This window comes from Miscanthus floridulus, chromosome 9 (genome assembly GCF_019320115.1).
Source record: "Miscanthus floridulus cultivar M001 chromosome 9, ASM1932011v1, whole genome shotgun sequence".
Taxonomy (NCBI): domain Eukaryota; kingdom Viridiplantae; phylum Streptophyta; class Magnoliopsida; order Poales; family Poaceae; genus Miscanthus; species Miscanthus floridulus.
Window position 1 is genome coordinate 129,360,100 of NC_089588.1, and position 72,089 is coordinate 129,432,188.

Here is a 72,089-nt window from a genome sequence, read left to right on the forward strand (position 1 = left end):
TCAGCCGCCCATACAAATCGACACATTTGTAGGGGCGGCTCGTATCAATAGCCGCCCCTACTGTGACATTTGTAGGGGTTCCGAGTATGCCCACTGTAGGGGCGCCTCCATCCCCAGCTGCCCCTAGAAACAATTGAGCCATTGCTACAAACCTTTTCTGTAGTAGTGCTTAGTGTTTTACTAATGAAACAAATGGACAGGAGTTTGACCGTGACAAGGTGGAAGTTGGACCGTTAGTTGGGGTACTGTTTAAAGGTATTTGGGTGGTAGATCGGAGGCACCCCCTATCGCATTCCCTGTGGTTAAAGATCCACCTTTTTTGTTTCTGCCTTTGTTTTTAGAGATCATTCATCGCGTTTGTTGGAAGTGGCTACATTTTGTGGCTGTGGTCCTTGGTCTAGGCTTTCTAACATGAAGGTTCAGGAGTGGAATTTGTATTTCGAGCAATCCTTGATGGCGAGTGCGAGGGCTCAACCCTTGAGGCCAGCCCTAAGGATCTAATCAAAGGCGGTAGCAAGACTGGATAAGGCAAGGTTGAATATGCGAAGGCTTTCGAGTTTGGTCCTTCGCTCACCTTTGAGGCGGATGTGAAGAAGTATGCTGAGCTTGGATGGTTTGCCGAAGGCCGGGCTACAGCTCCGAAGGGTGAGTCTGTGCCTACGTGACTTCTTTATTGTGGTCCTGCGCATGACATGGGTAAGGTTTGTGAAGGATGTGCTGGAGGCCTTCTCTGTGCAACTGCATCAGTTGACTCCAAGTGGGATTTTGGCTTTGGCAAAGTTCTATTGGGCAAGCCGCACCTTCAATGTCGGATGCTGATATTGACTGCTTTTGCGCGCATTATGAGCTTCAGCGTCAGCTGAAGCGGATCACGGTCAAAGGCCTGATGAAGGAGGAGCAGTTTGCCATTTGTACCTTTTATGCCCAAGCAGACTTTCGAAGGGCCAGGAAAAGGTATTTGATTTCCCATGCTCAGCATAATCGCTGGAACAACGATTTGTACCGCTACTGGTTCTATGTCAGGACTCCAAGATTTACCATTTAGGAAGAGAATGGTGAAGATGCCTATCGGTTCCCTCCTGCGTCGTCGACGATGGAGGAGATGAACCCTCGACTCGGGTTGCGGCCGAGGAGACCAATAGAAGGGAGGCTTGCGACATGGCCTTCGAGAATCCAGTTTAAACTATATATGGGATACGCTCTGTGTTTCCAGTTCTGTAATTGAGACTGAGCAAACCCTTTATTTAAGTTGTGACTTAGGAATAACCACTCTGACACCCGGAAAAACAGTACTTGTAAGTTTTCAGCTTGACTTCTTCTCCAGTCCACTTCAATTTCTCTTGTGTGTTACATAGAAGATCTGTAGATGATCAGCAGCATCCTACTTATTATATAGTGAGTATATATCACACATCTTTTTTTTTTGAGCAATGAGTATATATCGCACATACCCATTGGCCTGCTGTGTTCGCCACGGGGCCCGACGTGGCCCATGGGCCAGCAATCACATTTGTTACTGAACTGTAGGCCCACGGGATGAAGACCCATACCAACGGAACGGCTGTTATCCACCTCCGTGTCTCGTCTCCGCGGCTAATTAATCTGCGGCGCGGCTCTGGTAGGCTTAGGTGCTTAGCCATGGCCATAACGCAGCTAAAATTTTTGGATCGTGCCGTGTCTAGACTCTAGAGACCTTGTGTCTAAAATTTTTAGTCCACTCTATTTTCTCCAATGCGGTTGCACTATTTTTAACCACCGTGTCTAGAGGTTGAAGCCATATCGGAGAAATTACCATTTCTAAATAAAAATGATATTTTTTCGACCTCTACCTGGTCTGCCGGCTCCATGGCTGCATTCTCTGTTCTCTTGTTCCATGCCTGGATCCAGCATCCCAGCGGGCAAATGCGTCGTGTGGAAAAATGTTGCAGCAGGTTCTAATAGCAGCGGAGTACACTGAAACTTTGATACAGCATATTTATTCGAATAGAAAATAGATCGGGTGAACTTAAGAGCCGGCACAGTCTGGCTCGCAGTCGAGTGAACTTGTGTCGATGGGCTGACGTGGACTCTGAAGCATTGAAGCCGACACCATTTGAGCTAATCTTCTGTACACCATTTGAGCTAATCTTCTGTACATATTACGGTTCAAGCAGAAACTTGGATCAGGAAAACTAATCTACGAGAGAAAGCAAGTTCGTCAATAATTCTACTTAATCTTCTGTACATATTACGCTTACAACCATAAATTATCCGATGACAAAAGTGCTTATTTCGTAGTAAATAATCATAGAAGGACGTGTCACAGACTCACAGGTGGACAGTGGAAAACATAGGATCCACTGGTGGCCAGAAACAGAGCCTGTTCGGCACACCGTAAACGATCGTGAATTATTTACTGCTGGCTGGTTTGGTGTGAGAGAAAAATACTATTCTTGCTGAAAATTTACGATCGTTTACGACCAAGCGAACAGGCTGTCTCAGGCACTAGCAGGCACGAAGCCAGCGGTGGGGCTAGGGGGGCTCTAGCCCCCCTACCCATTCTGCGCACATGAAGCCCCCTTAAGCCCTGTCTTAAAATTTTATGCATATATGTATTAGGTAGAAGGGGCTAAGGTTAAGAGAAGATAAAAAATCCTCTATTTTTTTGTTTCAGCCCCTCCTAAATTTTTTTCTGGCTTCGTCACTGGGCACTAGGAACGGTCCAGTGACTATACCTACGTCCGCTGTATAACGGATTCAATGAAAAATCGGTATCTGCTTAAATACGTTTGGTAGTTTCATGCATACATGTCGGCATAAAGTTATTTGCTTATTAGAACTCGCCCTTCCGAAACAAAAATGTAATTCATACATCAACATAGATGTCGGCACGCATGTATTTGCTTATTGGAAATGCGACGGTCCATTCTACGTAGTCAGGACTCGGGAATCATAAAGTTATTTGTTTGACGGAAATTAGGTTAACACAATTTCAAAATCCGTGGACTCCCAAAAACTCAGAAGCATGCAGATTCAGCATCCCAGCGGGCAAATGCGTCGTGTGGAAACCAGGCAGCGGCAATGCAAAAAGGAAATACATAGAGCCTCCTCAAACTTTCGCACAACGTAAATATAAATACGTTCCAAGCTTATTAGAATGTACGAACCACAGAAAGGTCCAGAAATTAAATAAATTATACAAGCCACGAGTTCAGCAAAAAGAAAAATGTTGCAGCAGGTTCTAATAGCAGCAGATTACATTGAAAATTTGATACAGCATATTTTATTGATTCGAATAGAGAATAGCTCGGGGGAACATAAGAGCCGAAACCGTCTGGCTCACAGTCAAGTGAAGTTGTGTCTTGTGGCGATGGGCTCTGTTGCAGTCTTACAAGCATTGAAGCCAACTCCATTTGAGCTGCACCACGGTTCATGCAGAAACTTGGATCAGAAACATCAATAATTCTACTTAATCTTTGTTCACATAGTATGCTTACAACCATAATTCCTAGTGAAGAATCATAGAAGTAAAGATGTGTCATAGACTCTCACGTGACAGATTATAAACAAGTGACTTATGTACAAATCAAACGAAGGAACCAACCATCGAGGCAGCACAGTACATGTTATATCGATATAGGACATAGGAGACTGGAAAACAGAGTATCGACTGGTGGCCAGAAACAGAGTCGGTGCAGCCAGTGACTGAAAAAAACTACGTCCGTTATGTAATGGATTCAATGATGGAAAATCAGTATGTGCTAAAACAGGTTTGGTAGTTTCATACATCAGCATAGATGTTCGCATAATGGAAATGCGACGGTGCTATACCAGATATGTCTCTCTCAGGAATCACAAAGTTATTTGTTTGACGGAAAGTGGGCTAACATATTTTCAAAATCTGTGCAGTCGAATGGCTGACACGCACGAGCAGCAACAGTGACACCATCGGCTAGGATAGGACAGAATAGGGTGGAGAGAGTACTTACATACACTGTACGCATGCAGATCCAAATTCGTATCTCCACAAGTCACATTATTATTGTCTCCCCCTGAAAATTCGGATAAAGCTAATAATTAATTGAGTAGAGACAAGCAAGTGCTGTATATATATAATATATGCCAAAATGGAGACAGAACTGTAACAAGAAACAAATAATGAGATATTAATTTGATCGGAACTACAAAATTCTCGTCGTACCTGATTAATAATATGATCTAAGCATACGAAACGTGGGATGGTTGGGATGGACGTTGCATGCGTCTCTCAGTGCAGTGAACGCAGCATCCCTCACCGTAGCAGGCGTGTTATGAGAGAACATCCGCCCTCTGAGTTCCCGAAGGGAAGGCAGGTACTCCAAGCCAATATTCCAACAGTAGTCACTGTAGTTACCTTTTAGGGCCTGCCAAGGGACATTAAGCTTAAGCACTTCAAGATTTGACATCACGCTAGAGGGTACAACTTTTCTGGAGTCATTGCTTTTTCTAGAGGCAATGGGCATAGCATCCTCTCTATTCCACATATGGAATGAAACGCTAGTGTCCTCCTCGTCGGGCTGCTCAAACAGGACCATTGCATTGGTCTCAAAGTACCTCAACTTCTGGAAGAAGCAGCCATCACCAGCGTTAATATTACTTGCAGTGGACTCTGTTAAGAGTCTGAGATAACAGAGCGCCGGCAACCTAGCAAGGAGTTTCAGATCCTGCTCATCCATAGTAGTCACCGACAGCTCCAAGTGGGCCAGGTTGGGAAGACGTGTGGGATTAATGCATGACGGCAATTTAGACAATCTAATTGCATGCCATCCCAAATAATGGAGAGGCCGTGGGAGCACAAAGCCTGCTGGTTCCCACATGGCTGTATCCGCAAACCAAGGTGAACCGTACACACCTATATACTGGAGCGTTTGCATATTGCTTAGAGACTCCACAAAATCTCTCTGCATGCTCTCGTCCGCCCCTTGAGTGCGGAACACGAGCACCCTCAGTTCTCGCAGGCTGGCAAGCTCCTTGAAAAATCTCTTGGGCTTATCACTGCAACCATTCATTATTCTTAGCTCCTCCAGGGAAACCAACTTCCCAATCCCATCAGGTACCTTTTCGTCAGCACATAGCCGGAGCAGCTCTGTTAGGCGCACAATGCTTGCTGGCAATGTTCCCTGCACGTCGAGTGTTTGCAGTAACTTTAGATTCTGTAGTTGTATGGGGAGCTCAGGGCAACCAGCGCAGAATCTTATCCTAAGGTACCTCAAGTGAAGTAAATCACCAAGATGCTGAAGGTGGCAACCTTTCTCAAAGCTGCAGTGTACTATGTCCAGCACGCGCAAAAGTTTGAATCTCAAAAACTGGTCCCGGCTATCAATAAAACACTTGAATGCGGTATATGACCTCACTTTTGGCATCCTAGTGACCATTGTTTCAGAATTAATGTGCTTGGCTATTCTGTTTTGGTTGGCTAACCGACGGACACTGCTTGGTGCAGGTGTTGCTTCAACATTATCACCAAATATAGCAATAAAGTTTTCATCAGATGAAAGCATACGCATCAGATCAAGAACCATATCATGAACACGACAGTATTCTACTCTGCCATTCCACTCATACTCCACTGGCTGGATCAAGCTTCTATTAATGAGATCATTGAAGTATCTTTCTCCAAGCTCAAATAATCTTGTTCCCTGTTTCCCATCAATAAATCCTTCAGCTATCCACTTCCATATCAAAGATTCCTTTTCGATAAAATAATCTTCTGGATATGTACTTAGATATAGTAAGCTTGTCCTCAGATGTGGAGGCAGATCATAGTAGCTAAATGAAAGTATTGTCATAGTATCGTCAGCTTCCCTGTTATCTCTAGTATGAAAACCAATAGAGTTGTAGACCATTGACCATTCGCATTCTGGTTTACCAGCCAACAAACTAGCCATTGTGATGATTGCTAATGGTATACCAGCACATTTCTTTAGAATTTTCTGAGAAATGTCATCTGAATGGTTATCAAGGAACTTTCGATCTGCTCTAGATAACCTTGTATAAAATAATTTCATGGAGTCATCATAGGAAAGTTGTTTCAGCTTGTAAACCTCACCAGATGCTTCGGCAACATCAACATTTCGAGTAGTTGTGATTACTTTACTTCCATGATTATTCTCAACAAGTGCTAGTTCGATTGCTTCCCAGGTGCGTACCATCCATACATCATCAATAACAATAAAATACCTATCCACACCAAAGTGGAAGAACCATTGGTTAAAAAAGTTTGGAGCTTCTGCAGAAGCAAGAAATTTGCTAAGATTAAAGAAAGTCAGCATGACACATAAAACACAAGGTCGCGTTAGTAAAAATAAAACACATGACGGAAGTTACGTTGGTTAATGGTCAAAGATAATTTCCTTTGCGGTTCTAGTATTTTCCTTTGAATTTGTTTAGCACCCAAGGTAATTCGGGATTCTAGTAGTGATATTTATAGAAACTACATACCAAGTGGCGTATTTGAAGAAAACTTCCTATTTAAGGACACTTTACTACACAGAACTTACTCATGTATGGCCATGTTGCAAACATAGGCAACCCTAAAACGTTGTTTTTCCTATAATTTATAGTTTCAGAAGGAACACATTTTCAAAATCTAAGCTCGTAAAAATGTTTATGAATTTACTTAATTAAACTATGATGCTTAGAAGTGCTAATTGCATTGTCCTTTTTTATAGCTAGTGAAGTAGTCTAAAAGCTGCATACGTAAAAAAAGAGCACTCAGGGCATGGAGTGGAGAAAATCAATCTCAAGTAGTCTCGCATAAATGATGTGGAGATAGCATTTTTAGGATAACATACGACATAGTGTAGCATCGACTAACTGAGGAGCAATATCTTAAAAGCACAGGCTAAACACAATTTACAATTGGATGTCTGTGTTACCTCTTTTTCTTCAGGAATTCTCGGAGTTGGTGAATGAGGAGCTCAACGCCTCTCTCAGTGTTGTGAATGTCCTTATGGTTTTCACTGTCAAGATGAAAGAGAATATCCTTGAAAACTTTTACCAAGTCATGATCCCGACCGATTGAAACGAATGCCCCGCAGTCGTACTGCGACTTAAGCTTGTCATACACGGCTTTGGCAAGAGTGGTTTTACCCAATCCTCCAACTCCCACAACTGAAACCTTCTTCATCTTCTTATCGGAGACAACAAGATCTGGTTGGGATGTATTCAGCAAGGATATGAGCTCGTCGCTTGACTTGTCGACGCCAATAAGTTGTGTCACTTCTTTGTACATAGCTTTAAGGCGAGGATCAATAGTTGACGATGCTGCGAGTGGCTTGCACATAATCTCATCAAGTTTGTACCTCTGACGATTGTTGGCCACCACCTCGAGACGCTTTGTTATGTCCTTGATCTTTGCTGCAATATCACGGCGAGCCTTGGCCTTGCTGAACAGCTCACGCAGCTTCGTCATGGAAAGTTTGAGGCTGCTGGAGTCGGAGTTGTTCTTTCCACCGTCGACGCGAACGAGGAAGGTGTCGAGGACATCCTCCATGTCGTAGGATGCCTCCCTGACCTCGCGCGCCCACAACTTGACCTGCTCGTCGAGCTGGTCCCATGGCACATCAGAGACCTTGTGGAGGAAAGGGTAGATGCTGTCCAGCTCGCGGGAGAGCGACTCCACCTGCTTCCTCACACCCTTCTGGAGCTTGTACTCACCATGGAGCAGCTGAAGAAGCTTGGGGCCGAGGCTTCCCAGCGCCCCCGTCACCACACTCATGCTTCTTGATCTGTTGGTTGGTTCAGACCTTTGCGTAGCGATTTCGTAGTGCTACTGCAGTGGTGGCAAGGCTCTAGAGCCAGGCATGCTTCCTGGTGGCTGGGCGTAGAGAGCTCACACCTTCGCCGATCCACTCTCTAGACCAACCTTTGCTCACACTACCGAGTTAAAACTCATTGGCATCTGAGAGGCTGAGACTGCAGGTGTCTTTAGAGATGGCACTGATGAGTGATGAGCACAACATATGCTGCTCCGCCGTGAGTGGGGGCCGACGACTTGACTTGCTGGCCTGCGCGGACCTCTGCCCCTGTCCTCTATTATTGCCTTCAGTTTAGATCTGAGTGCAGGGGCATGCTGGGCCATGGCAAACTAGTATGTGCGTTTATACGCTTTTCTCAAGCTGATCCATCGCAGTGGATCTCGTTCACAGGAAAGCCAGTGCTGGGTGGCCCCTCCTAAATTTTAGTCGATGTCTCATCGAATGTTTGGACACATGCATAGAGTATTAAATATAGATTAATTATGAAATTAATTGCATAGTTTGCGACTAATTTGCGAGATGAATCTCTTAAGCCTAATTAGTCCATGATTTGATAATGTGATGCTACAGTAAACATGTGCTGATGACGGATTACTTAGGCTTAAAAAATCGTCTCATAGAGTACTGACGGATTATATAATTTGTTTTTTTATTAGTATCCGAACACCCCATGCAACATCCTCCCGACACACCTCCTAAATTTTAGTCACCGGATCCAAACACCACCTAAGTCGGATAGAACACTGTTTAGGAGGAGACTTCACCATCAGACTGAATAAATTCAGTCCTGTGAATGCTCATCACACATTCACATCGAAGTTTCTATCATCGTCAGCACTATGCCAACAATATTAAGCCCTGCACTGCAACTTGTGTTCCGCAGCATTTATATACTTGAATGAGCAGCCACTGCGCGCTGTCAGTAACTTTTTTAGTATGCACTTTCTCCAGCTGAAAGAAGTGCAGGTCTCATATTTTGATACGTGAAACAATTTCAAGTTTAACCAAATATATAAAAATACTATTTTTTATACCAAATAAGCGTCATTAGCTTAACCATGTCACCCAATACTCATCCGTAAACAGATTGCTCTAGCCTGGGTCGCACCCGCGCCTGGCTCATGGCCGACGGACCGTGCCCGCGTCCCGCGCCAGCATGTAGTGGCCGCGGCCGGATCTGTGACTCATCACACACACATGGGCACAACTCCACCATGTGTTCACAAGCCTGAAACGTCTTACCGTAGGGGGGGGGGGGGGGGGGGGGGAAGCAGGGTTGATAGCCTGCTATTGCTAGCAACTACGGCAACGAAGGGTTGCTCACCTGCACCAGACTACTAACACAAGGACGCCGCATGTGCTGTGGTGCCTACGCCGCATCCATGCCGCCACCCACCAGGTCCTCGACACCCACCTGCAGGTTCGCGCCGCCCGTCCCACCGCAGAACCAGATGGTCGCCGCACCGCCTGCCGCGGAGTCGGCAGCGGCCCGCGCCCTCGGCGGCGGCCAGCTGCGCGCTTTTCTTTTCGGTAAAACTATACCGTACTCGAGTGTTTCTCGAGCGGTGAGCACTCGATTTTCTACGGTACGATCCAGAACCGATCCAGCACGGACAACCGCCCACGCCTGTGCACGACGCGTGCTCCGGAGTCCCACGCGCGTCGCCCAGAGGTGCATGGTCTGGTCCGCCTCTACACCGACCTGTTGCAGGTGCATGCATGGCGTGCTATGGTGTGGTAGACTAGACCAGGGTCACCCGTTGCCATCAATCACCTCGCCCGCTGCATGAACCTATGCATGCATAACTATTTGTAGCGGATTACATCTATTTGGACCATACTTTGCTATTTTTGTTGGGGTGTAAATTTTGTATTCAATTGGTGTAAATTAATTGTTCATAAATGAGAATGGTAAGAATTCCTTGAACAGTTATCTAATCATTTTTTGGCCTTTTTTATTTTTTGTATGTTTTAATTGGTTTCCCTTTAAAAATTTTCCAATTTAACTTCCATAGAAATAATCCCGCTATTTCTTTGTTTGTTTAATATTTTTATATTATTTAGACAATTATTTTGATCCATTTAATCTAGATGCAATGATGATGAGAATCGAGTGTTGGATGGATTAAAAACACTTTGATTTTTTGTTCCGCTGTCAATCGGTGTTTTATGTGCCACCAGCACTCGGGTGTCACACGCACCTAGATCACCCGAGCGGTGGGTAGACATTCCCTTTCTTTTCGCCTTTGTGTCTGCTGCGTGGGCCAGTCCTTTTCCAGAAGCGCGCGAGTTCTATTTTTCGGCCGCGCATGCAGCACCCCTGACGGTGCCTGACCCTCTCCCTTCGGTATATAGCGAACGCAGGGGAACATCCAGCGCTTCTGACGGAAGGTTGAGGACCGAAGGGGAGTACTAATTGAATAACAAAAGTTATCTAATTGAATAAATAACAAAAGTTATATTTCTAAAAAAACTATGACTTACAATTTGGAATAAATGGACGGAGTATCATTCATGATAAAAAGGTGGTTTGACTAAGAAAAGAGTCGACTGAAGTCAGTCAGCCAACATAAGTCCAGGAAACACCGATTGAAGGAGACACCATGTGGAAATTGAGATCACGTTGCTGTACCTCCAGTTTGATATATGTGTATATATTTGTATTCTCACTGGTAGAGAAACGAGCTGTACTCCCGGTTCTTAACCCCCTTCAGTCCCGATTTTAGAACCGGGAGCACGAATCCAGGACTAAAGGGCCCCTCCTTTATTCCGGTTTCGCGCCCACCTTTAGTCCTGGTTGGTAATACCAACCGGTACTAAAGAAGTCTCTGGCCTGGCCACGTGGGCCATCCCTTTATTCCCGGTTGGTATTACCAACCGGGACTAAAGGTTTTTTTTTTGTTTCTATTTTCAATTGATGATTCGTTTTGGTTTTCGAATAGGTTTTCAAATACGCATTCTACGCTGCTAATAATATACGTATTCTACATGTTTATAATGTTCGAACATTTTGTACAAACTAAAGTATGAAACTAATGTATATATTAATTACATGCATATACATATATTGTATGTTATTTTATGTACATATAATATATATATATATATATATATATATATATATATATATATTACAAATAAAGCTTGCATTGTATATTCTATTATATCCTTGGGATAACAAATTCACTTCATCTGGTTTGGCTTCCATGTTTCGTTCACGTCATTGTAGAACTTGCCGGCGGGGTTTAGGACTTGGTCATTAAGAAATCCTTCTATGGTCTCTTGAATTGTTTTCAGTTGGTCACGTCGTATGACTTTTTCCTTCAACCATAGAGTCTTCAATAAAAGTTAAAGAAAAAGTATTAATATATATATATATATATATATATATATATATATATATATATATATATATATATATATATATGTGTGTGTGTGTGTGTGTGTTGGTCACGTGATTACTTATATATATATGAGCAATAAAAGAAATTGTAAATATATGAATATATTTATATAACGTACTTTGAGGTTCTCTTGAGAGTTCTTTTTGAGTACGCTATGATGAACCCACAAACATAGTATCCGCAGTAGTTGTTCCCCTGTTCTTGCCTCATAACCCACTTTTACGAGAAAAAAGATCCGGTGAATTGAAAGCATACATGGTGTTAATTGAATTATATATATATAAATGTAGCTCGTACTTACTTTGTGTGCGATTACATCCAGTGGCGCTTTGCAATGTTTCATGTGGTGTTCCTCAATGAAACTTTCCAAACACTGTGTCCAATAAAATAAAAAATTAATTTGGCCTTTAATAATTGTTGCAGTTAAGAGATCGGGGTATATATAGTTGCTAGAGAGACCAAATTACCCTTGGATAATATCTATCATGTCTTGGTACTCTGTTTGCTCTTTTCTTAACGAGTCTAAGATGCTCAACCGACTATTGGCCATATCGATGACCATCAATATCCAGTGATTGCTGCATATGTTTTTATATACAAATATGATCGACATTAACTAGAGTCAACATATGTATATATGGGAGATAGCTTAGCTAGTAAGCAAATAATTGAACAAATGTCCATATGATCGACATTAATTATTTAACACTCACCTGAAGTTGTAGGGGAATAGTGTGTCCTTGTTTTGTTGGTTCACTAAGAACCTCATGAGATTTTTCTCGAGTTTAGCTTTCCATCTAGGCGGGGGATCAGGGTGTTTGAATACGACATTTGGATCAACGAAACCAATATCATTATCATGTCTCTTTCTAAGTTCTGTCATCTCATATCTGCATATATAAAAATATAGTGTGAGGATATATAATTTATATATATACATGTAGCTTTATATATATACACTTTAATAGTAGAAAATAATCACACTTACAGACAATAGCAGCTAATGAGACTTTTATCGAGAGAGTCCAGTTGGCATAGTTGGTGTAATTCTCCAAACTCGACATATATAACGTCATCGCCATGGAAGTAATGTTGGTTTCTAATTCTGACAGAAACAAAGTTCTCTCCCCATTTACACACCGCCATGTACCACTTGTTTAGCAGGTACATTTGCGTACCCAGTTCACCTAAGGCCTCAGGGTTGTATAGACTCTTTCCATGTTCAAATTTCTTCAAAGGATCCACTTTCGGAGCAGATGGTCCTTCAGCGAGCACTTGGGCAAGGTCCAAACCAGTATCCTCGTAAAACCGAACCAGTTCCTCAAAATCAACGTCCGGTAAGTCTAAGTTTGAACCATATTCATTACGAATGACAAGAGGGGGAACTGATTGTTGCGATTGTTGTCCGAGTTGTGCAACACCTTTCCCTGCTCTAGTCTTTTTCTGCGCCGCCTCAAATGACTTGGTGAGAGAGCGATCGTAGTCTGATTTTGGTAGGGTCTTTTGAGATTCCCGCTTTTTCTGGTTCACCTTCTTTCTTAGAAGATCTAGAGGTAGGTACAAGTACGGTTTCTCTGGGTTCTCCCTCGCTTCTCGTTGCTTTCTTACTTTTTTGAAGAAACTTTTCATATCTTTTTGTACTGCATCCTTTAATTCCTTTTCACTTTTCTCGTAAGACAGTTTTTGAAGAATAACTAGATTAGAGGAGGCTTTCTTCTTTGCCAGCTGGTGGGCCAACTGCTTCGTTTGCGGGGAGGACCTCTTAGGAGCTGGCTGCTTCTTGATCATCAAGGGAGGCGTTGGAGACCTCCTTGGAGGTGGAGGCGTTGGAGACCTCCTTGGAGGTGGCGGCGGTACATAGTCATTGCCCGGAGCACTATGATGATTTGGAGAATGAATAATTGGACTTAGGTTGACGGAGGCCCTGCTGTGTGAGTACAAAAAAGAATAATTAGGTATAACAAATTGTTATTATTAATCATGCATGTCAATAGATAATTAGTGAAAAAATTGTTTCGTCACTTTTGTCCGCACCTATTGTCTGGCAGTTGAGGAAGCGGCGGTGGACTAGAGACCCCGGGAATAATGATGTAGCGTTTGCGCCATAGTATGAATGTCTTCTCTGCTTCTCCTAGAGTCTTCTCCCCATCACCTCCTGGAATGTCAAGAACCAGATCACTAAAATCTTTGTTAACTCTATCAACTGAGACGCTAACATATCCAGGTGGTATTATTGCCCCATGAATTCTTGGTGTCTTGGTAGGATCTGGAGGAGAAAAAACACCGAGAGCCACCATGGTTGTGGCATTCTCTTTTGGAATATGTAGCTCACATGATGTAAACGGTGCAGTGATGTCATCCACGGGGAAATGAAGCATTGCGTCATCTTGATTTGGCAACTCCGTGGAAGCGCAGTTGCTTTTCAACTGATCAGGGGGCTAATATTAATGTTGATTCCTGGATCTGATGCCTGCCTTTGGGCACTTATTACTATTTGCACTTGCTTTTTGATTTCGTCCTGCATTCTAGCTTGCATGTCTTTTTCGCGCTCCTGTGCTTGAAGCAACGCCTCCCGTGACTCACGAACTAGTTCCTCCAACCTGCTGATCCGCGCTGCTTCCTCATCCTTCCTTCTTTGCCGGCTTCTGTAGGTATCTCTGTCGTTAGGGAAACCATGCTCCTAAGGAATGTTCCGTCCTAAACCTCTCGTTCGGCCATTGTGTTCAGCAGTCCCGATGGCATACGTCAGTTCATCCTTCTCTCTATTGGGCCTGAACGCACCAATAGCTTTAGCTTTATAGAGCATAAGAAAATCTTTGTGTTACTCTTTCGAGTTTTGGGCCATGAACCAGCTTCCCGGTCTCTAGGTCCAGTCTTCCCCCATGAGCGAAAAACCAATGCATGCACTCGTGACCACACTGGGACCACCGCGCTTGTCACTAGTATAGGCGTTCATATCATCCTTGCTGGTCCTCTATTTGGATCCCAGCCATGAGAGGATATATAGGATGAGCGAGAAGGACGTGCTGGGAGCAAAACTCAAGAGATGAGGCAGAGTAGGCATAATTATATATTGAACACCGAAGGACCGAAAACGGCGACAAGAGGGGTGAATGGGAGCCGTAAAATTTCTTTCGAATTATTTGGCCGCTATTCCAAAATCACCACCAAACACTCAAAGCAACAAACGTAATGTCCACGACCCAAACAAGTGGGTGGATGTTCACTAGGAACACAGCGGGACACCATGGAGAAACTAGAACGCAAAGCGGAGATCCAAAAAGTGAGAACTCAACTTCTATTGAGAAGAAGCTAGTTCTCGATTCAAAGTACCCAAGTCAACTAGTGACTAGAGTACTAAGAAAGCTTCCTTGGACCTATGGAAAACCAATGCAAAAAGCGAAACTCAAAACGGAGCTCAAACGTGAGGGAAATGGACAAAACAGCAAAGCTCCAGGGTACTTGAATCGCCCCGATCTATGAACTCACGAGGATTCAGACAAATTCCTTCGGTGGAAGTGTTCAAGTGATGTCCTAGTTCATCTCAAGGGGAGGGGAAGACCTAAGGAGAAGAAATGGAATGCCAAGAGGTGAGGTCTGTTTGGGGCAGCCCTCCCTTATTTAACGAGGCTATTACATAGTCCCAAATTGGTCTTGGATATTTAAAGCGAACCACCTAACCCTAGAGGCATTATGGTCCACTCAGAGATCGTTGATCCGACGGCCACGCGCCTTTCAGGACTTAGCTTCGCCTCGATGCAAGCCTTGCGATGATGCCACATGCCATTATGTTCCTCCTCGGAACCTCCGCCCCGGTTTTGACACCCGAAAACCGTCCACCGGTGGTTTTACGGCCCTAACCACGAAACCCACTCGCGAGTAGCATACTCCATACGCGTCCCCTGCATCTCGACACATGTCACTGTCATCCTCGACTGCCCGGGCGCCAAGTCTTCCAGCGCCTCCGCTCGACTTGCTCGACCGTCGTCTTGACTCGGTCTACACGGTAACTCCTCCATGTACACATGCACTTATCGATGTCCCCAGGTGTCAGCCACCGCGGCTGGTCACCCGACCTCTCTGGTCCCTCGGTCCAAGCCTAGCATTACCTATCGGCACGGACTCGCCCGACCTTCACCTTCACCGTTGACCACCGCCTCCGAGCTCCACACCTGCGCACCATAAGCTAAAAGACATGTTGCACAACACAACTCACGCCACGGTTAGTTCATATACTCAACCGAAACGCTACACACGTTGATAATTACTCATCATAAACTCGAACCACAAGGACACATATGAACCTTGTATTCGCAAACACAAGGGTCATAGAGATCCTTAGATAAGTCCGAGCTAGTAAAAGTAGTACTGGGACTTGACCACCATTGCGCCATGGATATGCTGAGTATCCATGCGGGCCATATTTGAGCCCTGGCAGAACTAGTTTGCATCCGTGCAAGGTCTTAAGTTCCACGCCCGCCATTGAGGTGTACATTTAAAAAACAGATAAGATCAAATTCAATGTACTCTATGCCACTACGTAGACAAAGCAATGAGTTTTAGCATATATTTCTCCAGCCTCTCGGAAGTCTCATTTATATATCCGAAAGAAGTGAAAGAAGTAAAAGAAGACATTACGCAGCTGTTAACAATTTTGTACTTAACCAAAACTTTTTTTCACACAAAGTTTATTAATATATGCTTAGTAGATCATCTTTTTCCGGATCTTAAAAAAACAATAATGTCCTGACATTTATTATCACCTTTTTATGCAGATCGACCGTCTGGATCTGGCACCCCAAGTGGCCACTCTCCGTATGTATCCTATACTGGTATAAGTTGCTCGGTCAGTTATCAATGCAAGCACTAATGTAAGATTAGTGACGCGTGTAAATGGAATGCGGCACTGTACTACAAGAAATATAGCCATCTATGACAATGCATTTATGTCATAGAAACAGGAAATTATATCATATTATACAATTTGCATCTAATGGAGTGCGGCTTCTTTAGGGTTTAAGAAGATACGTCTTAAGCTGTCGGTCACTGGCAGGTACCACATTACCCAGGCATGAATTCTTCTCTGCTTTGCATCGTTGCCTAATGGAGTGTCCTCTGGAGGTTGAGATTCTTGTACCACCTTTTTATACCCTTCTTATTCCACTTTTTCCCCATGGAGGGTTCGTCCCCACCGTAAAGTTCATTGTTCTTGTACCGGCTGGCCCCACACCGGGGACATTTATCCAGTGACTTGAACGTTTCGACATGAAAAAGGATACAGTGGTTGGGGCATGCATGGATTTTTTCAACCCCCATTGTCAATGGACTTATGACCTTCTTCGCTTGGTATGTGTTGGCGGGAACTAAGTTTGGTTCTGGCAGCACCCATGACAGGAGACGCAATAGATCATTGAAACTACAGTCTGACCAGCCGTACTTAGCCTTCAAGATGAGTAGCTCAAGCATAAAACATAGCAATGTCTAGTGTGTCGGACAACCCTTTTCAACACCATACATAACCTCATTCGATGCTTTTTTCACCCTTTCAAAATTTTCTATACCTTTCGGGCTCTTTATTAAAATCTCTGGTCGAAGGGCTCGAATCATGTCCTCCAAATCATCTTCATCTCCGATATGTGCTCCGCCATCATTATTGGCACCACCTTCGTCGTTACCATCCCAATCACCAGCGTCACCACCTTGTTCATTGCCAAACTCGGGATCCATTCGTGCATCAAGCTCTGCTGAATATTGGGACAGGGATTCTAGGGTTTCATCGTTGTATTCCCCCTCATCCTCATCGTTAACAATAACCATTTCACCATGATGAATCCACACTGTGTAGTCCTCAACAAATCCTTGCATAATCAAATGTGATCTGATGATAGTCATATTTGTCCATGACATATGGTTCTTGCAATATTTACAGGGACAAATAATTGTATCCTTATTCTCTGTCAACGTCGTTGCATGCTTCTTTGCGGCTTCAATAAATTTATCCACCTCTTCACAGAAACTTGCCTTGAACCTTAATGAACCATACATCCAAGAGTTCCTGTACTCCATCTTTTACAACAACAACAAAATAAACATTAAAGGACTACTTATTTAGATATATATAAAAATGAATCAAATTAATAATTACTTGAGAATAATTGTATATACTTCAGATATATATGAATATAAATCAAATATAATTACATGAAGCATACAAACACACCATGGTAGAGAAAAATAATTAATGGCCTATTTATCCATAAATAATTAAAATACATATTTGTTGATTACAATAAACAATTTCAAAGACAACAATTAGCAACAATTTTATTTTACCCAATATCTTTCATGCAAACCCTAGTCCAATTTCATCAAACATAAATTTACAAAAATGAAATTAATAAAAAAACAAACCCTAGATCTAGATCTAGATCTACATGCACATGAAATATTCATAAAACTAACTAATTGTTCACTAAAATCAAGAAACATGGACCAAATAAGGGTATGATCTTGTTCCCCTACCTAATTTACCCTAGTGCATTAAAAACTTGGGTCTAATTTACTTCATAAGTAGCTCAAGCACCATAGAAGAGAGAGAAAAGCAAAACTCTAATTACTCACTAACCAACCATTAAAACTTCAAAAAAAGTGTGGAATAGCATTTTCTTACCTTCTACAACCTCTCCACCAAAGGATTTGAGACCAAAACCTTCCCCCCTTAGTAGAACAATTTTCTAGGAGGTGCCCAAGGCCTCCCAAACCTTTTTTCTCGGGTAAGAGTGAGTGACCTGAGGAGGAAGAAGGGGGCTACAGCCTTTTGTACGTGCATTTGTAGAGGCGGCTGGTGATTGAGTTGCCCCTACAAATCGCAACACCGGGGGCGGCTGGTGAGTGAGCCGCACCTACAAATCGACACATTTGTAGGGGCGGCTCGTATCACCAGCCGCCCCTACTATGACATTTGTAGGGGCGGCTGGTCTCGTGGGTCCCGAGCACGCCCACTGTAGGGGCGCCTCCATCCCCAGCTGCCCCTAGAAAAAAATTAAGCCATTGCTACAAACCTTTTCTGTAGTAGTGCTTAGTGTTTTACTGATGAAACAAATGGACAGGAGTTTGACCGTGACAAGGTGGAAGTTGGACCGTTAGTTGGGGTACTGTTTAAAGGTATTTGGGTGGTAGATCGGACTTTCTCTAGAATCTCTAGAAAAAAGAATAGCTCTACCCTTTAGTTAATGATAGTAAGAGACTATTAAATAAAAAAGAAAATACTTACTACTAATTAGATTAGAACCTAATTAAAATCGGATGATTAATATATACATCCTAATGAGGAGTAATACTAAAAAAAAGAACTCTATTTCAGAATTATGAAACAGAATATCCTGTTTTATTATTTACTCTTTCTTTTTTTCTTTCGATTTTTTCTATTTTATTTAAAGTGGATCGACTGTCGCATTCCCTGTGGTTAAAGATCCACCCTTTTTGTTTTTGCCTTTGTTTTTAGATATCATTCATAGCGTTTGTTGGAAGTGGCTACATTTTGTGGCTGTGGTCCTTGGTCTAGGCTTTCTAACATGAAGGTTCAGGAGTGGAACTTGTATTTCGAGCAATCCTTGATGGCGAGTGCGAGGGCTCAACCCTTGAGGCCAGCCCTAAGGATCTAATCAAAGGCGGTAGCAAGACTGGCTAAGGCAAGGTTGAATATGCGAAGGCTTTCGAGTTTGGTCCTTCGCTCACCTTTGAGGCGGATGTGAAGAAGTATGCTGAGCTTGGATGGTTTGCCGAAGGCTGGGCTACAGCTCCGAAGGATGAGTCTGTGCCTACGTGACTTCTTTATTGTGGTCCTGCGCATGACATGGGTAAGGTTTGTGAAGGATGTGCTGGAGGCCTTCTCTGTGCAACTGCATCAGTTGACTCCAAATGGGATTTTGGCTTTGGCAAAGTTCTATTGGGCAAGCCGCACCTTCAATGTCGGATGCTGATATTGACTGCTTTTGCGCGCATTATGAGCTTCAGCGTCAGCTGGACGCTGAAGCGGATCACGGTCAAAGGCCTGACGAAGGAGGAGCAGTTTTCCATTTGTACCTTTTATGCCCAAGCAAACTTTCAAAGGGCCAGGAAAAGGTATTTGATTGCTTATGCTCAGCGTAATCGCTGGAGCAACGATTGGTACCGCTACTGGTTCTATGTCAGGACTCCAAGATTTACCATTAAGGAAGAGAATGGTGAAGATGCCTATCCATTAAGGAAGAGAATGGTGAAGATGCCTATCGGTTCCCTTCTGCATCGAAGATGGAGGAGATGAACCCTCGACTCGGGTTGCGGCCGAGGAGACCGATAGAAGGGAGGCTTGCGATATGGCCTTCGAGAATCCAGCAGACTGTCCCCCATGACGGAGGTTCTTGACATTCTAAACGGCGACAAAGAGTTGGCAGCAGCCCAAAAAACAAATGCTCAATAGACTCGAGATCAAAAGATGAGACCCCAAATGAATGTACGTAGATGATGGGTTTTCTTTTGCTGACATGCTTTCCACCACATATTTTCCAAGAAAGTACTATTTCCATCCAGTTTAAACTATATATGGGATATGCTCTGTGTTTCCAGTTATGTAATTGAGACTGAGCAAACCCTTTTTATTTAAGTTGTGACTTAGGAATAACCACTCTGACACCCGGAAAAACAGTACTTGTAAGTTTTCAGCTTGACTCCTTCTCCAGTCCACTTCAATTTCTCTTGTGTGTTATATAGAAGATCTGTAGATGATTAGCAGCATCCTACTTATTATATAGTGAGTATATATCGGTCGCACATCTTTTTTTTTTTGAGCAATGAGTATATATCGCACGTACCCATTGGCCTGCTGTTCTCGCCACGGGGGCCGACGTGGCCCATGGGCCAGCAATCACATTTGTTACTGAACTGTAGGCCCACGGGATGAAGACCCATACCAACGGAACGGCTGTTATCCACCTCCGTGTCTCGTCTCCGCGGCTAATTAATCTGCGGCGCGGCTCTGGTAGGCTCTGGATCGTGCCGTGTCTAGACTCTAGAGACCTTGTGTATAAAAAATTTAGTCCACTCTATTTTCGCCTATGCGGTTGCACTATTTTTAACCACCGTGTCTAGAGGTTTAAGCCATATCGGAGAAATTACCATTTCTAAATAAAAATGATATGTTTTCGACCTCTACCGGGTCTGCCAGCTCCATGGCCAGCTCCATGGCTCCATGACAGAAAGTGTTATATCAATATAGGACATAGGAGACTGGAAAACAGAGTATCGACTGGTGGCCAGAAACAGAGTCGGTGCAGCCAGTGACTGAAAAAAACTACGTCCGTTATGTAATGGATTCAATGATGGAAAATCAGTATGTGCTAAAACAGGTTTGGTAGTTTCATACATCAGCATAGATGTTCGCATAATGGAAATGCGACGGAAAGTGGGCTAACACATTTCCAAAATCTGTGCAGTCGAATGGCTGACACGCACGAGCAGCAACAGTGACACCATCGGCTAGGATAGGACAGAACAGGTTGGAGAGAGTACTTACATACACTATACGCATGCAGATCCAAATTCGTATCTCCTCAAGACATATTATTATTGTCTCCCCCTAAAAATTCGGATAAAGCTAATAATTAATTGAGTAGAGACAAGCAAGTACATACATACACATACGTGTATATATATATATACACACGGTAAGGCTATTCTGCAACTGGCCATAGAATAAGTTATTATGTAGCCACCTCCATTTACGATAATTTTATATACTAATTTACGATAAAGTGAATACATATTTACAATAATTGTGTTACTATAACACAGGAGCCTATTTACCATAACGTTATAATAAATCACACAGTAAGGAGTTACTATAATCACATGAATTAGCATAGTAATTATCGTAACTCAAAGTGATCACATAATAAGTTATTTTATAGCCAGCTGCAGAACAGTATATATATATATATATATATATATATATATATATTCACACACACACACACAAAAATGGAGACAGAACTGTAACAAGATAGAAACAAGTAAGGAGATATTAACTTGATCGGAACTACAAAATTCTCGTCGTACCTGATTAGTTTGATCCATACATACGAAACGTGGGATGGTTGGGATGGACGTTGCATGCGTCTCTCAGTGCAGCCAACGCAGCATCGCTCTCCGCAATAGGCACGTCTCCACAGAAGATACATCCTCCGAGTTTTCGAAGGGAAGGTAGGTACTCCAAGCCAATATTCCCACAATAGTCACCGTAGTTATCTTTTAGGGCCCACAAATGGACATCAAAATCAAGCACTTCCAGATTTGGCATCACGCCAGAGGGTAAAACTTTTCTGGAGTCATTGCTTTTTGTAGAGGCAAAGGGCGTAGCATCCTCTCCATTCCACATATGCAATGAAACACTAGTGTCCTCCTCGTTGGCCTGCTCAAACTGCACCATTGCATAGGTAACGAAGTGCGTCAACTTGTGGAAGAAGCTGCGATCCCTAGAGTTAATATTGCTTGCTGTTACCGTGGACTCTATTGTCAGGTTGAGATAACGGAGCGCCGGTAACCTAGCTAGGAGTTTCAGATCCTGCTCATCCATAGTAATCACAAACAGCTCCAAGTGGGCCAGGTTGGGAAGACGTGTGGGATTAATGCATGACGGCAATTTGGACAATCTTGTTTAAAAACAGTAGTGATCGAGAGAAAGAATGAATCGAACCATACTTTTCCATTGATCGATCTCACAATTTATACAGGTTGAAGCGACGCCACGGGAGTTGTCAGACGCCCGTTCGGGGACGCGGATACGCGGCTTCCCAACGGGTAGCGCTCCCGGTGATGTCGGTTCCGAAAGATGGAGTAGTCCGTACGAAACTACAGTGATTACAGGGAGAGATTACACTGATGGTTGGATTTAGATCTAAGGCTAAGGTTGATCCATGTCACTAATCTGGTTGGATGGGATCTCTGTAATCCTATTGGTTCTTCTTCTTGATGAACGGATTGCTTCGTAACACTCCCCCTGATCGCATCCAGTCTTGAGATCAAATAATATCTTCAGGGCCTCTAAAAACCTTGTAGGAAAAATATGAGGTGCTATATTGTTGATATGTCATTAAACTCCTCAAAAACCCAGTGGGGAAAAATCAGGAGAAATGATATGACATATTTTTAGATTATTGTCCATTGTAAACTTATACGGAAAAAAAAACTTTATAGGAAAAATCCATAATTTAGTTTAGAACAATATAATGGTCTATGGGCAATGTCCTCCTCCAAAACCACGTGGGAAAATATGAGGAAGAGAATGCCTTTGATATTCCCCTTAAAAACCTCTTGTGAGAAAATAGGAAACATGACATATTATATATTAGATATTGCCTCATTAAAAACCTTTTATGAGAAAGTTTTTTGTAAAAACTCATAATAGGAAAAGAGTGCAATATAATATTTAACACAAATGATTATTTTCAGAGATTATCTCCCCCTGAAACTTGCAAGTCTTTAAGTCGTCGCATACCAATACTATGAACAAAATTTTGGAACATGGGACCTAGTAATGACTTAGTGAATAAATCTGCAAGATTATCACAAGACTTTGTTTGCAAGATTTTTATTTCTCCATTCTTTTGTAATTCATGAGGATAAAATAATTTGGGAGAAATATGTTTAGTTATATTGCTTTTGATATAACCTGTTTCCATTTGTGTAATACAAGCAGCATTATCTTCATAGATAATTGTGGGTGATTCAATGGGACCAATCCCACTAGATTGCTGTATGTGATTAATCATTCTGTGGAGCCATACACACTCCCGTGATGCTTCATATCGTGCAACAATTTCACAATGATTTGTGGAAGTTGTTACTAAAGTCTGTTTAGATGACTTCCATGATATAGCTGTTCCTCCATATAGGAATACAAAGCCTGTCTGGGATAGGCCATTATAGGGATCAGATAAATAGCCAGCATCAGTGTATCCAATTACAGTTGAATCTTGGTTTCTTTGGAAAAATAATCCAAGATCTTTGGTGCCATTGAGATATCGCAAGATTTGTTTGGCTCCCGTCCAATGACGTTTAGTTGGAGTAGCACTATATCTAGCCAGTAAATTTACTGCAAATGCAATGTCAGGTCTAGTTTGATTTGCAAGATACATTAGTGCTCCAATGACACTGAGATATGGGACCTCGGGCCCCAGTACCTCTTCATCTTTGTTCTTTGGTCTAAATGGATCTTTCTCCATGTCTAGAGTCCGAATAACCATGGGAGTTTTGGATGGATATGATTTATGCATATTAAATTTCTCTAGTGTTTTCTGGATATAGGCAGATTGATGCACTAATATTCCTGAGTGAAGGTGCTCGATTTGTAAACCCAAGCAAAATTTAGTTTGACCTAAATCCTTCATCTCAAATTCCGTCTTTAAGAGATTGCGTGCTTCATTGATATCATGTGGGTTGCCAATGATATTTAAATCATCCACATATACGGATATAATACAGAACCCTGTTTGGGATTTCTTTATGAAGACACATGGACAATCATCGTTATTGGTGTATCCCTTTTGTAATAGGAATTCACTCAGTCGGTTGTACCACATCCGTCCTGACTGTTTTAAGCCATATAGTGACTTATTAAGTTTCACACAATATGTGGCGCGACTTGCTTTAGGATTTGGAATAGGAATTCCATCGGGAACCTTCATGTAAATGTCCGAATCAAGTGACCCATATAAATATGCTGTCACTACATCCATCAACTGCATAGATAGATGATTTTGAACTGCCAATGCTATTAAATATCGGAAAGTTATTCCACTCATAACTGGAGAGTATGTTTCATTGAAATCAATGCCAGGTCTCTGCGTGAACCCTTGTGCTACAAGTCTCGCTTTGTATCTCACCACCTCATTATTTTCATTCCGTTTTCGGACGAAAACCCATTTAAATCCCACAGGGAAGATTTGTGAAGGTGTAGGTATTGCTGATGAGAATACCTTTCTTTTTGTGAGCGAGGCTAACTCTGCTTGAATTGCTTCTTTCCATTTGTTCCAGTCCGAGCGCTTTATGCACTCTGCCATGGTCTTGGGATCTGGATCAGTTTGGATAATTTCGGCAATTGTTTTGGCAAAGTATATGTCGACAATTGTAGTCTTTCGGTCATATGATTCTCCAGAATCAATGTAGTTTATGGAAATTTCTTGTACCCCTCGTGACGGTTCGTTATTTCCCAATACGATAGCGTCAGGGTGTTCCGATGTCCCAACATCAGGTATTGAGTGCACTGTTGATGTGGGATGTGAATTTTGTTTATTCACTTGGTGTCCCACAACTTGTTGTTGTGTCACATTTACTGATTTAGAATTTTTGTTATCCTGTTTCCTTTGGCGTTTAGGAGCCACATCCTGATTGATAGCCTTACTTCTCCCCCTCTTACCTAGAACCGGTTTCGAAGGTGGGAGTTGAATAGTTTTATTTGGTACCTCTATTCTTTCAGGCACATTCCTAGCAGGATGATAGGATTTAGTGACACCTTTATAATCAGTAAATGCGTCTGGCAGATTATTTGCTATGTTTTGCAAATTTATGATTTTCTGAACTTGAAGTTCAGATTCTTGTGTACGTGGATCATGAGTGGAGATGTCTTGTGCATCCCAATTTATTTCCGGGCATTGATTTTGGTACTTGTAATCTCCCCCTAATGCCGGGAAATGATCCTCATTGAAGATACAGTCAGCGTATCGGGCCGTGAATAGGTCCCCTGTAAGGGGCTCCAGGTATTTAATGATCGACGGAGATTGATACCCGACATAGATCCCTAATTTCCTGTGTGGACCCATAGATGTACGCTTTGGTGGTGAAATCGGTACATATACAGCGCAACCGTATTTCCGCAGATGGGAAATACTCGGTGGATTTCCACGTACTAATTGTAGTGGGGAAGCAGTATGATATGCAGTTGGTCGCAATTGTAGTAAGTCAGCAGCGTGTAAGACTGCATGACCCCAACATGAAGTCGGTAGATTACAATTCTGCAATAGTGGTCTTGCTATTAGCTTAACTCTTTTGATAAGAGCTTCTGCTAAACCGTTTTGAGTATGGACATATGGAACTGAGTGCTGAATTTGAATTCCTAGAGCCATGCAATAGTCATTGAAAGCTTTTGAGAAAAATTCAGCAGCATTGTCCATTCTAATAGATTTTATCTGATGTTCAGGATGATTTGCTCTAAGTCTAATAACTTGAGCTATTATTTTGGCAAAAGCATGGTTGCGTGTGGATAATAAGCACACGTGATTCCATCGTGTAGATGCATCTATTAGAACCATGAAATATTTGAATGACCCAGATGATGGAGTAATAGGACCACAAATATCTCCTTGAATTCTTTCAAGAAATTTAAGTGGTTCAGCTTTGATCTTAAGATAAGATGGTCTTAAAATCAATTTCCCAGTTGCACATGCGGTGCATGTAAAATCAGAAGATTCTGGGAACTTAGAATTAGCTAAGTTGTGACCATGGGAATTATTTATAATTTTTCGCATCATCCCTATGCCAGGGTGACCAAGGCGATCATGCCAAGTTTGGAATGCATTAACATTCTGAAAAATTATTTTATAGGCAACATGTGGTACGGGTCTGATGTATGTATAATATATTCCAGATGGTAAAGAGGGAATTTTCTCAAGAAGTTGTTTGCCATGTTCGGTATCTTTAATTAAGAGGAGAAATTCCTCTTTATGTTCTTCATGTGTTTCCACGTGAAATCCGTTTTTACGGATATCTCTATAGCTAAGTAAGGTACGAGTTGAATCGGGATACAATAATGCATCCTCAATTGTTATTTGAGTACCCATGGGGAGCGTAATAGTAGCGCAACCAGAGCCTACTATCGTCGCATCGCATCCAGCGATTGTTATGACATTTCCTTGTCTCTTAGTTAGAGTTAGGAAATATTTGGTGTCCCTTAGTATAGAATTTGTAGTACCACTATCTACAAGGCACATTTCCTCCTCCATTGGATTTGTCCCGTAGAAATCTATATATATGAAAGAGAATTAAAAATCTGAGAATGACATATATATATAATTATACATACTTTATTGATTTTCGATTGTGCTTGGTACATATATGTGCTATATATAGGATATAGCATACAAGCCACAAATATTTACAAGACTGCTATATTTAGCAATAATTTACAACACTTTGTCGGGACATAATGAGTACATAGTACTAATTAGGGACCATGGGAGTCTAATTGAGATCTCCAAACATGTCAGTAGAGGCAAACTCTACAAGCATCTTGTCCGTGTCCATTAAGTCGTCTTCCGCAGGTGGTGGAGTCTTGTGGTTGCTCAGTGTATTGGGGACACTTTTGGAGCAACTAGCTTCTGCCATGTTAATGTCATTAGTGAAGTTGTACGGAGCAACATCTTGCATCGTAACATCATTCTGGAAGTTGAAATGAGCTTCGTACTTGCGTCCTTGATTTGGGCGATCACGACCAACGGACTTTAAGTACAAGTCAACCAAGTGACGGGGGGTACGACATTTCTTAGTGATGTGGCTGTAACAACCACATTTTTGACAAAGTTGGGATTTGTCAAAATTCTTTTTAGGAATGTCCTTACCCTTGTTAAAATCATGCGGTTTTTGCTCTCTTTTGCGCTTGTTATTGTTACCTTGTCCTTTACCTTTACCTTTGTTTTTGAATTTCCTGAATGGTTTCCTGTTGGCACCATCCTGTTTGTTTGTGTTCTGAGTGGTTGTGTGTACTTCAGGTAATGGGGCAGCACCCAATGGGCGTTTATTTGAGTTCCAAAGAAGGATCTCATTATGCCGTTCGGCCTGAAGTAGAGTATTAATTAACTCAGAATAAACTTGGAAATTTCGCTCACGGTATTGTTGGTGAAGGATTCTATCTGCAGGCATCATAGTAGACAAAGTCTTCTCTATTTTGTCCGCATTAGAAGGCTCTTTCTCACAAAATTTGAGTTTTGCACAAAGTTTGTGAATTGCATGATTGTATTCTCCAACAGTCTTAAAATCCTGTAGACGGAGATGGTTCCATTCATGCAAAGCTTCAGGTAAGACAATTGCCTTTTGCTGTTCATAGCGTTGTTTGAGAGCATTCCACAAAGTGCGTGGATCTTCTTCCATCAAATATTCAGACTTGAGGTCTGGATGTATATGAGCCCTTATGATGTATAAGGCACTATATTTAGTTTTGTCATCAGGTGCCGAAGTACCCTCTTTTGGTGGAAGAATGGCATGATAAAATCCCCGTAAAGAGAGGCTAACTTTGAGATCCATTGACCATGTTGGAAAATTATGTCCATCAAGTGCGAGTTGGTCAAATTCTTTGTCTTTTAATTTGCCAACAACTTCGGACATTTTGCCTACATTTGTATAAATGTTTTAATGTAAGGCAATTGATGTGTTGTAAGATATATGTAAAATATATTTAAGTAAAAATTTAAAACTTAAATGTGAACCGTAAAATGGCACATTAAATTTGAATCAAGAAAGATTTATTTAATGTGAAATTTAAATATTGGAAACATTTTATAGGTAATGATTATGTGATGACATAATATATAGACCATATAAAAAAAATTATTTATTTGCAAAGGCAAATAAATTTAAAATATCCAATATTATTTCTTTAAGGTACACGTGAAATGATTGTGACATTTATTTAAGTATTCAACTTTTGCATAGTTAAAGTAGACTTAAAAATTGTGTCGTATTGCAAAAAATACAAATATAAATAATTGCAATAAAATAGTAACAGGAACAAATGCTATTGGATTTGTCACACGAACAAATACTTTGAACATTTAACCGAGTCCTGACACAATGTGCAGCGCTAATTACATGATAAAACCCCCAAAGGATTTGTAGTGAATGGCTGCTGATAATACTAACTGTAGTCACTAGTACTAAACTTAGTCACAAATCACAAATTAGAATATACTACTAAACAAGTCACATGCGCCACAAGCAAGAGGCAGCTTTATTAGGATGAGCACACAATGTCGACATTTTCTGTACGACACGTGAAGGCAGGACGACGCAAATAAATTATTAGCGGGGATAAGGTTGAGAACTCATCCAGCCACTCCGACTCGCTGCTCGGTCGTTCCGTCGTCTGCCATTGCTGCCTCCGCCTCCTTCCAGTCCTGCTTCGTCGCTTAGTTGGGCGAGTAGCCCCCCTCGCCGGAGGGGCCAGCCTCGCCATTGGAGCGGTTGGGGAGGACTCCATTGGAGAGCCTCTGGAAGGTCGCAGTCCAGGAGCCGGGGCGGAGGCCGGGGCTGTACTCCTCGGGTTCGGTGGTCAGGCGGCGGCGGACGCGACGCGCCCACACCGACGGAGGAGTTGCTGGAGCCAGGCCCGCCGGGGTTGCCGCCGGGACGGTTGCTGGAGCCGTGACGGCGCTGGACTGGCCGGCCTGCTGGAACGCGTACGGCGCTGGGCCGTCCCTTGGTCCGGCCACCAGGGTGAAGGACCCTGGGGTCGGCGACGGCAGACGAAGAGGAGTTGCAGGCGCGGCCGGCGGTGGTGGCGGTGGAGTCGCGACCGGCGCTGGTGGTGCCGGCGCCGCTCCTGAAGCCTGGGCGCCGTTGTTGGCGATGAGGCGCTGGGCGCGGTTGCCGCGGCTATGGCGAGGGCGGCGACGGTTGTCGCGGCCACGGCGAGTGTGACGGCGGCTGCGGCAGCCGCGGCGACGGCGACGGCCGAAGACGCGACGGTGCTGGGCGCGGCTCTCCGCCAGGCGTGCGGCGTCGAGGAGCAGAGGAGCGCGGCGGGTGAGGGGAACTCCGAAGAGAATGGCGGTCATGATCGACGGTGAGGTTTCGGGATCCATCTCACCTTTCTCGACGAAACTTCTCTCGATTCTCAGAGCGTGCTGATAACGTGTTTAAAAACAGTAGTGCTCGAGAGAAAGAATGAATCGAACCATACTTTTCCATTGACCGATCTCACAATTTATACAGGTCGAAGCGACGCCACGGGAGTTGTCAGACGCCCGTTCGGGGACGCGGATACGCGGCTTCCCAACGGGTAGCGCTCCCGGTGATGTCGGTTCCGAAAGATGGAGTAGTCCGTACGAAACTACAGTGATTACAGGGAGAGATTACACTGATGGTTGGATTTAGATCTAAGGCTAAGGTTGATCCATGTCACTAATCTGGTTGGATGGGATCTCTGTAATCCTATTGGTTCTTCTTCTTGATGAACGGATTGCTTCGTAACAAATCTAATTGCCTGCCATCCCAAATAATGGAGAGGTCGTGGGAGCACAAAGCCTGCTGCTTCCCACATGTCTGTATCTGCGTGCCAATCTGAACCGTACACACCTATATGCTGGATCTTTTGCAGATTGCTTAGAGACTCCACAAAATCTCTATGCATGCTCTCGTCCGCCCCATCATAAGTGGCAAATTCAAGCACCCTCAGTTCTCGCAGGTTGGCAAGCTCTTTCAAAAATTTCAAGGCCTTGTCACTGCAACCATTCATTATTCTTAGCTCCTCCAGGGATACCAGCTTCCCAATCCCATCCGGTACCTTTTTGTCAGCACATAGCCGAACCAGCTCTGTTAGGTGCACAGTGCTTGCTGGCAATGTTCCCTCCACATCGAGTGCTTGCAGTAACTTTAGATTCCCTAGTTGTACGGGGAGCTCAAGGTAACTACCGTTGAATCCTATCCTAAGGTACCTCAAGTGAAGTAAATCACCAAGATGCTCAAGGTGGCAACCTTTCTCAAAGCTGCAGTCTACTATGTCTAGCACGCGCAAAAGTTTAAATCTCAAAAACTGGTCCTGGCTATCAATAAAACACTTGAATGCGGTATAAGACCTCACTTTTTGCATCCCACTAACCATTGTTTCAGAATTAACATGCTCGGCTATTCTGTTTTGGTGGGCTAACCGACAGACACTGCTTGCTGCTGGTGTTCCTTCAACATTGTCACCTAATATAGCAATAAAGTTTTCATTAGATGAAAGCTTACGCATCAGATCAAGAACCATATCATGAACACGACAGCTGTCTACTCTGCCATTCCACTCATTCTCCACTGGCTAGATCAAGCTTCTATTAATTAGATCATTGAAGTATCTTTCTCCAAGCTCAAATAATCTTGTTCCCTGTTTTCCATCAATAAATCCTTCAGCTATCCACTTCCATATCAAAGAATCCTTTTTGATCTCATAATCTTCTGGATATGTACTTAGATATAGTAAGCATGTCCTCAAATGTGGAGGCAGATCATAATAGCTAAATGAAAGTATTGTCATAGTATCTTCAGCTTCCCTGTTATCTGTAGTATGAAAACCAATAGAGTTGTAGACCATTGACCATTCGCATTCTGGTTTACCAGCCAACAAACTAGCCATTGTGATGATTGCTAATGGTATACCAGCACATTTCTTTAGAATTTTCTCAGAAATGTCATCTGGATGGTTATAAGGAACTTTCGGTCTGCTCTAGATAACCTTGTATAAAATAATTTCATGGAGTCATCATTGGAAAGTTGTTTCAGCTTGTAAACCTCACCAGATGCTTTGGCAACTTCAACATTTCGAGTAGTTGTGATTACTTTACTTCCATGATTATTCTCAACAAGAGCTAGTTCGATTGCTTCCCAAGTGCCTACCTCCCATACATCATCAATAACAATAAAATACCTATCCACACCAAAGTGGAAGAACCATTGGTTAGTAATAATGTTGGAGCTTCTACATAATTAAAAAAATTCTAACATTAAAAGTAGTCGCCATTACATATCAAACTCATGACTATTATGTCAGTACAAATATACAGTGCATTGATGTTTCAGAATCTTTCTGACTAGGAATCGTAGTTGAAAGTAATTATAGAAGAGTAACTTCAAGAAGTAACCTACAACTTTGGGCATATGCATGAAAAATTGAAAACTACACATTAAAGGTCCTATTTTTTTTAAAAAAACTACAAATTTAAGGCCAAGTTGTATACAGAAGTTACACATCTAAGTGCATGTTGCAACACAAGGTGACCCTAAAACTGTTCTTTTTCTTAAAATATACCTCAACTTTTATGCATATGCAATAAGAAGTTATCGTCTTATGAGATTATTTTATACTATATTTTTTAGGGTCCTTATTTTTATACTATAAGTTGGAAGTTTATAGTTGCAGAAGAAAAATATAAAAAAACTAAGTTCAATTATGAATTAGAAATGTTTAAGCCGTTAATTAAATTATGATACTATGCATGCCCTTTTATGTCGGACACCACTGAATTATGCATTTTTCTAACAGGTGAGCTAAAAGCATTTATGTCGGATACCACTGAATTATGCATTTTTTTATATGTGTGGAGTAGAAAAACATCAATCTCAAGAAGCAGTCTGGCATGCATAGATGATGCGGAGATAATATTTTTAGTATAACCTACAGCAAATTGTGGAGCAACATCATCTTAAAAGGCACTTGCTAATTACAATTTACAATTGGATTTCTGATATGTACCTCTTGTTCTCTAGGAATTCTCGAACTTCACGAATGAGGAGATCAACACCTCTTCCAGTGTTATGAATGTTCTCATACCTATTTTTGTCAAGATCAAAGAGAATGTCCTTGAAAACTTTTCCCAAATCATGATCCCTGCCAACTGAAACAAAAGCCCCACAATCGTATTGCGACTTAAGCTTGTCATACACCGCTTTGGCAAGAGTGGTTTTGCCCAATCCCCCAACACCAACAATAGAAACCTTCTTGATAGTTTTCTTGTCAGGCGCATCATCATCCGGTTGGGATACATTCAGCATAGAGATGAGCTCCTCCCTTGACTTGTCAACGCCAATCAGTTGGGAAACCTCTTTGTACATAGCAGTAAGGCGAGGATCAATAGTGGACGCTGATGTAATTGACTTGGACATAATCATCTCATCGAGTTTGTACTTCTGACGCCTTTCAGCTACCTCGTCGAGATGCTTCTTGATATCGTCGATGGCACCCGCAATATCATGGCGAACCTTGGCCTTGGTGAACACCTTGCCCATGTTCTTCATGGCGCGTCTGAGCCTGCTCGGGTCGGCAGGCTCTCCGCCATCGACGCGCACGAGGAAGGTGTCGAGGACATCCTCCATGTCGTAAGATGCCTCCCTGACCTCGCGCGCCCACACCTTCACCTGCTCGTCGAGCCGGTCCCATGGCACAGCAGCGACCTTGCGGAGTAAGGCGTGGATGTTCTCCAGCTCGCTGTGGAGCCACTGCACCTGCTTCCGAACGTCCTTCTGGAGCTTGTACTCACCATAGAGCAGCTTCAGCAGCTTGGGGGCGAGGCTTCCCAGCGCCCCGTCACCACACTCATGCTTCTTCTCTTGCTTGGTTCAGATCTGAGCGCAGTGGATTCATAGAGCTACTGTGGTGGTGGCAATGGCAAGGCGGAGCGCGGCCGGCGGGGCGAGGCGGGCTCGAGGCGAGGAGCGCCCGGAGCGGCGCGGCGTGGTGAGGCGGATTCGGGGAGGAGTGGAGTGGAGGAGGCGGGCCGCCGCGGGAGGAGTTGACGAAGGAGAGAGCGCCGGGGTCCGCCGCCGGGCGCGAGCTCGGGGGAGCCGCCGCCACGCGCGAGCTTGGGGAGCCGCCGTCGCTTGGATCCGGAGGGTGAAGCCGCAGCTGACGACGCGGATGGCTGCCGGCTCCACGGCGGGCAGCGCTGTCGTCGCGGCTCGGGCCTCGGGAAGGCTCAGGTGGCGAGCGGCGCGGCGGAGGGTGGAGCGGAGCCGCAGCGGACGGCTGCCGGCTCCATGGCGGGCAGCGCCGCGGCGGATGGCGCTGGTGCTGCCAGCTCCGCGGCGGCCGGCACGGGTGGATTCCGGCTCCGCGGCGGCCGGCGCAGGTGCCTGGACGCAGGGCCGCAGCGAGATGGACGGCGCGAACCTGCTGGGATGGCGGCGTGGATAGGGTTGAGGAGTGAGTCTCGGATATTTTCGCGGACTGCAGGGATTCGGGGGCGGACTGCAGGGATTCGGGGCTCTGTTGGAGGGGTGAAGTTATGGGATGTAACTTTTTTTTTCACTGTACATCACTCCAACCGTAAAATGGGTATATGGGTCACGCTGTTGGAGTCCGTCTAAGAGCAGGCAACCTCCAATCTAAGAGCAGGCAACCTCCAATGGACAGGACACAGGAGGCATGCTGGCTGGGCGTTGAGCTCACCCTCACCGATTCACTGTCTAGAGCAGGCAACCTCCAATGGACATGACACAGGAGGACACCGCCGAGTTAATACTCAATGGCGTCACTGAACATTGATGCAGAGACAGGCATCGTTTTAGGTGGTGTTGGTTTGGCCATCCTAAATTTTAGTCGTTGTCCCATCAAATGTTTGGATACATGTATGTAGTATTAAATATAGACTAATTACGAAATTAATTGCATAGTTTACGATTAATTTGTGAGACGAATTTTTTAAACCTAATTAGTTCATGATTTGATAATGTGGTGCTACAGTAAACATATGTTAATGACAGGTTAATTAGGTTTAAAAAATTCATCTCTTGAGTACTGATGGATTATATAATTTATTTTTTTATTAGTATCCGAACACCCATGCAACATGCATCCGACACATCTCCTAAATTTTTATCAGCCAATCAAAACACCGCCTTAGACATGTCACTATTGCAGCCCATGTGCCATCCCAGCGATTGCAGAAGTACCATGCGCATGCGCTCTGCTTCGCCGGTGAGTGGGGGCTGACGACTCGACTCCAGTCTGAATGGTCTGAAGCCAGGTCAAGCACTAGCCACCTGTGTGCTTATCTGCGATTATGGTTTGTTTTAGGATGTGTGTTAGTATAGTGCCCAAGCTAGCCAAATCGAATTTTGGCCATTTAACCCATTTTTCCCATCGTTTGGTTGGATGCCAAATTTTAGCTTGGAACCCATCTCCTTTGGCCTGTTAGACTAAATCTTATTTGGGATCTTAACTAGTCTAGTTACAGGAACATCTAACCATGTGCTTAGTGCTTAATCGAGCTTAATTATCGCTGACCTCTAGACGAAGATGTCCATAGGCCCGCTAATTTCCACGTGCCTGCTCGGCTAGAAGGCACGCGCCGTTGTTGATGTAGAGGTGGAAGACACCGTCACAAGCAGAGGGACAATGGCGGGTCTCTGGCCTAGAGCACCACTCTCCGAGCCAACTGATCGGTTGGTCTTGCCTTTTGAATAGAACTAACTAGTTCATCAACCCATGCTCTCGCACGGGTTAGAATCTTAGAAGACTAACAACTAAAAACTACTTATATTAATATTTTTTTTCTCATCACTAATGTTCTAAAACAATAGCTATAATAGGTACTCTATAGTCTATATTCAGTTTTGATAATCTACCAATTATTGATTTTTATGTACTTTTCATGCATAACCATCAGTTTTTTTTTACATAGCACCTCTTTTTATCTCCAATATACATTTAGTTGAAACATTTGTTTAAACTATGATGGCTTAGGTGTGGTCTATATTTTTACGACTATGAACCTAAATTTTGATTCTTTTTTCCAATAATTTGAGCTTCTTCATTGCTCAGATACAATGACTATTATTTACAATGGTGATTATAGTCCAATTTGATGGCAAAGTGTTTTAGGTTTTTGTAAGAATTTTAGGGTCTATCTTTTTTATTTCTAGCAGTTTCATGAGTAATAATTTCTAGGATTAATCTTTTTTCTAGCACGATATGTGTTTAGTTGAAACATAAACTTAAAGTATATAAACCCTTACCACTTTATGTGATATCATTTAAATCTATATTTTAACTTTCAGCTTTTGATCACGTGTTAATTTAAAATTCCATTGCTTATTGTATCGTTTATTCAAAATTTTCATTTTTTATTTTGTTATAAGAATATTCTACGTCCTAGGCTATCATCTTAGTTCTTACAATGGCATAAATAATTGTTTCGGCATGCACGATGGCAATTAAGATGTTAAATTTATAATATTGTATTAATTACTATTGTTTTAGTAAACAAATAATCTTTGGAATTAAATTGCTAATATTCATATATGATATAATGTTCCAATCAAATTGTTTAAACTCTTTGGAGGTAACAACTTCCAAAATTTATTATCATGAGTATTAGTATGACTTAAAATGAAGTGTAAGTGTCATTACTATATGATTTGTAAGGACATTTTTCCGCGCTTGATAAGCTTATAAAATAAATATTTATCCTAATGTATATATGTTTCCTTGGTCTACGCAGCGGAACATAGCTTTGTGCATAGTTTCAACTTAACATTGCAGAAGTGTGTATTTCAAATAGTCTTGTGCATATATTGTACTTATGGATGTTTGAATTATTTTTCATGATAGCATATATTAGAATTTACATGTTGATTTGAGAGATTTTTGTCAAATTTTTTTGTAACAATTGAAATGGATAATTTAGGTACAAATTATACATGTATATATTACATTACATTACCTCTCATAATGCCAGGTATGGTTAATTTGAATGCAAACTAAGGGGTCAAAGCATTACCTTTCGTAATGATAGATGTGGATAATTTATAAAAAAGAAATAGTTAGTTATCTTTTATAATTGTGGAAGTTTGACTTTTTTCCATATAGGCTTTATTGATAACTCCATGGATCATGGTCCCCTAATTTTTCAGCATCATTATTAACATGTAAACTCGAAGTAATGTAATGAAGTTAATATTAAAGTGAACAAAGAAATTATAAGTCATGGTCAATAAGGATTATATCAAGACTTATTTGTTCAAAGTAATCCAAGACTCTTGCTTTCATTTTTCACAATTCTTTCCCTAGCCTAATGTCACCTAAAGTTTTATTGACCATACGGAAAGATAAGTACTCGGAGAAGACAAATTAAATTGTTATTATGGAATGGCCAAATTTAGTACATCCTAGGAGATAAATTAAATTGTAATTATGGGATCTAGCAAGATGGCCACATCTTTAGTCTGCAGGAGCGGCCGGTGATCATGATGCCGTGGATGCCGGACGTCATGGCACCGGCGGCCTGTGTGTTGGCATCTGTTCCGCGCGTACGGCCGCCTGTCTTAGACGTACACGCGCGACCCATTCATGTCGCGACGCCTCTCGTGGTCTGACACCATCTCGATTATCTGGCTGTTCCATCTCGATCATCTGGCTGTTCTGCCCAAGATTTCTCGGCCAGAATTGTGACACCGGCCAACGTGCTTTTCTTGTATGCATGGAGTGGAGAAAATCAATCTCAAGAAGTAGTCTGGCATTAATGATGTGGAGATAACATTTTTAGTATAACCTACAACATAGTGTAGCATCGAGTAACTGTGGAGCAATATCTTAAAAGGCACTGGCTAATTACAATTTACAATTGTGTGTCTGTGTTACCTCTTTTTCTTCAGGAATTCTCGAAGTTGGTGAATGAGGAGCTCGAGGCCTCTTCGAGTGTTGTGAATGTCCTTATGCTTTTCACCGTCAAGATGAAAGAGAATATCCATGAAAACTTTTACCAAGTCATAATCCCGACCAATTGAAATGAAGGCCCCGCAGTCATACTGTGACTTAAGCTTCTCATACACCGCCTTGGCAAGGGTGGATTTTCCTAATCCTCCAACTCCAACAATACAAACCTTCTTCATCTCCTGGTTCGAGGTACCATCATCTGGTTGCAACGTCATCAGCATGGATACGAGCTCATCCCTTGACTTGTCGACGCCAATAAGTTGCGTCACTTGTTTGTACATAGCTTTAAGGCGAGGATCAATAGTTGACGTTGTTGCGAGTGGCTTGCACATAATGTCATCAAGTTTGTACTTCTGACGCCTTTCGGCTACCTCCTCGAGATGCTTCTTGATGTCTTCGATGGCACCAGCAATACTGCGACGAGCCTTGGCCTTGCCGAACACTTTACCCATCTTCTTCATGGCGCGTTTCAGCCTGCTGGGGTCGGCAGGCTCGGCGGCATCGACGTGCGCAAGGAAAGTGTCGAGGACATCCTCCATGTCGTAAGATGCCTCCCTGACCTCGCGTGCCCACACCTTCACCTGGTCGTCGAGCCGGTCCCATGGCACATCAGAGACCTTGCAGAGGAAGGTGTGGATGCCCTCCAGCTCACTGTGGAGCCACTGCACCTGCTTCCTCACGCCCTGCTGGAGCTTGTACTCGTCCTGGAGCAGCTGCAGACGCTTGGGGCCGAGGCTTCCCAGCGCTCCTGTCAGCACACTCATGCTTCTTCCCTTACTTGCTTCAGATCTGGGTGCGGTGGATTCATTGCACTGGTCTGGAGATTGGTGGTGGCAAGGCGTCTTGTTGGAGGCCTGCAGTAGCTGAAGAGAAGCAACCAGGCAGCCTGAATCGATGGGCCTCGGGTACCTACGCTGGTAGCACATGCGTCCATGTGACGCTGCGCATGCATCCATGCGGCTGAACACCTCACTGTTACCTCACGTGACCATCCTCGACCTCGATTCCATTCAAGCCACCTGCTGTCTCTAAAATTTTCTCATTCTTTACGATGATCAATGACTAGGTCAAAACTTTAAGAGTTCTGAATGCATGTATCGTATTTAAGATTTTTTTCTCCATACCTCCATCAAAATTCAAAGACGATTCAAGATTGAACAAGTGCAATATATATAGAACAAGAAGATGCGTGCGTTGCTTGCCAACGGCTACCAAATCTCTTAGCTACGGGGCAAAATCTTACTCATATTTTAAGCAAAACAAATTCTACTAGTACAAAAATGATTTTAGGAGACGAGGGATTTTATTATAGATCGAAAAAGTACCATGGTATACCTCCAGGTGCTTTCATCTTTTTCTTTTTCTAAGTAACTAATTGAGAATTATATTATACATGATATTTTAGTAAGGATATTTTAGTAATTGAGGTTGCGCCCTTCTGAAAGTAGATGTAACCCTGGCCATGAAGCACACGCGGCCCTGAAGGTGGCCTCACTGGCGGAGCGCTACACACCGGAGGGCACGGACGGCGGCTAGCGTGCCATGGCAGACTACGAGGCAGCAAGGCTTAGGACGCCGAGCGTGCGGCCGTTCTCAGGACCACTGTCAAGTTCCTGTTCGAGCTCGAGAAGCTGGACGGCCTGCTCCGCGGCACGACCAAGCTGCTACCGCCATTGCCGGAGCCTGAGGTGAAGCGGGAGTGGCTCGTCGAGGTACTAGGTACCGCCCGAGCGAGCAGGAGCAAGCGCGTCAACCACACCTTCCTCTCGTGCCTCCTCGTGCTGTTCAGCACCGAGGAACCCTGGGAGCATATATGTGGCGGTCAGGGAGCGGAGGGCGCGAAGCCGCTTGGCATGCCTAACGCTGGACTGGGCCATGATGTCATGATGACGTCATATACGCTCTTTTTCCCTTTCAAAATTAAAGAAGAAATGTCTTCAAATACAAGTACTTGTGCCCTGTTTGTTACTGGACTAAAGTTTAGTCACCTGACTAAAGTTTAGTCACCCTTGAGGACTAAAGGGGATTGAACTACTTTAGGGCCTGTTTAGTTAGATGGGACTAGAGACTACTGAGCCCATTTTAGTCCCAAATAGTCCCTACTTTCTCGAACACACAGACTACTAAAGGGACTAGAAGATGTTTGGGCTGTAGTCCTTGAAGGATGGCTATTTGGGACTCTTAGGCCCAGTTGACAAACCATGCCCTTATCTCTCTCCTATTTTATTTTGTCGGGACCATCCACGTCTGTCCGCTGGAGCGTGCGCCACCGCGGCCTGGAGCACCGATAGCGACTGAGCAACGAGGCTATGCGCGACGGCGACGGCGAACAAGGAGCTCGCGGACCTGGAGCTCACGGCCGTGCACGGGGAAGGCTACGGCGGTGCGGTGAGCCCTTCCTCCAAGCATCGGCGACGGTGTCTTCTCTCCCTAGATCTGATAGCGTGGAGGTGCCCGCCACCGCTCTCCACCATCCCGGCGCACAATGAGATGGTGGTGCGCTTGTGGCCATGGCGGAGACGGCGGCTAGCTCTGGCATCCCGGTGCCCCTTCCCCACCTCCGGCATCTGGCGGCCCCTCCCCACCTCCGACATCTCGGCGCCCCCTCACCACCACAGCGCGCGGTGGCGCCCCTCCCCGGCCGCGCGTGCAGCTGTCGGCGAGGCGGAGCTCGGGCGGGAGTGGTGCGGCGTGCCCCTTTCCTAAGCACGGCTAGGCAAGAGAAGTAGGGGTATTTTGGTCTTTATTTATGTGCCTTAATGGTCTTTAGCCTCTTTGAGTCCCTAGAACCAAACCGGGCCTTAGTCACCTTTTAGTCTCCACGTTTGATATTTTTTTAGAAAGGACGGTAAAAGCTTTGCTACGATTTCTATTAGACAATGAAAGAAAAAAGGCAAGTGCCAATCCAGTTTTTTGAATGAAAACTGGAGCAGAAAAACCATACAACTGAGGAGAGTGCCTCACTCATCCTGCATAACTTTGGTATAACTATCACAACTCATGCCACTACTTGCAGTTTGGTCTAATCGACCCAACTAACAACAACTTGGCCGAAGAAATGATCCATTAGAGCACCGAGCACCACCACCCTTGGAGAAGCGCCATGGCAAATGGCAAGAGATTAACGGCAAAGAGTTTGATCCGGCAGACCGTCAGACCATGGCAAAGGGCAGATCTACCCACCCCGGAGCTTCCCCAGCACCCCGCTATAATCGGCTCACAGGCACATAGCAAACAACAGCTGGCCATCAGCATCACCTTTATAAAAATATACCAAAAATACAGGATAATAATGCGCAAAGAAGACGAAAAGAGAGGAGCGTATACGCACCTGGCAGGCAGACGAGCGAACTGGGGCTGTAGAACAGCTGGCAGGGGGACGCTTTTATCCGACGCTTTCCATGCCCGGGCAGTGAGGCCCAACACGAACGCACCTATCGCTGGTCGACAACGCTATCCTTTCTCCCGACATGTTCAATGGCGAGAAAGTGTTGCCAGCCCGAAGGAACAAACGCTCAATAGACTCAAGATCAGGAGAGGAATGACGAGATGAGACCCCAAATGAATGTGGACGATGGCTTGTCTTCTCCTGACACCGGTTTGGACTTTCTGAGCTTTCCCTTATATTATAGGGAGTACTACATCCATTCAGTCCAAACTATGGGATATGCTCACTGTTTTCTGTTCTGTAATTCAGGGCAAACCATTTGTGACACACTACGAAACCTGGGAAAAACGGTACTTGTAGTTTTTTTCAGATTGATTCCTTCTCCAGCCCACTTCAATTTCTCTCGTGTGTTTATATAGAACGGTAATGCTGGCAAAGCGGGCATCTGTCCGCCCGCCCGGACGCTGCCTGCCCCACTCCACATCGCAGCTGCCGCCTTTTCCCACTGCGCGCCTATCCTAGCCGCGTCGTGCTCCTCCCCTGTCACGCCCACTCCGCCTCACTGTGCCCATCCCCCGCCACGCCAAGGTGCTTCCGCTACCGCAATCCCCCACCAGGAGATGTTGTTCTGAAAGCGTATATTGTAAATGTATGTTTCAATTTTAAGTGCTTCAGATGTTTTGGAGGTTCGTTATATGTGTTTCATATGGATGTTGCAACAGTAGATTTGAATGTTGCATATGTTGCAAGTATTTCAGAGGTATATTTCAAGCGTCTACTAAATATGTTTCATCTGTTTTAGACGTATGTTACAAGTGTGTTCTTTTGATGTTGCACATGTTACCGTGGCTATACGCATATGTTCCAAATGTTTCATATGTTTTAGTTGTATGTCACAACAAGTGTTTTATGTTGTAGGTGCAAGCCCCCATCATTGGTGTCGTCGAGGGCTGTGGCCACTGACACGGGAAGGAGGCGCAGGCCGCCGCCAACGGTGTGGGGAGGAGGCTTACGCAGTGCGGCACCGGTGTGGAAGAGATCCGCATGATTCCTAGCAAAGGAGTCCTACGCGGTGGAGGTCACTAGCGCCCTGTCGCGTCCGCGTGATGAGCCGTGGGCGGTGGCGAGCCATCCGGGGATGGGGCGAATCATCCGGGAGAGCCAGGGGGGGCACGTGAATCTGAGCAGATGGGCAGAACAGACGTGGACGTCCGTCCGGAAATGCAGGTGCTAGCCTCTCCGTATATAAGAGATTGGTACATGATCAGCAGCAACCTACTCCCTCCGTTTCATATTATCAGTAGCTTTGACTTTTTTGGTACATCCATTTTGATATGCATATAGATATAAAATATGTCTCAATACAAAGTAAAATGGATGGCCAAGAAAGTCAAAGCGACGCCTAACCAGGACCGCAGGAGACGGTGAATCACGCATTAGATTTCACTGGGCTGCCCTTGTGGGATTTATTTTCTGGTGCTGTTGTGCTCCGCGGGGTTCCCTAGGTCTGTTCGAGGTCAACTCGATCGGCTGCAAAATGTCTGACATTGTTCTTGTCCATTCTAAGCTTTTTCAGCTTGTTATTGGCATCTGCATATATATAGCTCCATCTGATTGAGGCTAAAGCTTCTGCAGGTGTAAGCTTCTGCACATTGTTGTGACGCCTTTTGCTCCCAGCTGACGGCTGGTTGTGTATTATTCTACCGACGGGAATACGAAATTTACAGACGATATTGTTTTAGGCAATTCTGGTCTTTCACTCTTTCCCAATTCTTTTGACCGCCCTAGCTGATGTTCAGTTTCAGTAGAGGTTATGGTTAAGGTCACTTTTCTTTTAGCACAGGTGAGTCTATAACTTTTCAAAAACAGTGTACTTAGTGGTGTTTCCCTCCTCTTTTATCTTCTTCCGCAATATAGAACGGCATGCATGCAGCCCTCCTGTTTGTTCAAGAAGGGGGAAAAAAGGGTGCAAATTTCATTCAGCAACTGCCGTAGCTGGACCACTACGATAGCAGGACTGCCGGCTCCATGGCAGGATTCTCTTGTTCCACGCCTGGATCCAGCATCCCAGCGGGCAAATGCGTCGTGTGGAAACCAGGCAGCGGCAATGCAAAAAGGAAATACATAGAGCCTCCTCAAACTTTCGCACAACATAAATATTAATACGTTCCAAGCTTATTAGAATGTACGAACCACAGAAAGGTCCAGAAACTAAATAAATAATACAAGCCACGAGTTCAGCAAAAAGAAAAATGTTGCAGCAGGTTCTAATAGCAGCAGAGTACATTGAAAATTTGATACAGCATATTTTATTTATTCGAATAGAAAATAGCTCGGGGGAACATAAGAGCCGAAACCGTCTGGCTCACAGTCAAGTGAAGTTGTGTCTTGTGGCGATGGGCTCTGTTGTAGTCTTACAAGCATTGAAACCAGCTCCATTTGAGCTGCACCACGGTTCAAGCAGAAACTTGGATCAGAAACATCAATAATTCTACTTAATCTTTGTGCACATACTATGCTTACAACCATAAATTATCCGATGACCAAAGTGCTTACTTCCTAGTGAAGAATCATAGAAGGATAGATGTGTGGTAGACTCTCACGTGACAGATTATAAACAAGTGACTTATGTACAAATCAAACGAAGGAACCAACCATCGAGGCAGAGTATCGACTGGAAAACAGAGTATCGACTGGTGGCCAGAAACAGAGTCGGTGCAGCCAGTGACTGAAAAAATCTACGTCCGTTATGTAATGGATTCAATGATGGAAAATCAGTATGTGCTAAAACAGGTTTGGTAGTTTCATACATCAGCATAGATGTTCGCATAATGGAAATGCGACGGTGCTGTACCAGATATGTCTCTCTCAGGAATCACAAAGTTATTTGTTTGACGGAAAGTGGGCTAACACATTTCCAAAATCTGTGCAGTCGAATGGCTGACACGCACGAGCTAAAACAGGTTGGAGAGAGTACTTACACATTATTATTCTCCCCCCTGAAAATTCGGATAAAGCTAATAATTAATTAAGTAGAGACGAGCAAGTGTTGTATATATATAATATATGCCAAAATGGAGACAGAGTTGTAACAAGATAGAAACAAATAAGGAGATATTAATTTGATCGGAATTACAAAATTCTCGTCGTACCTGATTATTATCGCAATAAATGGAGACAGAACTGTAACGTGGGATGGTTGGGATGGACGTTGCATTGCGTCTCTTAGTGCAGCCAACACAGCATCGCTCTCCGCAACAGACACGTCTTCATGGTCTATCCGCCCTTTGAGTTCCCGAAGGGAAGGCAGGTACTCCAAGCCAATATTCCCATAGTAGTCACTGTAGTTATCTTTTAGGGCCCGCAAATGGACATTAAAATAAAGCACTTGAAGATTTGGCATCACGCCAGATGGTACAACTTTTCTGGATTTGTTGCCTTTTCTAGAGGCAAAGGGCATATCATCCTCTCCATTCCACATATGCAATGAAATGCTAGTGTCCCCCTCGTTGGCCTGCTCAAACTGCACCATTGCATTGGTAACGAAGTGCGTCAACTTCTGGAAGAAGCTGCGATCACCGGCGTTAATATTGCTTGCTGTTACCGTGGACTCTGTTGTCAGGTCGAGATAATAGAGCGCTGGTAACCTAGCAAGGAGTTTCAGATCCTGCTCATCCATAGTAATCACAAACAGCTGCAAGTGGGCCAGGATGGGAAGAGCTGATGGATTAATGCATGACGGCAATTTGGAAAATCTAATTGCATGCCATCCCAAATAATGGAGAGGTCGTGGGAGCACAAAGCCTGCTGCTTCCCACATGGCTGTATCCGCAAGCCAAGGTGAATCGTACACATCTATATGCTGGAGCTTTTGCATATTGCTTAGAGACTCCACAAAATCTCTCTGCATGCTCTCGTCCGCCCCATCATAAGTGGCAAATTCAAGCACCCTCAGTTCTCGCAGGCTGTCAAGCTCTTTCAAAAATTTCAAGGCCTTGTCACTGCAACCTTTTATTATTCTTAGCTCCTCCAGGGAAACCAGCTTCCCAATCCCATCCGGTACCTTTTTGTCAGCACATAGCCGGACCAGCTCTGTTAGGTGCACAATGCTTGCTGGCAATGTTCCCTCCACATCGAGTGTTTGCAGTAACTTCAGATTCCCTAGTTGTATGGGGAGCTCAGGGGAACTACCGTTGAATCTTATCCTAAGGTACCTCAAGTGAAGTAAATCACCAAGATGCTCAAGGTGGCAACCTTTCTCAAAGCTACAGTGTACTATGTCCAGCACGCGCAAAAGTTTAAATCTCAAAAACTGGTCCCGGACTATCAATAAAACACTTGAATGCGGTATATGACCTCACTTTTGGCATCCCAATAACCATTGTGTCAGAATTAATGTGCTTGGCTATTCTGTTTTGGTTGGCTAACCGACGGACACTGCTTGGTGCAGGTGTTCCTTCAACATTATCACCTAATATAGCAATAAAGTTTTCATCAGATGAAAGCTTACGCATCAGATCAAGAACCATATCATGAACACGACAGCTTTCTACTTTGCCATTCCACCCATTCTCCACTGGCTGGATCAAGCTTCTATTAATGAGATCATTGAAGTATCTTTCTCCAAGCTCAAATAATCTTGTTCCCTGTTTCCCATCAATAAATCCTTCAGCTATCCACTTCCATATCAAAGAATCCTTTTGGATCCTCTAATCTTCTGGATATGTACTTAGATATAGTAAGCATGTCCTCAAATGTGGAGGCAGATCATAGTAGCTAAATGAAAGTATTGTCATAGTATCTTCAGCTTCCCTGTTATCTGTAGTATGAAAACCAATAGAGTTGTAGACCATTGACCATTCGCATTCTGGTTTATCCAGCCAACAAACTAGCCATTGTGATGATTGCTAATGGTATACCAGCACATTTCTTTAGAATTTTCTCAGAAATGTCATCTGGATGGTTATCAGGGAACTTTTGGTCTGCTCTAGATAACCTTGTATAAAATAATTTCATGGAGTCATCATAGGAAAGTTGTTTCTGCTTGTAAACCTCACCAGATGCTTTGGCAACATCAACATTTCGAGTAGTTGTGATTACTTTACTTCCATGATTATTCTCAACAAGTGCTAGTTCGATTGCTTCCCAGGTGCGTACCTCCCATACATCATCAATAACAATAAAATACCTATCCACACCAAAGTGGAAGAACCATTGGTTAATAAAGTTTGGAGCTTCTGCAGAAGCAAGAAATTTGCTATGATTAAAGGAAGTCAGCATGACACATAAAACACAAGGTCGCGTTAGTAAAAATAAAACACATGACGGAAGTTGTGATGGTTAATGGTCACGGATAATTTCCTTTGCGGTTCTAGTATTTTCCTTTGCGTTTTTTTAGCACCCAAGGTAATTCGGGATTCTAGTAGTGATATTTATAGAAACTACACACCAAGTGGCCTATTTGAAGAAAACTTCATATTTAAGGACACTTTATTACACAGAACTTACTCATCTATGGCCATGTTGCAAACATAGGCAACCCTAAAACGTTGTTGTTCCTATAATTTATAGTTTCAGAAGGAACACATTTTCAAAATCTAAGCTCGTAAAAATGTTTATGAATTTACTTAATTAAACTATGATGCTTAGAAGTGCTAAATGCATTGTCCTTTTTTATAGCTAGTGAAGTAGTCTAAAAGCTGCATACTTAAAAAAAGAGCACTCAGGGCATGGAGTGGAGAAAATCAATCTCAAGTAGTCTCGCATAAATGATGTGGAGATAGCATTTTTAGGATAACATATGACATAGTGTAGCATCGACTAACTGAGGAGCAATATCTTAAAAGCACAGGCTAAATACAATTTACAATTGGATGTCTGTGTTACCTCTTTTTCTTCAGGAATTCTCGGAGTTGGTGAATGAGGAGCTCGACGCCTCTCTCAGTGTTGTGAATGTCCTTATGGTTTTCACTGTCAAGATGAAAGAGAATATCCTTGAAAACTTTTACCAAGTCATGATCCCGACCGATTGAAACGAAAGCCCCGCAGTCGTACTGCGACTTAAGCTTGTCATACACCGCTCTGGCAAGAGTGGTTTTACCCAATGCCTCCAACTCCCACAACTGAAACCATCTTCATCTTCTTATCAGAGGCATCATGATCCTGTTGGGATGTATTCAGCATAGACATGAGCTCGTCGCTTGACTTGTCGACGCCAATAAGTTGTGTCACTTCTTTGTACATAGCTTTAAGGCGGGGATCAATAGTTGACGTTGCTGCGATAGTTGACGTTGCTGCGAGTGGCTTGCACATAATCTCATCAAGTTTGTACTTCTGACGATTGTTGGCTACCTCCTCGAGACGCTTTGTTATGTCCTTGATCTTTGCTGCAATATCACGGCGAGCCTTGGCCTTGCTGAACAGCTCACCCAGCTTCGTCATGGCAAGTTTGAGGCTGCTGGAGTCGGGGTTGTTCTTTCCGCCGTCGACGCGAACGAGGAAGGTGTCGAGGACATCCTCCATGTCGTAGGATGCCTCCCTGACCTCGCGTGCCCACACCTTGACCTGATCATCTAGCCGGTCCCATGGCACATCTGAGACCTTGTGGAGGAAAGGGTAGATGCTGTCCAGCTCGCGGGAGAGCGACTCCACTTGCTTCCTCACACCCTTGTGGAGCTTGTACTCACCATGGAGCAGCTGAAGAAGCTTGGGGCCGAGGCTTCCCAGCGCCCCCGTCACCACACTCATGCTTCTTGATCTCTTGGTTGGTTCAGACCATTGCGTAGCGATTTCGTAGTGGTGGTGGCAAGGCTCTAGATGGAGTGAGGCATGCTTGCTGGTGGCTGGGCGTAGAGAGCTCACACCTTCGCCGATCCACTCTCTAGACCAACCTTTGCTCACACTACCGAGTTAAAACTCGTTGGCATCTGTGAGGCTGAGACTGCAGGTGTCTTTAGAGATGGCACTGATGAGTGATGAGCACAACATATGCTGCTCCGCCGTGAGTGGGGGCCGACGACTTGACTTGCGGACCTCTGCCCCTGTCCTCTATTATTGCCTTCAGTTTAGATCAGAGTGCAGTGGCATGCTGGGTCATGACAAACTAGTATGTGCGTTTATACGCTTTTGTCATGCTGATCCATCGCAGGGGATCTCGTTCACACGCAAGCCAATTAAGTCAGATAGAAACACTGTGTAGGAGGAGACTTCACCATCAGACTGAATAAATTCAGTCCCGTGAATGCTCATCACACATTCACACATCGAAGTTTCTATCATCGTCAGCTCTATGCCAACTTGTGTTCCGCACTTCCGCAGCATTTATGTACTTGAATGAGCAGCCACTGTGCGCTGTCAGTAACTTTTTTAGTATGCACTTTCTCCAGGTCTCATATTTTGATACGTGAAACAATTTCAAGTTTAACCAAATGTATTAAAATACTATATTTTATACCAAATCAGCGTCATTAGCTTAACCATGTCACCCAATTCTCATCTGTAAACAGATTGCTCTAGCCTGGGTCGCACCCGCGCCTGGCTCATGGCCGACGGGACCGTGCCTGCGTCCCGCGCCAGCATGGAGTGGCCGCGGCCGGATCTGTGGCTCCAGGGACGTTGGCGGCCGACTAAGCCCGCGTGCGCCTGCAGCGGCCGGGTGGCCGCGCCCATGCCTGGGAAAGTTGCTGCTTCGTCCAGCTGTTCAATATTATCACCTAACAGAGCAATAAAGTTTTCTTCAAATGCAAGCTTACGCATCATATCAAGAACCATATCATGAATACGACAGCCTGATACTCTGCCATCCCATGCCTCCACTACCTGGATCAGCAAGCTTCTATTAATGAGATCATTGAAGTATCTATCAAATAATGTTTTTCCTTGATCTAGATTGATAAATCCTTCGGCTATCCATTTCCATATCAAAGAATCCTTTTCGATCTCGTAGTCTTCTGGATATGTACTTAGATATAGTAAGCATGTGCTCAAATTTGGAGGGAGATCATAGTAGCTAAATGAGAGTATTGTCATAGTATCTTCAGCTTCCCTATTACATTCAGTGTCCAAACCAATAGAGTTGTAGAGCATTGACCATTCACACTATGGTTTACCGGCCAACAAACTAGCCATTGTGATGATTGTTAATGGTATACCAGCACATTTCTTTAGAATTTTCTCATAAATTTCATGGAACTTTCGGTCTGCACCAGATAACCTTGTATAAAATAATTTCAGGGAGTCATCATAGGAAAGTGGCTTTAGCTTGTAAACCTTACCAGATGCTTTGGCAACATCAAAATTATGAGTAGTTGTGATTACTTTACTTCCAAGATTATTCTCAACGAGAGTTCGTTCGATTCCTTCCCAAGTGCGTACCTCCCATACATCATCAAAAACAATAAAATACCTATCCACACCAAAGTGGAAGAACCATTGGTTAGTAAAGTTTGACCTTCTGCAGACGCAAGAAATTTGCTATGATTAAAGGAAGTCCGCATGACACATAAAACACATGATCGCGCTAGTAAAAATAAAATACATGACGTAATTTGCTTGATGGTTAATGTTCAAGGATTATTTCCTTTGCGGTTCTAGTATTTTCCTTTGCGTTTTTTGGCACTCAAGGTAATTCGGGATTCTGGTAGTGATATTTATGGAAACTACACACCAAAGGGCCTATTTGAAGAAAACTACATATGTAAGAAGTTAATTTATTATACAGAACATCTATAGTCATGTTGCAAACATAGGTGACACCCTAAAAATGTGTTTTTCCTAAGATTTATAGTTTCAGATATGAAACACGTTTTCAAAATCTAAGCTCAATTCATAATTAGAAATGTTTACGAATTTACTTAAACTATGATGTTTAGAAGTGCTAAATGCATTGCCCTTTTATAGTAGTCTAAAAGCAACATACTTAAAAAATGAGCTAGAAGCTGTTAGGTAGAGACTACTGGATAAATGCATTTCTTTTATGCATGGAGTGGAGAAAATCAATCTCAAGAAGTAGTTTGGCATAAATGATGTGGAGATAACATTTTTAGTATAACCTACAACATAGTGTAGCATCGAGTAACTGTGGAACAATATCTTAAAAGGCACTGGCTAATTACAATTTACAATTGAGTGTCTGTGTTACCTCTTTTTCTTCAGGAATTCTCGAAGTTGGTGAATGAGGAGCTCGAGGCCTCTTCGAGTGTTGTGAATGTCCTTATGCTTTTCACCGTCAAGATGAAAGAGAATATCCATGAAAACTTTTACCAAGTCATAATCCCGACCAATTGAAATGAAAGCCCCGCAGTCATACTGTGAGTTAAGCTTCTCATACACCGCCTTGGCAAGGGTGGATTTTCCTAATCCTCCAACTCCAACAATAGAAACCTTCTTCATCTCCTGGTTCGAGGTACCATCATCTGGTTGCAACGTCATCAGCATGGATACGAGCTCATCCCTGGACTTGTCGACGCCAATAAGTTGCGTCACTTGTTTGTACATAGCTTTAAGGCGAGGATCAATAGTTGACGCCTGTTCGCTTGGTCGTAAACGATCGTAAATTTCCAGCCAAAACAGTATTTTTCTCTCACACAAAACCAGCCAACAGTAAATAATCCACGATCCTTTACGGCCTCCCAAACTCATCTATGGCTTGCACATAATGTCATCAAGTTTGTACTTCTGACGCCTTTCGGCTACCTCCTCGAGTTGTTTCTTGATGTCTTCGATGGCACCAGCAATATTGCGACGAGACTTGGCCACTACTACACAAACTTTACTGGAGGCGGGCGTTTTCGGTTTTCCGCTGCGGGCAAAGCCGTCCGCCTCGGCCTAGAGGCCACGGTAAATCGTGGCTTAACCGCGGCGGGCGGCGTTGCCCGCCGCGGTTAATCAATTTACCGCGGCGGGCATCTTAAGACGCCCACCACGGTTAATAGGGTATTTTTCGTGGCGGGCATCTTAAGACGCCCGCCACGGTAAATAAATTTACTGTGGCGGGCAAAAGAGCCTGTCACGGTAAATAAAAATGCCCGCCTCGGTAAAGCGCGGGATTAACCGTGGCGGGCTAAAATGGACGCCCGCCTCGGAGGCCATCGGGGGGTGTCGCGGTTAATCGTTTGTGTAGTAGTGGGCCTTGCCGAACACTTTACCCATCTTCTTCATGGCGCGTTTCCGCCTGCTGGGGTTGGCGGCATCGACGCGCGCAAGGAAAGTGTCAAGGACATCCTCCATGTCGTAAGATGGCTCCCTGACCTCGCGTGCCCACACCTTCACCTGCTCGTCGAGCCGGTCCCATGGCACATCAGAGACCTTGCAGAGGAAGGTGTGGATGCCCTCCAGCTCACTGTGGAGCCACTGCACCTGCTTCCTCACGCCCTTCTGGAGCTTGTACTCGTCCTGGAGCAGCTGCAGAAGCTTGGGGCCGAGGCTTCCTAGCGCTCCTATCAGCACACTCCACTACGCCAAATTCTTACTGTAAGAACGGGGGCATTTTTACTGTAGGGGCGGCTGGGGTTGGGGGCACCCCTATAGTGGGCGTCCTCGGGCCCCAGCAGCCCAGCCGTCCCTACAGATGGCACTGTAGGGGCGGCTAGTAACCTGAGCCGCCCCTACAGTTGGGGTTGATCTGTAGGGGCGGCTCAATCACCAGCCGCCCCTGCAGTGCCCATTTGTCTTTTTTCAAATTTTAAAATTTGAAAGGTTTAAATTTAGTCAAATGATAAGATAACCAAAATAAAAGTTGTAGATATTGATGAGTTAAACAACTTTTGTATTCATCACTTCTACATCTGAAATCATTTAGGGTTTTAAAATTTGGTTTGAACTTGTCAAATTTCAAATTACAGATTTTAAAATATGTAAAACATTGTCACATCCAAGTTTGATCAAACTTAAATGCTGAAGCATGGTTTTATAAATTTTTAGGAAAAAAACCATCACATTTGGAGTTAGTACGAGTGAGAACAACTAGTTACAAAGTTTATCTACAGATTAAAAAGAGAAATCGCACTGTTCTAGATGATCCTTACATGATCATAGTGAACAGTGTGATTTCTTTTTTTAATCTGTGGATCAACTTTGTAACTAGTTTTTCTTCCTCATACTAACTCCAAATCTGATGATTTTTTTCCTACAATTTTCTAAAATCATTCTCTATCAATTTATTTTGTTGGTTTTGTCAATATATACATATGAAAAGTTTGAGCAATTTAAATTTTGAATTTCAAAAAAATTCAAGTTCAGACAAGATTTTGGTACCCCAAATGATTTCAGCTGAAAAAATGATAAATACCAAAGTTGAATTACTCATCAAGATCTACAACTTTTATATTAGTCATTTCTTCATATGATAAAGTGGTAATGACATTGTTCACAAATGTGACGCATCTCTCATAAGGTTTTATAAAAATATATGAGACAAGTGTAAGATTGGTGAACAATGTGTGCTAAGAATATGTCAAATGAAGAAATGACCAAAATAAAAGTTGTAGATATTCATAAGTTGAACAACTTTGATATTCATCACTTTTTATGTTGAAATCAATTTGGGTCTCAAATTTTGGTTCGAACTTATCGTTTTTCAAAATTTTAAATTTGAAAGGTTCAAATTTTATCAAATGACAAGATGACTAAAATAAAAGTTGTAGATATTAATGAGTTGAACAACTTTGGTATTCATCACTTTTTATGTTAAAATCATTTTGGGTCTAAAATTTTGGTTCGAACTTGTCATTTTTTAAAATTTTAAATTTGAAAGGTTCAAATTTTGTCAAATGACAAGATGACCAAAATAAAAGTTGTAGATCTTGATGATTTGAACAACTTTTGTATTCATCACTTTTACATCTGAAATCATTTAGGGTTTTAAAATTTGGTTTGAACTTGTCAAATTTTAAATTTTAAATTTTAAAATGTGTAAAATATTGTCACATCCAAGTTTGATTAAACTTAAATGCTGAAGCATGATTTTAGAAAATTTTATGAAAAAAACCATCACATTTGGAGTTAGTATGAGGAAGAACAACTAGTTACAAAGTTTAACCACAGATTAAAAAGAGAAATCACACTATTCTAGATGATTCTTACATGATCATAGTGAACAGTGTGATTTCTTTTTTTAATCTGTGGGTCAACTTTGTAACTAGTTTTTCTTCCTCGTACTAACTCCAAATATGATGATTTTTTTCCTAAAATTTTCTAAAATCATTCTCTATCAATTTATTTTGTTGGTTTTGTCAATATATACATATGAAAAGTTTGAGCAATTTAAATTTTGAATTTCAAAAAAATGTAACTTCAGACAAGATTTTGGTACCCCAAATGATTTCAGCTAAAAAAGTGATAAATACCAAAGTTGAATAACTCATCAAGATCTAGAACTTTTGTATTGGTCATTTCTTCATATGACAAAGTAGTAATGACATTGTTCACAAATGTGACACATCTCTCGTAAGGTTTTATAAATTATATGAGATATGTGTAAGATTAGTGAACAATGTGTGCTAAAAATTTATCAAATAAAGAAATGACCAAAATAAAAGTTGTAGATATTCATGAGTTGAACAACTTTGGTATTCATCACTTTTTATGTTGAAATCAATTTGGGTCCCAAATTTTGGTTCGAACTTGTCATTTTTCAAAATTTCAAATTTGAAAGGTTCAAATTTTGTCAAATGATAAGATGACGAAAATAAAAGTTGTAGATATTAATGAGTTGAACAACTTTGGTATTCTTCACTTTTTATGTTGAAATCATTTTGGGTCTCAAATTTTGGTTCGAACTTGTTATTTTTTAAAATTTCAAATTTGAAAGGTTTAAATTTTGTCAAATAACAAGATGACCAAAATAAAAGTTGTAGATCTTGATGAGTTGAACAACTTTGATATTCAACTTTGATTTTCATTTGAGATCATTTGGTGTCTCAAAATCATTTTATTAGTTTTGATGATAATTTTTTAAAATTTAAATTTTTTTTTCCCATTTTTAAAGGTTCAATTTTGCAATTTTAAACTGTTGTAGTTGTTTTAGTTATTGTATATGTAAATATATATATAAAAAAATAATTATAAATTTTTGTACTGTATTATTTATTATTTACATTTGAATAATTCATTTTGATTTAGAATTTTGAAAAAAAAAATCAACTGTAGGGGCGGCTTATAACCTTAGCCGCCCCTACAATGGCTCTGAGATATATCAGTGACCGTCGCTGTGGCCGCCCGTTAAGTGTTGGGCGAAATCTGCCTGTGGACGCCGTCAGACTGCCCAATTTCGACGGCGGCTAGGGTTTGGGAGCCGAGGAAGGAAGGAACCCCGCCGCACCGAGGAGGCGAGGACTGCAGGCACAGGCAGGCTCCTGCCGAACGCACGGCGGCGGGGACGCTACCCGCACTGGCACGGCTACGGGTTCAGCCTCAGCGTCCACCTCGGTGACATCCGCACCGGCCTTGCCATCGGGAAGGGAATCACCCTCCCTCGACCCCTCACTGTACGCAGCTCTCGCACTCAGTTCGCTTCATTGCCAGCGCTCGGGATTCGGGAAGGGAATCACCCTCCCTTGCCAGAGCTTGGACGGCACGCCGCTCCACGTCCCTTCCCACGCTCGCATGCTTGCCCGTGGCTCTGCGTCCCTCGCACACGTCCGGTGGTGGCAGGGGGCGGATCCTTGTCGCGCGCCAGGAGCTCGAGTCTTCGTCGGTCCCTTCGTCGGATCTTCATCGTGCCGCTGCCGCCCAGAGGAGGACCTTCTGGCCCACCGCCGACGCCTTCTCCACATGAGTATCCTCGCCCCCATCCCCATTTTCCTACCTCTTCGTTTTCCCTGGAAGTGGATCTCACTCATTGATTTAGGGTTGATTCCATTCAGTTGCAGTGCATTGCTATGTTTCCTAGAACGTCCCCAATAGCTCGTACGCACACACATTTCCACTTCCTTGTTTGTAGGACAGATTAGTTTTGCTTGATGCGGATCACTATTGTTCATGCCTGCATCTGCAGTTCTGCACTGCCACTCCAGTTTGGGCCAGCCCTCCGTCGACGGGTTTTTGCAAATGGATTAGCGAGAACAGAAACAGCAGCTTGTTGGAACTCAGAGTCCTTAAGATGACTCTAATTAAGTTTCGTTTTTTGTGGGAAACTAAAAGCTAGACTGTCTGAATATTTGCTTGTTCAGGTGGAAGACCTTGACATTCTCATCAAGCTCTATACGGACCGGCATCTTCGAGTCTTACCACTTGAGCTCAAGTGTACTGAAGAGGTAAATGGACATCACGGTCCGTGGTCCATCACAGACTGAGCACATGTTTTGCATTGAGGTAGCATTGGGAGGTATCATATTGTCATCGATCTGGATAGCTAAGCATATTTATAACATGAATATTCTGTTGTACCCTATAATATAGACCGAGGTAGCATATTTATTATATTATATTGTATATTCATAAATTAAGAATCGCTGCATATTTTGAGATCATACCAATTTTGTTTAATCATGTTCCTGTGTGAACCAGGTGCTACTGGAACAAGCTAAGCGACTGCATCCTACCCCGCCTTGCATCATTTCTCCGATCACTGCCGTCAGTCAGGTAATCCTTCAATGATCTTAGACGTCAGATTCTTCATGTATTGACAGCAGATGCAATCATATAAATATCAGTAGATGAGATCATTTCTGGGAAGTTCCACCACAAAAAATCCCAGTGGACCTTACTGGTGTACCATTATACCTGACTGAGAACAGCAAATCAAAATAGGCCACCCCTTTTGTCCTGAAACCCAAATCCATGCCTGTCATGAGGCCATATTGCCACTGTTTTCATTTCCCAACACCTCCTGCCTCTTGGGCTTACAATTGGGCAGCTTATCCTGTCCAATTTTCAAAGGTTTACAATTTTCAAAGGCTTAGCCTGGGAGTCTACATTGTGGATACTACACATGTATTATGATGAGTACTATCGGTGGCTACAACAGAAACCCCAATCTGGTAAGTTTGAACCTCTTCGCTCGTTGTATGAAAAGTTCGCATATGTTGTGATATAGTAAACCTAAACTTGTTCTCTTGTAGTTGGAGAAAGATAAAGACACGAGAAGGAACCCATACAAGGATGACGAGCTCTTAGAGATGGTCGGCGACCTTCGCAACTTCATAATTGACCAGATCGTGTACCATAAAGGCACTTACCATCATCTTCTTTCCGACTTAGGTAGTAATCCTCTATACCAACACCTTCGTGAGACTGATAGGCTAGCCCTAGGCCGTTGATGACAATGTGGACTTGTGGTATGGTTTGGATCAGACTTTAGAACGGTTTGGACTTTGTTTTGCATGTGGACTTGTGGATTTCTTAATGGACTATGTTCACTACCGGACTCCTTGAGTTTGCCGAGTGCCCGAAACACTATGCAAAATACAGAAAACACTCGGCAACTTGTTCGCCGAGTGTAACACTCGGCGAATAGCACTCGCCATAAACAGTTCCGGCAAAGCCAACTTTGCCGAGTGCCATTTATCGGGCACTCGGCAAACATTTTGCCGTGTGCAGTTTGGCTCTCGGCGAAAAGAAACGGTCATAACGCCAGACCCGCCGTTAACAGCGACTTCGCCGAGTGTCAAACGGCAAGGCACTCGGCAACTAATTTTTTTTAAAATATTTTTGATTTTTAGAATTCCTTGTCGTCGAGTGCTGCACTCGGCAAATTGTAAACATATGCCGAGTGTCGCACTGTCAGACACTCGGCAAACATTTTTGAAACAGTATTTGGTTTTTTTAAAAAAATCTTTTCGCCGAGTGTCTTGGTGATAACACTCGGCAAATTGTGTTTACTTTGCCGAGTGTCTTGGTCATAACACTGGGCAAAGCCTCAGAAATCTGAATTTTTTTTTGTTTTTGCATTACATTTCACAGCACATATATATATCACAGCACAGATATGTTTCACAGCACAGATATATTACACAGCACATATATATATCATCTCCACATATCACATATATCACAATAATCCACAATGGTACACAAATGTCATACCACAATACCAACATAAGGTTCGAGTTTAAAGTATCCACCACAAGTGCATTACAAGCATAAGTGCAACACAAGGAATAAGTTCAACACATGAAAAGAAGCAAATCACCAATTAGACCACGGCGACTGTTGCGGTGGGTCATGAGGTACATCGTTTGATGCCGCCGATTGACCCTGCACAAAGAATAGATAAGATTACTTGATAGCTGCAAAAGGAATTGTTGAGACATATATAGCTAGTAGCATTGCAATTCAAAAGGCAATACAACAAATACAACTGTGTGTGTGAGTGTGTGAGTGCTGGTGTGCTGGTGTGTGTGTGTGTGCTGGTGTGTGTGTAGGTGCAATTTTGTTACCCGCCTTGGCAGACAAGTTCCACCCGTTATGTAACGCTGTCTCGTACGTTTCGTGTAGTCCAACGTATGAGGAAGACAGAGTAAACCATTTCTGGGTTGCAGTTTTCCTGCTACAGTGCTCGCGCTCCTACCGGCAAGCCAAAGCCAGGGCAGTGTGAACAACAGTGACTTGTACAACTAAACTAAACTAAATAACTAATCCTCAGATCCAACATGTGGTCTTCTGAAATCCTTCTTAACTATGGGTTATCTATTTATCTACTGTCAACCATGCCCCATGAGTCTGACACCGAACCATACCAACGCAGGCACAATCTTCCAATGCAAACAGAAACACCCCATGAACTACCGCAACCCTGTCCCCTCTCTGCTCCTAGCTAGCTCCAAATCTTTTGGTCTGCTCTGAGAAAGCAAACCAAATATGATCCGATAAGATAAGCGGGGTGCCAATGCAAGATTGGCAATTGGCGATGTCAGGACAGGAGATGCAACCTGTTCACACCTGCAACTGCAACTGCAAGCAAGCTCCTATAGCACCGGAGATCATCACAGGAGCATACAGTGACCCAAAACCCAACGACAACCAGATATGGTTCCCAGTAGAGTACCGATCGAGGCACCGAAAAGCCCCCCAGAGGCCCAGACCTGCAGGAGCTGCCTGCCGGTCCTGACTCCATGTTGCTGCTAGCTGCTGCCGCCGCAAGTGTGTGCAATGTAAGCCGGGGGACCCTAAGCCCACCACGCCCGGTCGGCACGTCGGCTCGCTGCTAACTACGACTTATGTCATCGTGTGCTTTCGACTGGAACGCACAAACCAAGCAGAACAGCTACTAGTAAAAGCCCGTGTTAATCTAGCGCATTACATTAAGAACCCATCCTTATCTGCCGAGGGGGTGAAATGGAGTTGGATAGGGATGGGTGTGTGTGTGAGTGAGTGGACATGGGGATAGATGTACTCACAGGAGTGTCTTCAGGAGGACGAGGAGGAAGGAATAACGCTTGTGGCAGAGGTTCACCCATCTTCGCGCCGAGATTTTGCATCCACTGAAACATCTGCTCCTGCCTCTGCCAATCAGCGTCAATCTGCGCCTCCAACGTTATTCTCTGCCTCCTCTCTTCTTCTAGCTCGGCCTACAAAATTTCACCCCAATGTTACAATGGAAATCAAAGGTATGTAAGAAACAATGAACGACGAATAAAAGAGTAATAACCTGCAAAGTCTGCATGGCGTGCTGTGTACTGGTCGGCCGTGGGCGTATGGGCGGCCTCTGGCCCGTGTCGCTTGCTCGGATCTGGGAGAGAGTGGGAGTAGTGGCCGTGTCGACGACGCTGTCGCCAAGCCAGTACCTGCCATGCTTCTTGCCTCCTCCCACCCTCATGACAAGGTCTCCATTCGAAATCCTAGGTGCTCGGATCGTACTCCGGCCCATGGACCGCCTTGGCCGCCGTTGTGTACTCGGTGAGACGGTTGTGGATGGAGGTATTGTTGTACGCCGAGGGGGGGTCCTCCGGGTTGAAGTCGACAGCGGACGTCGCCTTGCCCTTGTGGGCCATAGCCCATGCCTTCACCTGGGAGCAAGGTGCGCCACCATGTGACGCCGACTGTGAAACAAACAGTAAGATCATTAGAAACTATGCAGAAGCAAGCGTTGGAATACATAAATGAAGTCACGTACCCATCTCTCTACGTACTCGGCAAGGGTAAGGTTCCCCTAATGGTGTGGTGCACCTGTCATCATCAAACGCCGCTCCCGGCAAGCGGCGTGTGTCTCCGACCACTCTAGGGAGCACCACTTGTCCACCATCCTCCTCCAGCACTCGCCTTTACCGGCCACCCAATTTGGAGGCACCTACACGTCAACAAGCATTTGTCATATAAGAACACAGTAAGTGTACTTAATCTCAGGAAGAAACAGTATTTACCAGCATGTATTGCTCTTTGGTCAGCGTCAAGGTTCTTGCGAGGTCTTTGTCGATCTTCACTTCCTCGAAGACAGCTTTGTATTGCTGTACAGCCAGGATACGCGCCTCGTAGTGCATGTCCTTCACGAGCTTGTAGCAGGCTTTGTGAGCATGCCTCTCGGCCCTCTCCTCGTATCCCTCGTCACATCTGTAGAAATCCTGCATATAAACATTATGTATGTAGTCATTATTTCAAGGATGTGATAGGAATGCGATGTATTGAGCAAGATAGTGCGGGGAAGGCTTACCCACAGCTCTTTCACAACCCGCTGCAGCCTTGTTGTCGAATTTCCTGCCTTCCCGATCTCGTACATCGGGGGCAGAGGCGTAGTGCTCGAACGTGTAGGCCGGCTCCACCCCTCCTGCCCAGTCCACCAGGCCGGGGAAGTGTTCCCTACACAGAAGACCCAGGATTCCACCGGGAAGGCATTTGTGATCACCTACAGGCCACAACCTTCCATCCCCTGTCCAAGTGATTAACGAAAAAATATTAGTTTGTATTTTGCCATGTTAAACATATCAAATGAAGTAGCGATAACATCTTAAGATACTTACCTTGGCCCATTGGGGTGAATCACCGGCCGTTTCGTGAAAGGTATAGGCTGTTCCGGGAGGTGTGAAGGGCCTCGCAACCAGATCTTCGAAGCTAGAGGAAGAGGAACCCCCCGCCGAGGGCTCCTCGTGCTCGCCCTCCTCTCCTCGTGCTCGCCCTCCTCCTGCTGGGCCTGCTCCTTGTGCTCCTCCTCCGCCTCCTCCTGAGGCGAGGGAGGTACAGGCGACGGCGGCCGAGTCGCTGCACGCGCCTGCCGACCCTGGCCTCTCGGTCGACCCCTGCGCCTCCACGGCGGCTCCTCAGCTGCAGGAGCGGACGCCGAGCTCCGGTAAAACTGACCCGACGGACCTCATACCGCCCACCATCTTTTGTCAATCACCTGCAATTAAAAAGAGTAAACCAATAAGCACATATAAATAGGACAACCTGAAAAATAAATGCAAAATAAACGAAACATAATTAGAAAATGATAGTATTACTTGTATTAGAAATAGGCATCATGATCGGGATCAACCGGATCATAACTCTCATCATCACTATCACACATGTCGAAATAATCAACACTATCCGAAGAACCAATGTTGTCATCATTGGCATTGCCTATACGCACTCGCTCAAGTAATTCTAAGTCTTGCACATTTTCCACCTCATCTCCATCGTCCTCTTCATCAACCCTTTCATTATCTACTTCCATTTCGATCGCACCGGTTAAGTCTATCTCAAAACTCCCTTCTAGCCCCTCCTCTTGATAGAACTCCCCGTCATATGTGTTTGGGTCTAAGTTGTAATCTTGATCATTTGGGAGAGGTAGTCTACCATGTGGCGATGTCTTCTGCACAATATACCAACCCTTAAGACGATCGTCGTTTGGGCACGCGTATGGCAGATAATAAACTTGCGTCGCCTGTTGAGCAACAACATAGACATCTTCCCCTGGATAGACGGAATCCTGACGAATTTCGACCAGCCCAAGATTAGGGGTCCGTCTCGTTACTGCAGGATCAAACCAATGACATTTGAATATGACAGGCTTAAGGGGTTTGGAACCACGAAATTTGACTTCGTAGATTTCTTTGATTCTCCCATAATAATCGGCCCCATCAGTGCCGGGCGTAAGAACTCTAGGTATTTGTGGTTCTTCGATTGGGCCGACTTTCCTCATGTGCTGTCGTGTGAAAGCGATATCCATTCACGTCATAAGCGGCAAATGACCTGACCCTATATAGAAAGCCACTGGACACCTGTGCTAACTCGGGATCCATAGACTCATCGGTTTGGCCCTGCAAGCTGAAGCAGGATATATCATTAAACTAAGTACGAGCAACTTGTAATGTCAAACTAAGTACGAGCAAAGTTGGACAATACCTTCTGTGCGAACCAAGAAATGAAATCAGGCATTCCATTTCCCGCACCCTGTTTAAGAAGGGTATCACATTCTTGCGGGGTAGGTTCCCTTGATAGATGCCAGTAGTGATCAAGAAATTCCCTATAACAATGAGAAACAAGAGAGTTGGATACCGAATAGTGACAGCATATTTAACAAGTTCGTTGTGAACTTACTGCATGTACGGCTCCACTTTGGGAAGGTTGGTCAACACATAGTGCATGATAGTGCGCCACTCTTCATGTCTCAATGTCTTGGGTTTCCAATCACTTGTACTTCCGAGCTGCCCTCAGAAAAGGCTGAGGTTCGATTCATTTTCGCCAGCATTGTAGCGAGGGGGTGGATTATGCACGCTGGGAAGGTTGTCACTATAGTAACTTGTTGTGAAGTTTGACACCTCCTCCAGAATGTATGTCTCTGCAACGGAAGCCTCAATTTTGCCTTTATTCTTACATTTACTTCGAACAACCTTTAGACATCTCTCGATTGGATAGCACCAACGGCCCTGCACGGCCCCCCCATTCGTGCCTCATACGGGAGGTGCAAGATCAAATGCTGCATCGGAACAAAGAAGCCGGGTGGAAATATCTTCTCCAACTTACAGAGAAGCACCGGCGCCATTCTTTCCAAGTCCTCAACCACTTTTCGAGACAACTCCTTGGCACAAAGCTGACGGAAGAAATAGCTCAACTCTGCCAGCACTAGCCAGACATGCTCAGGGACATAGCCACGAACCATCGCCGGAAGAAGCCGCTCAATCCATATGTGGAAGTCATGGCTCTTCATCCCTTTGACTCGCAGAGTAGATAAGTTCACTCCCCTCCTCAGATTCGCTGCATACCCATCAGGGAACATCAACGTTTGCATCCATTCAAGTACTTGCCTTCTTTGGGGCCTGGTCAAGACGAAATCGGCCTTAGGCTTGCTCCATGTCTTGCCGCCTCTAGGAGGCTTCATTTCTTGCTTTGGTCTATCGCATAACGTTGCTAGGTCCACTCTAGCCTTAACGTTGTCCTTTGACTTTTCAGTGTCCATGAGTGTTCCCCAAAGTGCCTCGGCTACATTATTTTCAGTGTGCATCACATCAATGTTATGTGGAAGAAGGAGGTCATCATAATAGGGGAGCCTCTCCAAGCCCGACTTATGAGTCCACATATGTTGACGACCATATCCCACAAAACCATCGCCTTGTGGGTTGACGACGAGAGCATCTATCTGAGCACGAACCTCGGCACCAGTCATGATCTGGGGTGCGGGGTCTGTCACTACCACACCTTTCGTAAAGTTCTTGATGTCTCGTCTGAATGCATGCTCAATAGGGAGGAACTGTAGATGCTTGTCGAACGAAGAATACTTGCCACCCTTCTTCAACCAAATGAACTGCATAGCTGTCTTGGATAATGGGCATGGGAACCTCCCGTGAACACACCAGGCGCAGAATATCCCATACGCCAAGAAGTCGTGCAGGGAGTAGTGGTACCTAGACATGCATTCTGAAGTTCCTCTTCGTAGCTCGGTCATATGTCAACACCCCTTCCTCCCAAGCACGGACCAGCTCATCAATCAGAGGCTCCATGAACACACCCATCTTACTCCCCGGGTGTCCAGGAATTATCAATGACAAGAATATATTCTATCGTCGAAACACGACACCGGGGGGGGGGGGAGATTGAGGGGGATAACGAAGATTGGCCAACAAGTGTATGGGGCAGCCATCAGTCCATAAGGATTGAACCCATCTGTTGCCTAGCGCAACACGTACATTACGAGCCTCAAGAGCTTTCTCACGATGAATCCCATCAAAGTGGGTCCATGCTTCACCATTAGATGGATGTACCATCTTCTCAGGACTGTATCGAGTGCCATTTTTGTGCCACGTCATCTGTTTCGCGGTTTCCTCGGTCATGTATAGCCAGTTGGATCCTCGGTAAGAATGGAAGGTACCGTAGGATCTTCACGGGGATCTCAAGCTGCCTCTTCTGACCATCACCAGACTCTACCTCCAGGTACCTAGAGGATTGACACTTTGGACAATACTTTGCTTTCTCGTGTCCTTTCCTAAATAGGACGCACCCCTTTAGACAAGCATGTATCTGCTCATATGGCATCTTGAGTGCACGAAGGAGTTTCTGCGACTCGTACATGCTCTTTGGCATAATGTGAGCTTCTGGAAGCAAGCTGCCAATAACTGCCAACGTAGCATCGTAACAATCTCGACTCATGCTAAACTGAGCCTTTAAGGCCATTACCCATCCAATGGCATCCTAGTTGAGAAACCTTTGTGTGGCCGTGAAGGGGTTTCTGTGCCGAAGACAACATGTCATAATACGCCTTTGCGGTTGCCTCTGGCTCCTCCTCCCCACCTTCTTCACCTACGTGTGCTTCGTGAAAGTCATTTAGCCAGTCACCTACCCCGGCATCAGCATCGAAATCTTCGACGCGTGCTCTCACGACCTCCTCTCTCATTCGATCGGCTTCACCGTGGTAGATCCACCGAGTATAATCTGCCGTGAATCCATTCTTGCAAAGATGAGTAGACATGACATCCTTTGGTTGCCGACGCCTGTTTGCACATCTACTGCACGGACACCAAATGGCTGACTGCTCCTGGAACTAGGGCAAATGCTCTATCTATGAAAGCCTCCGTCTTCTCAATCCATTCATCAGTCAAAGCACGCTGACTTGGGCGGCCCGTGTACATCCACTCACGGTCATCCATCCTCTGACACATATATATATATATATATATATATATATATATATATATATATATATATATATATATATATATATACCAGCGAGACATTAACAATCAATTGCATGTACACGATGTTCCTACCATCTAATAGGTCAGGATAGGTCCTAATCCCACCCGAGGATGCGTAGCTGGGGTTAGTCTCCATGGTCTACTCCGCTCCGAGACAGAATTTCGGTAGCACCTTCCCGCTGTTCTCCAAATACACGTCCCGGTAGGAAGATTGTGTATCCGGAGAACAACAGGGAGATGCTGTCGAAACTCTGCCTCGGAACGGAGTAGACCACGGAGACTAACCCCATCTACGCATCCTAGGGCTGTCCAAAAAACGTGGACAATTCGAAACAGATACGGTTATCGATATGCAAAGAGCTGCATATTTCCAACCGTATCTCTTTCGAACGGGAGACGCCTAACCAGGTTACGTGCTCTACAAACATGCATGATACGGAAAAGAGGGGTGTTTTATGCCTCACATCGCTGTCCCGCAAACAGGAGAAGCCTCAACCGCTACAAGGTCCACGGAACACCAACAAACAGCCAGAAGCCTCAGTCCTCCCTAAAAGAATAAGTTATTTCACACGAGTAAGTAATTACCTTTATATCACCATAAACAAAGTAAAAAGAAACAAGATCTGGACTTTTCATCGAATAGAAGCTAGCTAGCTAGGTTCCCAAAAACAGGACCTAAAAGCATCTCTACGTTTCAAGGCATACTCCAAAAACCATGATCTGGACTTTTCAGCCTCCTGGTGTGATGTGAGGTTTTTTAGTTCTCGCCTAAGCCTATACATAGAGAGTCTAAATTTCTACTAAACTACTGGCAGATCGGTTTCTGAACTCTGAAAAATATTGTTTCTGTGAGACTAAGCTGATGTGACCTGTGAGCAATAGATTTTAGCAAATTGTTTGACAGAGGGGCTATGTACCAATATAATCTGCTACCCCAATCTAAGCTGATGTGACAGACTGGATGTGGTAGGGTGAGGTGTACAAGGGCAGGCTTCAGAAAATAATCTGCTACCGGAAGCAAGCAAACTGAATCGGTCTCATGTCTCAATTTCATTTGTTAGCTCGCGTATGCTGGGGGATGAGGCGCTCAGGGACTGGGAGCTTGCTCTTCGTCTCGCGCACACGCGGTGTTCGGAGAAATGCCCCGTATAGCAGAGTAGCTGGCATTCGGACTTTCCGTGAATTTTTCTCTATTTATCTGAGCCTTCAGATCCTGGTCATCCTATTCCAGCAACTGGATTGCTTCTGCTTGCTCGGCTGTTTTTGTAGATTGCTGATGCTCATGAGATTCGGTCTTACTAGGGTAGGGTGCTACTGTCGGATACTACGTGCTAGCTATATTCTCTGTTTGGTAGCCACTGAAACGACTCAGCTTCTAGAGAATTACTTCAGTGAGCTAAATACTCTGTTCATTATTGCTTCCTGCAGATCTCAAGCAGCCGATTAGTTGGACTTTTTATATACTTATTACTACCTTGCAATCTAGTAAAAGATGAACTCGACACGCCGAGCTTCAAAAGCGGCAAAGTCAACAATCAATTACCACAGGTTTTCATTAGATGAGCACCACTTATTTGAGCCAGATGCTTTGATTACTAAGGAGCGAGATGCCAATCATCAATCAAGCCAAAGTTCTCAATCTTGCAGAACATATGCTTGCAGAAGATTGACCACTCCCCAGTTTGTATCTGCATTGGCTGGAATCTGGAATCTTGTTGGCCAGCCTGAATCATCTGGCACAACTCAAAGATCTGAGATTCATGGGACTTCGAGTAGGGAAGACCATGTGTGCTTTAGCAGGGATCAACAAGGAAATATACTGACACCTTGCTATGTGGAAAGCTCAAGTGGTCTGAGATCTCAAAACTGTTTGTCTACACCTAAAAAATTTATGAGGATCTTATTTCGGTAAAGAAGATGTTGATGCTGACACCATTCAATAGCGTTATTGGTGCATCATCCACATGGAGGCATATGTCCGCAAATAAGGTTGGAGGTGCACATTATTTGCACTGTGGAAATATATACTCTATGCTAACTGAAAAGATTGGGACTTCTCAGAGTAGCAAAAGAAGCATGTGTGAGGAAACTTATGCTTGTTCCACCAATATGGACATTAGGGACGATAGCTATTTGAATCAAACAAGAAGCACGCCTGACGAGCTATTTACTATCTCAAATGAAGAAGCTAGCAGTACACATGATCGTGAAAGTTCTCAACACAATACTGAATGTAATCTAGAAATTTTCCAAGAAGAAAATATTTTTTTAGCTTGCCCAGTGCACGAAATGGAAATTGGCAAAGACACGAGGATAATGCCAGGAAATCAGATTTTCAGTAAGGCATGCACAGATGTTCAGCTTGACAAAAAAAAACTAAAACCAGTTCTTATTTGCTACCACATCCAGTCCAGATGGCAGAGTATCTATATATTGCATAGTAATCACCATGCAATTTAGAACAAGGGTTGGCAAGCAAATGCAGAGAATACTGCTGGTAGGCTAAATAAGGCTGAACTAATCTGGACTAATGCTCCACCCAACGACAGTAATTTTCCTTTGCAGCTACTTTGTGGGATTTGTTGGAAAATGAATTTGGCATCCAAATACTCCAGCACATAAACATTTTAAGACTAGGAACAATGTGTTCTTCAAATCAACAACAAAATTATAGCTAGGGTCAGATGGCTGTGTTGATTGACCCCTCCCCTCCCCTCCCCTCCCTCCCCCAATCCTGCTGCTGCTTGCTTTATCAGCTTTATCAGCAACAGATGCATATGAATGCATGCATCGCGTATTATTACCTATGCACATATCTAATCGAAATCAAAATTTGCCACTTCTGAAACCGAAATCAAAACTGAAACGAGTCCCAAATCGGAAGCAACCGAGCAGGGCGACTTTGAGTTACCTGGGTCGCCGTAGAACAGCTAGTCGTCGGAGAGGCGGCCGCGCTGTAGAAGCCGCCCAGGAGGTCGTCGGAGTGGCATCGAGCAAGGGGCTCCTTGCGGGCGGGCACCGAGGTGGCGCAGGGACTCGCTGGGGGCAGGCAGGGCGGGGTCGTGCTCGCGCTCAGTTTCGCGGCGGGGACAGGGGCGTGGGCCAGCCGGTGGTTGTGGCAGACCGGCCGGGCGGGATGGAGGTCGACGGCGGAGGCGGGCGGGGTGGGGAGGGAGGGGGGCCGCGGAGTGGGGAGGGAGGGGGCGGCGGAGGGGTTGCGGTGGAGGGTGTGCGGTCGGCGGCGCGTGGGGAGGGAGCTCGACGGTGGCGGGCGTGGGGAGCACGATGGAGTGGGCAGGGAGGAGGGCGCGTGAGGGGGGAGCTCGACGGCGGCGCGAGGGGAGGGAGGTCGACGGCGGCCGCGTGCGCGTGGAAATGAAATGAACAGAGCCGGCCAGCGGCCTAGTTATTTTGTGGCCTGTTTGCCGAGTGTCGGCCCGATACGACACTCGGCAACGTTTTTAAAAAAAAATCCCATCAGTTTGCCGAGTGTCGGCCGATGGCGCACTCGGTAAACTACTTAAAAAAACCTAAACGCCTAGTTGCCGAGTGCCGTGACGATTGGGCACTCGGCAAACATTTTTTTTAAAAAGTGCCCTCCTATTTTCTCTATTTTAAAAAATCCCTGTTCTCCCTTAACAAAAAAATTTTAAAAAAAATTATTACATTTTTGCCGAGTGCCACCTATGCAGCACTCGGCAAACTTATTTCTATATTTCATGCTGCCCTTTTCTTTCCTCTACTTAATTACTTTCCTCTATTTCATGTTTCACTAATTTCATGAAATGAACTTGCATTACACTTTGTTAGGTGCACTCACAAATGTGAATTTCAAGCTTGTACAAAAATTGGACTATTATTTCATGTGTTTGTATATCACGCATCTAAAATTCAATAATTGCGACAAAAGAATTAAAATTATGAAATGGCTCCGAAAAATTGCCAAAAATTCACAAGAAGCGATATTTTGTTCTCTATTGTATATACAAAAATTTTTGAAGTGAAACTCCAAATCGACATTCAAATTGTCTCCTCATCTTACCGGATCTTTCTTAAATCTCAGAAACTTTTCGGAGATGATCCGATTTGTAAGCAGCGTACATGTCAACTTTGCCGAAACACTCTTAATTTTTTACCATAGCCTCCACGTATGATATCATGACAACTCGACAAATTTCGTGATTTTCAGACTTCGTTTGCTTTTTATAGAATTTTCAGACTTTTCCGCCACGCGTTTCTGCTCATGTTTCGCGATCACAATGTTCGAAATTTCTGGCCTGGCCCTGGATACGGTCTCAAAACAGACTCAGTGACAAGAATATCATTTTTTATTCACTTTTTTCGGATATTCGAAGCACTTGCAGTTCAAATAAAAAAAATTACCGAAAATTCATTTGACTAAAATAAATTGACGAAATATAGTTAAATAACTCAGAAATGTACAAAACTTCAACACAGAGCAACAGGTATTGTAAGACAACAGTACAAAAAGTTTGGGAGGTAAAATCAAAAAAAAAATTGTTTGCCGAGTGTCATATTCTGACACTCGGCATATAGTAGGATTTGCCGAGTGTTGTACTTTGACACTCGGCATATAGGTTGGTTTGCCGTGTGTTAACGGGTGGCACTCGGCAAAATGATAACGGAGGTGACGGTGTTACCCCGGACATGAAGTTGCCGTGTGTCTTTTATTTGCCGAGTGTCAGCACTCGGCGTAAATTGTTATGCCGTGAGTTTTAGTTTTGCCGAGCGTCGTCTTTGGGACACTCGGCAAACACCATGTTTGCCGAGTGCCCGAAATCTTGCCCACGGCAAAGGTGGGGACACTCGGCAAATTAGGTGTTTCTGGTAGTGGTTATAATGATGGACTTCATAATGGACTATGTTATAATGATTGATTTTTGTGAATTATGACTTGTCATGATGTTTTAAATAATGGTCTTGTGTTTGTGGATGTATATATGTGGCGGTCAGATTCGAATTTGAATTATATATATATATATATATGTGGTCAGATTTGAATTTGAATTTTTTTTGCTGGAAAATCCATTGTATGGGCGGTTCTTGATTGAACCGCCCTTACAAATACACACAGCAGGGGCGGCTGGTGATACAGCCGCCCTTACAGAAGTCCACTATAGGGGCGGCTGATATTACCAGCCACCCCTACAGAGGGCACTGTAGGGGCGGCTGAAAAAATCAGCCGCCCCTACAGAGGGCACTGCAGGGGCGGCTGAAAACACCAACCGCCCCTACAGAGAGCACTGCTGGGGCGGTCAAGAAACCGCCCCTATAGAGGCAACCTCTGTAGGAAGCACCCTGAGAAGGGCAGGCTGGCGCAGCCACCCCTAAAGAGGCTCTAGAGCCGCCCCTATAGTTAACTTCTGTAGTAGTGCTCATACTTCTTCCCTTACTTGCTTCAGACCAGTGCAGTGGATTCATTGCTCTGGTGTGGAGGTTGGTGGTGGGAAGGCGTCTAGTTGGAGGCCTGCAGTAGCTGAAGAGAAGCAACCAGGCAGGCGGGGACTATGGCAGCCATCCATCGATGGGCCTCGGGTACCTACGCTGGTAGCACATGCGTCCATGTGACTTTGCGCATGCATCCATGCGGCTGAACACCTCACTGTCACCTCACGTGACCATCCTCGACCTCGATTCCATTCAAGCCACCTGCTGTCTCTAAAATTTTCTCATTCTTTACGATGATCAATGACTGGGACAAAACTTTAAGAGTTCTGAATGCATGTATCGTATTTAAGATTTTTTTCTCCATACCTCCATCAAACTTCAAAGACGATTCAAGATTGAACAAGTGCAATATATATACAACAAGAAGAAGCGTGCGTTGCTTGCCAACGGCTACCAAATCTCTTAGCTACGGGGCAAAATCTTACTCATATTTTAAGCAAAACAAATTCTACTAGTACAAAAATGATTTTAGGAGACGAGGGATTTTATTATAGATCTTTTACAAGGGTTGGAAAAGTACCATCGTATACCTCCAGGTGCTTTCATCTTTTTCTTTTTCTAGGTAACTAATTGAGAAATATATTATACAGGATACTTTAGTAATTGAGGTTGCGCCCTTCTGAAAGTAGATGTAACCCTGGCCATGAAGCACACGCGGCCCTGAAGGTGGCCTCACTGGCGGAGCGCAACACACCGGAGGGCATGGACGGCGGCTAGCGTGCCATGGCAGACTACGAGGCAGCAAGGCTTTGGACGCCGAGTGTGCGGCCTTAGTCAGGACCACTGTCAAGTTCCTGTTCGAGCTCGAGAAGCTGGATGGCCTGCTCCGCGGCACGGCCATGCTGCTACCGCCATTGCCGGAGCCTGAGGTGAAGCAGGAGCGGCTCGTCGAGGTGCTAGGTGCCACCCGAGCGAGCAGGAGCAAGCACGTCAACCGCGGGCTTCCTCTCGGGCCTCCTCGTGCAGTTTTGCACCAAGGAACCCGGGGAGCGTATATGTGGCAGTCAGGGAGCAGAGGGCGCGAAGCCGCTTGGCATGCCTAACGCCGGACTGAGCCATGATGTCATGATGACGTCATATATGCTCTTTTCCCCTTTCAAAATTAAAGAAGAAATGTCTTCAAATACAAGTGCTTGTGCCCTGTTTGTTACTGGACTAAAGTTTAGTCACCCCTTGAGGACTAAAGGGGATTGAACTACTGTAGGGCCTGTTTGGTTAGATGGGACTAGAGACTACTGAGCCCTATTTTAGTCCCAAATAGTCTCTACTTTCTCGAACACACGGACTACTAAAGGGACTAGAAGATGTTTGGGCTGTAGTCCTTGAAGGATGGCTATTTGGGACTCTTAGGCCAAGTTGACAAACCATGCCCTTATCTCTCTCCTCTTTTATTGTGTCGGGACCATCCGCGTCTGTCCGCTTGGAGCGTGCGCCGCCAGCGGCCTAGAGCACCGATAGCGACTGTGCGACGAGGCTATGCGCGACGGCGACGGCGAACAAGGAGCTCGCGGACCCGGACCTCACGGCCGTGCACTGGGGAAGGTTACAGCGGTGCGGTGAGCCGTTCCTCCAAGCATCGGCGACAGCGTCTTCTCTCCCTAGATCTGACAACGTGGAGGTGCCCGCCTCCGCTCTCCACCATCCCGGCGCGCAACGAGATGGTGGTGAGCTCGTGGCCGCGTCGGAGATGGCTTGCCAGCTCCGGCATCCCGGTGCCCCTTCCCCACCTTCCGGCATCTGGCGGCCCCTCTCCCACCTCTGACATCTCGACGCCCCCTCCCCACCACTGCCCACGGCGGCGTCCCTCCCCGGGCGCGCGTGCAGCTGTCGGCGAGAGTGGCACGGGGTGCCCCATTCCTTGGCGAGGCTAGGCAAGAGAAGTGTGGGTATTTTGGTCTTTATTTATCTTCCTTAATGGTCTTTAGTCTCTTTGAGTCCCTAGAACCCAACAGGGCCTTAGTCACCTTTTAGTCTCCATGTTTGACATTTTTTTAAAAGGACGGTAAAAGCTTTGCCGCGATTTCTATTAGACAAACAAAGAAAAAAGGCAAGTGCCAATCCAGTTTTTTGAATTGAAATTGGACCAGAAAAACCATACAACTCAGGAGAGCGCCTCACTCATCCTGCATAACTTTGGAATAACTATCACAACTCACGCCACTACTTGCAGCTTGGTCGAATCGACCCAACTAACAACTACCCAACTAACAACAACTTGGACGAAGAAATGATCCATTGGAGCACCGAGCACCACCACCCTTGGAGAAGCGCCATGGCAGACGGCAAGAGACTAACGGCGAAAAACTGGATTGCCTAGTAGAGCCTTCAAGAAGGAAACGACACCAAGAGCGTAGACAAGCTAGCCCGATAAGGGAAGGTTTTAAAGTTTGGCATTTTAGGGTCAAAAAGTGACTACAGTTCAGTCTCTAAAGCTCCCCCAAACCACCTGAATGATGGAGAAAAAATGTCCCATTTTAGGTCACTCGACTACTATAAATGCAATCATCCAGGGTTTTGACGTTTTGTCATCTAGACATGAGGAGACGAATCACGTTTGCTTTTGCCACTTAATTGGTGTCGCACTTGTATTCATAGGGATGACGACTGTACTGGTAGGTTGTGACACTGCCTTTTTATTTTTATTTTTTTGCAGCACGGGATGCGGCTGGCAGATGTGGACAAAATGAAGGAGTTATTTGATCCGACACTTGTTGAAGAATCATAGCTGATGGACGTAGCGCTGCTGTGCAAAGAGTTTGATCCGGCAGACGGTCAGACCATGGCAAAGGGCAGATCTACCCACCCCAGAGCTTCCCCAGCACCCCGCTATAATCGGCTCACAGGCACATAGCAAACAACAGCTGGCCATCAGCATCACCTTTATAAAAATATACCACAAATACAGGATAATAATAGAGATTTGGACAACCCCAGCCCCCGCTGAACACATCAAATGGCACCGCGCCACGGACTCCAGCCGGAAAGGATGTCAGGTCTGCTAATGCGCAAAGAAGACGAAAAGAGAGGAGCGTATACGCACCTGCCAGGCAGACGAGCGAACTGGAGCTGTAGTACAGCTGGCAGGGGGACGCTTTTATCCGACGCTTTCCCTGCCCGGGCGGTGAGGCCCAACACGAACGCACCTATCGCTGGTCGACAACGCTATCCTTTCTCGCGACATGTTCAATGGCGAGAAAGTGTTGCCAGCCCGAAAGAACAAACGCTCAATAGACTCAAGATCAGGAGAGGAATGACGAGTTGAGACCCCAAATGAATGTGGACGATGGCTTGTCTTCTCCTGACACCGGTTTGGACTTTCTGAGCTTTCGCTTATATTATAGGGAGTACTACATCCATTCAGTCCAAACTATGGGATATGCTCACTGTTTCCAGTTCTGTAATTCAGGGCAAACCATTTGTGACTTTGGACGTGCCACTATCACACTACGAAAACCTGGAAAAACGGTACTCGTAGTTTTTTCAGATTGATTCCTTCTCCAGCCCACTTCAATT

At 44.3% G+C, this 72,089-nt stretch overlaps 2 protein-coding genes and 1 pseudogene across 5 annotated transcripts; all 3 read right to left on the reverse strand.

The window, feature by feature from the left end:
* Positions 1 to 3,145: 3,145 nt before the first annotated feature.
* Positions 3,146 to 8,031, reverse strand: LOC136482947 (disease resistance protein Pik-2-like). Of its 2 annotated transcripts, XR_010765257.1 has the most exons (4): positions 6,897 to 8,031; positions 4,181 to 6,198; positions 3,969 to 4,031; positions 3,146 to 3,397 (listed from the first exon to the last, which is right to left on the reverse strand). XR_010765257.1 is itself a non-coding variant. In XM_066480090.1 (3 exons), exons 1-2 carry the CDS (start codon positions 7,736 to 7,738, stop codon positions 4,185 to 4,187), a joined length of 2,856 nt encoding a protein of 951 aa, XP_066336187.1. In that variant the 5' UTR covers positions 7,739 to 8,031; the 3' UTR covers positions 3,533 to 4,031; positions 4,181 to 4,184. The 2 variants fall into 2 exon arrangements, 1 of the variants encoding a protein (XP_066336187.1); XM_066480090.1 differs by lacking the exon at positions 3,146 to 3,397 and having other exon boundaries at positions 3,533 to 4,031.
* Positions 8,032 to 21,281: 13,250 nt separating this feature from the next.
* Positions 21,282 to 37,441, reverse strand: LOC136480913 (disease resistance protein RGA5-like; annotated as a pseudogene).
* A 4,783-nt stretch (positions 37,442 to 42,224) lies between these two features.
* On the reverse strand, positions 42,225 to 47,122 carry LOC136482948 (putative disease resistance protein At1g50180). Of its 3 annotated transcripts, none has more exons than XM_066480091.1 (4): positions 45,952 to 47,122; positions 43,218 to 45,253; positions 43,047 to 43,064; positions 42,225 to 42,509 (listed from the first exon to the last, which is right to left on the reverse strand). In XM_066480091.1, the coding sequence occupies exons 2-4, from the start codon at positions 43,973 to 43,975 to the stop codon at positions 42,437 to 42,439; spliced, it is 849 nt and encodes a 282-aa protein (XP_066336188.1). In that variant the 5' UTR covers positions 43,976 to 45,253; positions 45,952 to 47,122; the 3' UTR covers positions 42,225 to 42,436. The 3 variants fall into 3 exon arrangements, with proteins under 3 accessions (XP_066336188.1, XP_066336189.1, XP_066336190.1); XM_066480092.1 differs by having other exon boundaries at positions 43,218 to 45,302; XM_066480093.1 differs by having other exon boundaries at positions 42,225 to 43,064.
* Positions 47,123 to 72,089: the final 24,967 nt, after the last annotated feature.

Coding starts and splice junctions, on each gene's coding strand:
- LOC136482947 (XM_066480090.1), bottom strand. CDS start 7,738: ATGAGTGTGGTGACGGGGGCGCTGGGAAGCCTCGGCCCCAAGCTTCTT. Junction 6,199..6,896: donor GAATTCCTGAAGAAAAAGAG/GTAACACAGACA, acceptor TGGTGTGGATAG/GTATTTTATTGTTATTGATG.
- LOC136482948 (XM_066480091.1), bottom strand. CDS start 43,975: ATGCAGAGAGATTTTGTGGAGTCTCTAAGCAATATGCAAAAGCTCCAG.